General features: G+C 48.0%; 2 long non-coding RNA genes across 2 annotated transcripts; both read left to right on the top strand.

The window, feature by feature from the left end:
- The first annotated feature begins 33,191 nt into the window (after nucleotides 1–33,191).
- LOC141026814 (uncharacterized) lies at nucleotides 33,192–49,738 on the top strand. Its single transcript, XR_012189049.1, has 3 exons — nucleotides 33,192–33,553; nucleotides 34,805–34,876; nucleotides 49,465–49,738. It is a non-coding gene; the product is annotated as an uncharacterized lncRNA (long non-coding RNA).
- A 3,262-nt stretch (nucleotides 49,739–53,000) lies between these two features.
- LOC141028082 (uncharacterized) lies at nucleotides 53,001–55,586 on the top strand. The gene is made up of 4 exons (XR_012190337.1): nucleotides 53,001–53,240; nucleotides 53,322–53,389; nucleotides 53,467–54,654; nucleotides 54,730–55,586. It is a non-coding gene; the product is annotated as an uncharacterized lncRNA (long non-coding RNA).
- The last annotated feature ends 16,503 nt before the right edge of the window (nucleotides 55,587–72,089 follow it).

Here is a 72,089-nt window from a genome sequence, read left to right as displayed (position 1 = left end):
CAGCATCCAGAGGCTGAGTTGAGCTGCGGTACACAGTTGGATTGAGGCGCATGAAATCCTGCAGAGTTACTGGGGTTGGTTGCTGGTCCATATTGGGGTGAGGAAACTGAGCCATCATATTTTCCATGAATTGGCGGTTCAGTTCGAACTGTTGGATCATACCAGCCATGTACTCAGGTGGTGGTGGGGCATTGCCACCACTACCACGACCACCTGGTCTAACCATCCTGCTAATATATAACAGGGGTAGTTCAGCATTGAGAAATTTGCAAAGACAAGAATCATTCATGATGAAACATGCATAATGAAAGGAGTCCGATAGCTACTACATAGTAGTCGGCATAACTTACAAAAGGGGGTCATGCATAGAGTTCAGTACACAGAGTTCAGTACATAGACTAAAACAACATAGGCGGCACACAGGCCCGCGGCGAATGCATCTAACACTACAAGCAAGCCTACATCAGTCCCAAGAGGTACTGTGGAGGTAGGTGTAGCCTGAAAGCTGGTAGTGTCGCATCGGGAACTCCACGTCAGCAACCTGGGGTCCGCGAATACTCTGGTGCAGAACCTGACGCTCAGGTGGCAGAAGAGGTCCAAGTGCGGGAGAGTGGCCTCCCACATCTGGCCAGCCGACACCCTGGGGCATCACAGTCCTGGCTGGGTAGATCGCAGCACGGGGCAGCTCCCTAGATCGGACAAAGGGGTGCAACAGCGTCAGAGCACGGTAAAGGTGCTGACGGGTGGTGTACAACTCGTGGCGAAGAGCTCGGTTAGCTCGATCCAGCCCATCAGCATGCAGAACCAGGTTCTGATGGTAGAAGGGCTCTCGGGTGACAGTGGAGTAGGCAGCAGTATAGTATCCCTCCGCACCAACATCAGAGGCGATAGCAATGTGCCTGAAAGGGGAGGTGTCCAACTCCCGATACTCTCCACGAAGACGTGTCAGAGCAGCATAAGCAGCATCGTGGACAGCCATATCGATGGTCACTCCAACACCATGAGCGGTGTGCAGCACAGTAGTGGAGTCATACTCCCGCGAGTAGAGGTGGACGATGGCACGGTACTGCTCCTGGTTAAAGTCCTGGTACTCCTCGTAGACGGTGTACTCAGGGTGCCAGCGATAACCCAGATAGGTCATCATCTCAGCTAGCACAGCAGGTGATCCCGAGGCACCAATGGCCGTCGTGTGGCGCACAACCTGCCTCGTGGGTTCCATCTGAAAGCAAAGATGTTTCAAAGGAGTCAAATGATAGTGTGTGAATTGTTTAAAATACTATTCTAAGAAATAACTATGGCTTATCCAACTTTGGGGTGAACGCGGTCACGGGATCCTAGTGTTAGAGTTAGTGAATTCGTTTAACTCGAGTAGAAGAGAGTTCAGAGTCCCAGAGTAAAGGTCGAGGAGTAAAAGATCCCAGTACCACCCAATGGCGACGTGGGCCCGTAAGACACACATCCATGTTAGTAAAAGTTTTGTAATGTCTAGACTCGACTTCGGCCAAGGAGTGTGGAAAGGGGGATTCCTACAGGCAGTCGGTTCTGATACCAACTTGTGACGCCCCCGATTTGACCGTACACTAATCATGCACGCAAATTTGTACGATCAAGATCAGGGACTCACGGGAAGATATCACAACACAACTCTAAAACATAAATAAGTCATACAAGCATCATAATACAAGCCAGGGGCCTCGAGGGCTCGAATACAAGTGCTCGATCATAGACGAGTCAGCGGAAGCAACAATATCTGAGTACAGACATAAGTTAAACAAGTCTACCTTAAGAAGGCTAGCACAAACTGGGATACAGATCGAACGAGGCGCAGGCCTCCTGCCTGGGATCCTCCTAACTACTCCTGGTCGTCGTCAGCGGCCTGCACGTAGTAGTAGGCACCTCCAGTGTCGTAGGAGTCGTCGTCGACGGTGGCGTCTGGCTCCTGGGCTCCAGCATCTGGTTGCGACAACCAGGTAGAAAGAAAAGGGGGAAAAGTGGGAGGGAAGCAACCGTGAGTACTCATCCAAAGTACTCGCAAGCAAGGAGCTACACTACATATGCATGGGTTTATGTGTAAAGGGCCATATCAGTGGACTGAACTGCAGAATGCCAGAATAAGAGGGGGGTAGCTAATCCTATCGAAGACTACGCTTCTGGCCATCTCCATCTTGCAGCATGTAGAAGAGAGTAGATTGAAGTCCTCCAAGTAGCATCGCATAGCATAATCCTACCCGGCGATCCCCTCCTCGTCGCCCTGTTAGAGAGCGATCACCGGGTTGTATCTGGCACTTGGAAGGGTGTATTTTATTAAGTATCCGGTTCTAGTTGTCATAAGGTCAAGGTACAACTCTGGGTCATCCTTTTACCGAGGGACACGGCTATTCGAATAGATAAACTTCCCTGCAGGGGTGCACCACATAACCCAACACGCTCGATCCCATTTGGCCGGACACACTTTCCTGGGTCATGCCCGGCCTCGGAAGATCAACACGTCGCAGCCCCACCTAGGCACAACAGAGGTCAGCACGCCGGTCTAAATCCTATGGCGCAGGGGTCTGGGCCCATCGCCCATTGCACACCTGCACGTTGCGTACGCGGCCGGAAGCAGACCTAGCCTAGTGGCGTTCCAGTCCAATCCGGCGCGCGCCGCGCGGTCGCTGACGTCACGAAGGCTTCGGCGGCTGATACCACGACGTCGAGTGCCCATAACTGTTCCCGCGTAGCTGGTTAGTGCGTATAGACCAAATGGCCAGACTCGGATCAAATACCAAGAACTCGTTAATCGTGTTATGTTGAAGTAACCGTGGACGCCGTCCAGGGCCAGGCCCACCTCTTGCCTAGGTGGTCTCAACCTCCCGTGTCGCTCCGCCACAAAGATCCACTTGCGGGTACTCCTACGAGCCGACCCGACTTTAGCCACCACAGGTGTCATGTATAGAGTATATAAGTATATACCCGTGGTCACCGCCCAAGTGATCACGGCCCGATAGTATAGCACAGCAGACGGACAAGAATGTAGGGCCACTGATGGAAAACTAGCATCCTATACTAAGCATGTAGGATTGCAGGTAAAGGTAACAACAGTAGTAGCAAGTACAGGCTATGCATCAGGATAGGATAAACGGAAAGCAGTAACATGCTACACTACTCTAATGCAAGCAGTATAGAGAAGAATAGGCGATATCTGGTGATCAAGGGGGGGCTTGCCTGGTTGCTCTGGCAAGTAGGAGGGGTCGTCAACTCCATAGTCGAACTGGGCAGCAGCAGCGTCGGTCTCGTAGTCTACCGGAGAGAAGAGGGGGGGAAGAAACAGTAAATACAATGCAAACATAAGCATGACGATGCGTGACATGACAATGAGCGGTGCTAGGTGTGTCCTAACGCGGCAGTAGGTGGCACCGGCGAAGGGGGGAACATCCGGGAAAGTATTCCCGATGTTTCGCATTTTCGGACAGATGAAACGGAGGGGGAAAGTTGCGAGTTCGATAGGTTAGGGATGTGTGGCGGACGAACGGGCTGCGTATCCGGATTCGTCTCGTCGTTCTGAGCAACTTTCATGTACAAAGTTTTTCCATCCGAGCTACGGTTTATCTTATATTGAATTTTAAAGATTTAAATCATTTTTAGAATTTAATAAATTAATTTAATTCGAAATTTAATTAATGCATCAGCATGACGTCAGCATGACATCAGCAGTCAACATTGACCGTTGACCTGGTCAACCTGACAGGTGGGTCCCACCTGTCAGGGGCTGTTAGCTAATTAACAGTAGTTAATTAGGTTAATTAGTTATTAGGTTAATTAATCTTAATTAGTTAATATTAACAGGATTAATTAAGTTAATTAATTATCTTAATTATCTATTTATTTATTTTTATTTATTTATTTTTTTAAATCATTTTTTTATTAAAACGTTCTCTGGGCGGGGCCCACCTGTCTGTGGCCCATAGGGAGTTCGGGCCCAAGGGCAGTGGCTCAGGGGCGCGGGGCCCCACCTGGCAGTGGCCCAGGGGGCACTGGCCACAGCGGGTTGGGTCCAGCGGGTGCGGGCGCACCCGAGCGAGCGCTCGCCCGTAGGGCGGGACGAGGGCGCCGGGGCACCGATGGCGGGGCTCGCCGGCGCGGCCAGGGGCCACGGCGGGCGGAGGCGAGGGGTGGCGCCGGTGCGGCCATTGGCGCGCGGGCGGGCGCGGTGGCGTGGCCACGGGAGAGAGGGAGAGACGGGGGAGGGCGAGGCCATGGCCGAGGTGGCCGGAGCAGGGGAAACGTCGGGAACTGGAGGGCGGGGCGGTGGTCGCGGGGCGCGGTGAGCGCGGTCGCGGGCGCGGCCAGGGGCGAGCCCGAGCGCAGCCAACGGGTGCGAGGGCCACGGTGAGCGCGGGGGCGAGGGAGAGGGTAGGAGAGGGGGAAGGGCTCGCGCGAAGACGAGCGCGGCGGCGGGGCTCACATTGCCGGTAGGGGAGTGGCAGCGGGGCGCGAGGTGGAGGTTGGGGACGTCGCACGTAGAGGGAAGCAGGCCGGCGAGGGGGTCCGGCGAGGTCCAGGCGACTCCGGTCGGCGGACGAGGACGAGGCGTCGGCTGTGGTCGTGGGGCGCTGTGGTCTCCTCCTCTTGATCCCGATCTAATCAGTGGATAGGGGGGAGGAGATATTTTCGTGGGGGGGGGGGAAGTGGGGGTGTCGGTGGAGTGGGTGGGGGGTGGTGAGTGGATAAGGGGGGAAGTGGGTGGCCGGCTGGGCCTGATGGGTTGGCCCAGTTGGGCCACAGTCCAGAGGGGGTTTTTTTTTTCTCTTTTGTATTTTCTTTCTTTTATTTATTTCCTTTTCTGTTTTATTTCAATTTAAATTATTTAGTCATTTTATAAAAAAAAATTACTACACCATATTTACTTATGCAAAATATGGCACCTCCGGAACATTTTTGTTGTAAATTTTGAAAAACTTTTATTGTTGATATTAATTTGAATTTGAATTTTGAAACGGTTTGACCTAACGGTAGATTAGCAACAGTAACTGTGGTGACGTGGAACCATTAGCGTGGGATTATTGTAGCTTGATTATCCGGGCGTTACAGCACTAGAGCAAAAACTATATAGCTCAAAAGATATAAGTGAAGCACATAGAGTATTCTAACAATTTCCGAATCATGTGTGTCTCTCTCAAAAGGTGTGTACAGCAAGGGTGATTGTGCAAACTAATAAAAAAAGACTCAAATCATACAAGACGCTCCAAGCAAAATACATATCATGTGGTGAATAAAAATATAGCTCCAAGTAAAGTTACCGATGGAAGTAGACGAAAGAGGGGATGCCTTCCGGGGCATCCCAAGCTTTGGCTTTTTGGTGTCCTTAGATTATCTTGGGGTGCCATGAGAATCCCCAAGCTTAGGCTCTTGACACTCCTTGTTCCATAATCCATCAAATCTTTTACCCAAAATTTGAAAACTTCACAACACAAAACTTAACAGAAAATCTCATGAGCTCCATTGGCGAAAGAAAACAAAACACCACTTCAAGGTACTGTAATGAACTCATTCTTTATTTATATTGGTGTTAAACCTACTGTATTCCAACTTCTCTATGGTTTATAAACTATTTTACTAGCCATAGATTCATCAAAATAGGCAAACAACACACGAAAAACAGAATCTGTCAAAAACAGAACAGTCTGTAGTAATCTGTAACTAACGCAAACTTCTGGAACTCCAAAAATTCAGCCAAAATAGTAAGACCTAGACGATTTTTTTATTGATCAGCAGCAATTGGAATCAATATTTTATCACGTTCTGGTGATTTTTAACAATTATTTTCGTGAACAAAAAGTTTCTGCAATTTTCAGCAAGATCAAATAACTATCATCCAAGAAGATCCTATAGGTTAAACTTGGCACAAACACTAATTAAAACATAAAAAATCTAACCAGAGGCTAGATCAAACATTTATTCCTAAGCAGAAGAAAAAAAAAGAAAACTGATTTCACATTCTCTACATTCAGCAGCAAGTTTCCTTTGGGACAAGCAAAATTAATCAAAAGGGCTAAATTTAATGGGACAAAAGTCCCCAAGATCAACTTTAGAAGGTATAGGTTCCTCCTTCGGCCCTTCGTATTGCACAACCAATTCATCATTATAAGCATTCTTTTGACAGAACTTTGTGAGCCTATACTCGAGAGAATATCCTAGCTCATTATTTCGAATAGCCAAATCATTATTAAGTTCAGAAATTCTATCAACTAGAACATTGGTAGGAACCCTTTTTCTAAGATTTTCATTAAAAGCAACATAGTCTAGAGATTGAGAACGCATTATTTCCTCTTGATCAATTAAAATTTCTATGGGAGGATGTCCAACATCCACCCTATAATGCGCAAAGATTGCTTTGGCCTCTTTTATTATAAATCTGAACTCATGAGCCTAAAAGATAGTAGCGGCACGCTTAACAGAAGAATGCTCAATATTAGAAAATTCTAGGAAAATCCTTTGTATGCAAGGATGCATGTGCATAAATTGTCTTTGAAGTTCAACTACAAGCATGGCGATAGCATCCGCAAGACTACTAGTTCTATGAAGAATAGAACTACCCATAGAAGGCAAAGCACCGGCACAAGTAAAGAAATCTTGGATAACTCCTTTTCCAATAATATTACCACTACCAATTCAGAATTTTTTTGTATGTAAGATAGGGGGTTCCTCAGCAGGAGCATCAGAATTCTCCATGATATTATTATTGTCCATATCAACAATAATTTCCCCAATTTCAGACATAACGGCAGAAAGTGCGAGGGGCAAAAAGAGGGAGGAAGGCGGACAGAAAAGAGAGGGCGAATAAAACGACAAGGGTGAAGTGGGGGAGAGGAAAACTAGAGGCAAATGGCAAATAATGTAATGCGGGAGATAAGGGTTTTTGATGGGTACTTGTTATGTTGACTTTTCTGTAGACTCCACGGCAACGGCACCAGAAATCGCACGTTGGAGGGTGTCAAATCATTACTTGACTTGGTGTGAGCCTCCCCGGCAACGGCGCCAGAAATCCTTCTTGCTGCCTCTTGAGCACTATGTTGGTTTCCCTTGAAGAGGAAAGGGTGATCCAGCAAAGTAGTGTAAGTATTTCCCTCAGTTTTTGAGAACCAAGGTATCAATCCAGTAGGAGGCCACACACGAGTTCCTCACACCTACACAAACAAATAAATCCTCGCAACCAACGCAATAAAGGGGTTGTCAATCCCTTCACGGTCACTTACGAGAGTGAGATCTGATAGATATGATAAGATAATATTTTTGGTATTTTTAAGATAAAGATGCAAAGTAAAGAAAGCAAAATAAATACGACGCTAGAAATAACTTGTTGACGGGAGATTAATATGATGGAAAATAGACCCGGGGGCCATAGGTTTCACTAGTGGCTTCTCTCAAGAGCATAAGTATTACGGTGGGTGAACAAATTACTGTTGAGCAATTGACAGAATTGAGCATAGTTATGAGAATATCTAGGTATGATCATGTATATAGGCATCACGTCCGCGACAAGTAGACCGACTCCTGCCTGCATCTACTACTATTACTCCACACATCGACCGCTATCCAGTATGCATCTAGAGTATTAAGTTCATAAGAACAGAGTAACGCTATAAGTAAGATGACATGATGTAGAGGGATAAACTCATGCAATATGATATAAACCCCATCTTGTTATCCTCGATGGCAACAATACAATACGTGCCTTGCTGCCCCTACTCACTGGGAAAGGACACCGCAAGATTGAACCCAAAGCTAAGCACTTCTCCCATTGCAAGAAAGATCAATCTAGTAGGCGAAACCAAACTGATAATTCAAAGAGACTTGCAAAGATAACCAATCATACATAAAAGAATTCAAAGAAGATTCAAATATTGTTCATAGATAAACTTGATCATAAACCCACAATTTAGCGGTCTCAACAAACACACCGCAAAAGAAGATTACATTGAATAGATCTCCACAAGAGAGGGGGGAACATTGTATTGAGATCCAAAAAGAGAGAAGAAGCCATCTAGCTAATAACTATGGACCCGAAGGTCTGAGGTAAACTACTCACACATCATCGGAGAGGCTATGGTGTTGATGTAGAAGCCCTCCGTGATCGATGCCCCCTCCAGCGGAGCTCCGGAAAAGGCCCCAAGATGGGATCTCACGGGTACAGAAGGTTGCGGCGGTGGAATTAGGTTTTTGGCTCCGTATCTGGTAGTTTGGGGATACGTAGGTATATATAGGAGGAAGAAGTATGTCGGTGGAGCAATGTGGGGCCCACGAGGGTGGAGGGCGCGCCCAGGGGGGTAGGCGCCCCCCTACCTCGTGCCCTCCTGGTTGATGTCTTGACGTAGAGTCCAAGTCCTCTGGATCACGTTCGTTCTGAAAATCACGTTCCCGAAGGTTTCATTCCGTTTGGACTCCGTTTGATATTCTTTTCCTGCGAAACTCTGAAATAGGCAAAAAACATCAATTCTGGGCTGGGCCTCCGGTAAATAGGTTAGTCCCAAAAATAATATAAAAGTGTATAATAATGCCCATTAATGTCCAAAACAGAATATAATATAGCATGGAACAATAAAAAATTATAGATACGTTGGAGACGTATCAAGGGCTAATAAATTTTTGCAATAAGAATATGAGTTCTTTATGACTAATGTGAGTCCATGGATTATACACACACTTACCTTTACGCAATTTTCTAGCCTCTTCGGTACCGTGTATTGCCCTTTCTCACCTTGAGAGTTGGTGCAAACTTCGCCGGTGCATCCAAACCCCATGACATGATACGCTCTATCACACATAAACCTCCTTATACCTTCCTCAAAACAGCCACCATACCTACCTATTATGGCATTTCCATAGCCATTCCGAGATATATTGCCATGCAACTTTCCGCCGTTTCGTTTATCATGACACGCTCCATCATTGTCATATTGCTTTGCATGATCATGTAGTTGACATCGTATTTGTGGCAAAGCCACCGTTCATAATTCTTTCATACATGTCGCTCTTGATTCATTGCATATCCCGGTACACCGCCGGAGGCATTCACATAGAGTCATATCTTGTTCTAAGTATTGAGTTGTAATTCATGAGTTGTAAGTAAATAAAAGTGTGATGATCATCATTATTAGAGCATTGTCCCAAGTGAGGAAAGGATGATGGAGACTATGATTCCCCCACAAATCGGGATGAGACTCCGGACAAAATAAAAAGAAGAAAAGAGGCAAAAAAAATAAAAAGGCCCAAATAAAAAAAATGAGAGAAAAAGAGAGAAGGGACAGTGTTACTATCCTTTTACCACACTTGTGCTTCAAAGTAGCACCGTGATCTTCATGATAGAGAGTCTCTCATTTTGTCACTTTCATATACTAGTGGGAAATTTCATTATAGAACTTGGCTTGTATATTCCAATGATGGGCTTCCTCAAAGGCACGAGGTCTTCGTGAGCAAGCAAGTTGGATGCACACCCACTTAGTTTCTTTTGTTTGAGCTTTCATACATTTATAGCTCTAGTGCATCCGTTGCATGGCAATCCCTACTCCTTGCATTGACATCAATTGATGGGCATCTCCATAGCCCGTTGATTAGCCTCGTCGATGTGAGACTTTCTCCTTTTTTGTCTTCCCACATAACCCCTAACATTATACCTTATTCCACCATAGTGCTATATCCATGGCTTGCGCTCATGTATTGCGTAAAAGTTGAAAAGGCTGAAGCGTGTTAAAAAGTATGAACCAATTGCTTGGCTAAAACCGGGGTTGTACATGATATGAATATTTTGTGTGGGGAAGATGGAGCATAGCCAGACTATATGATTTTGTAGGGATAACTTGCTTTGGCTATGTTATTTTGATAAGACATAATTGCTTGGTTAGCATGCTCGAAGTATTATTGTTTTTATGTCAATATTAAACTTTTATCTTGAATCATATCGAATCTGAACATTCGTGCCACAATAAGAAGAACTACATTGAAATTATGCTAAGTAGCATTCCACATAAAAAATTCTGTTTTATCATTTACCTACTCGAGGACGAGCAGGAATTAAGCTTGGGGATGCTTGATACGTCTCCAACGTATCTATAATTTTTGATTGTTCCATGCTATATTATATTCTGTTTTGGATGTTTAATAGGCTTTATTAGACACTTTTATATTATTTTTGGGACTAACCTATTAACCGGAGGCCTAGCCCAAATTGCTGTTTTTTGCCTATTTCAGTGTTTCGCAGAAAAAGAATATCAAACAAAGTCCAAACGGAATGAAACCTTCGGGAACATGATTTTCAGAACAAACGTGATCCAGAGGACTTGGAGTCCACGTAAAGAAAGCAACGAGGAGAGCACGAGGCAGGGGGCGGGCCCTCCACCCTCGTGGGGCCCACGTTGCTCCAACGACGTACTTCTTCCTCCTATATATACCTACGTACCCCCAAACCAACAGAGGCATCCACGAAAACCTAATTCCACCGCCGCAACCTTCTGTACCCGTGAGATCCCATCTTGGGGCCTTTTCCGGCGTCCTGCCGGAGGGGGCATTGATCACGGAGGGCTTCTACATCAACACCATAGCCCCTCCGATGTCGTGTGAGTAGTTTACCTCAGACCTTCGGGTCCATAGTTATTAGCTAGATGGCTTCTTCTCTCTTTTTGGATCTCAATACAAATTTCTCGATGATTCTTGTGGAGATCTATTCGATGTAATCTTCTTTTGCGGTGTGTTTGTCGACACCGATGAATTGTGGGTTTATGATCAAGTTTATCTATGATCAATATTTGAATCTTCTCTGAATTCTTTTATGTATGATTGGTTATCTTTGCAAGTCTCTTCGAATTATCAGTTTGGTTTGGCCTACTAGATTAATCTTTCTTGCAATGGGAGAAGTTCTCAGCTTTGGGTTCAATCTTGCGGTGTCCTTTCCCAATGACAACAGGGGCAACAAGGCACGTATTGTATTGTTGCCATCAAGGATAAAAAGATGGGGTTTATATCTTATTGCATGAGTTTATCCCTCTACATCATGTCATCTTACTTAAAGCATTAATCCGTTCTTATGAACTTAATACTCTAGATGCATGCTGGATAGCGGTCGATGTGTGGAGTAATAGTAGTAGACGCAGAATCGTTTCGGTCTACTTGTCGCGGACGTGATGCCTATATACATGATCATACCTAGATATTCTCATAACTATGCTCAATTCTATCAATTGCTCGACAGTAATTTGTTTACCCACCGTAATACTTATGCTCTTGAGAGAAGCCACTAGTGAAACCTATGGCCCCCGGGTCTATTTTCCATCATATTAATCTTCCAACACTTAGTTATTTCTATTGCCGTTTATTTTACTTTGCATCTCTATTTACTCTTTATCATAAAAATACCAAAAATATTATCCTATCATATCTATCAGATCTCACTCTCGTAAGTGACCGTGAAGGGATTGACAACCCCTTTATCGCGTTGGTCATGAGGTTCTTGTTTGTTTGTGTAGGTGAGTGGGACTCGCGCGTGGTCTCCTACTTGATTGATACCTTGGTTCTCAAAAACTGAGGGAAATACTTACGCTACTTTACTGCATCACTCTTCCCTCTTCAAGGGAAAAACCAACGCAGTGCTCAAGAGGTAGCACCGTACGGTGTGGTGGCATGTCCGAAGAGGCGGCACACGTCTCCGGGGTGTGGCCCCCCTCACGGAGGGCGATGACACAGTAGTAGACGTTCTGCGGTAACAATGCAGCGTGAATATTATTAAATACTCGGAGCGCGATAAAATCATGAGTTATTTACACGATGTGGGCACATGTGCTATAGGACTGATGGTAAATTTTCATAATTTTTGGCTATGGAGAAGTATCTGAACACTTCCCTCTACGCGAATTGCTCTTCGCGTGTCTACGACTATGGCCGGCGGCCTCCGGGGGCTAGCATGCCGCCAAATCTTGTGTAGGCAGCCTCTCACAAGTCAGGAAGTGTTGTGGCGGTTGCAAACGCCCGACACGCCTCTCTGGGGTGTGGCCCCCTCACGGACGGCACCGCCGTCGGCACCTGGAGGGGGGAAACGGACGCGTCGGGTCTACACGAAGGGGATCTTGCTGTGGGTCTGGCCCGGATGTTGTTGTAAAGTGTTCCTATGGGTTGACCTAACACAACCGGGTGGAGAGGTCCACTGGTCAATGCCCGTCCGTGCAAAGTCAAAGGGCTAGATCTCGTGGTCAAATGCTACAGGTTAGGCGGGACGGGGCCCTGGAGGTGGTAGCAATGCCACTGGAGCGTCGCACCGGGCCCTCATACATGCCGTACGGTGTGGTGGCATGTTCGAAGAGGCGGCACGCGTCTTCGGGGTGTGGCCCCCCTCACGGACGGCGATGACACAGTAGTAGACGTTCTGCGATAACGATGCGGCGTGAATATTATTAAATACTCGGAGCATGATAAAATCATGAGTTTTTTACACGACGTGGGCACATGTGCTATAGGACTGATGGTAATTTTTCATAATTTTTGGTGATGGAGAAGTATCTGAACACTTCCCTCTACGCGGATTGCTCTTCGCGTGTCTATGACTGTGGCCGGCGGCCTCCCGGGGCTAGCATGCCGCCAAATCTTGCGTAGGCGGCCTCTCATAAGTCTGGAAGTGTTGTGGCGGTTGCAATCGCCCGACACGCGTCTCCGTGGTGTGGCCCTCCTCACGGACGGCGCCGCTGCCGGCACCTGCAGGGGGGAAACGGACGCATCGGGTCTACACCAAGGGGATCTTGCTGTGGGTCTGTCCCGGATGTTGCTCCAAAGTGTTCCTATGGGCTGACCTAACACAACCGGGTGGAGAGGTCCACTAGTCAAAGCCCGTGCGTGCAAAGTCAAAGGGCTAGATCTCGTGGTCAAATGCTACAGGTTAGGCGGGACGGGGCCCTGGAGGTGGTAGCAATGCCACCGGAGCGTCGCACCGGGCCCTCATACATGCCGTACGGTGTGGTGGCATGTTCGAAGAGGCGACACGCGTCTTCGGGGTGTGGCCCCCCTCACGGACGGCGATGACACAGTAGTAGACGTTCTGCGATAACGATGCGGCGTGAATAATATTAAATACTCGGAGCATGATAAAATCATGAGTTTTTTACACGACGTGGGCACATGTGCTATAGGACTGATGGTAATTTTTCATAATTTTTGGTGATGGAGAAGTATCTGAACACTTCCCTCTACGCGGATTGCTCTTCGCGTGTCTATGACTGTGGCCGGCGGCCTCCCGGGGCTAGCATGCCGCCAAATCTTGCGTAGGCGGCCTCTCACAAGTCTGGAAGTGTTGTGGCGGTTGCAAACGCCCGACACGCGTCTCCGTGGTTTGGCCCCCCTCACGGACGGCGCCGCCGCCGGCACCTGCAGGGGGGAAACGGACGCGTCGAGTCTACACGAAGGGGATCGTGCTGTGGGTCTAGCCCGAATGTTGCTCCAAAGTGTTCCTATGGGCTGACCTAACACAACCGGGTGGAGAGCTCCACTGGTCAAAGCCCGTCCGTGCAAAGTCAAAGGGCTAGATCTCGTGGTCAAACGTTACAGGGTTAGGCAGGACGGGGGCCCTGGGGGGTAGCAATGCCACCGGAGCATCGCACCGGGCCCACATACATGCGGGGTGGTGTGGAGGCATGTTCGAAGAGGCGGCACACGTCTCCGGGGTGTGGCCCCCCTCACGGACGGCGCCGACGTCGGCACCTGCAGGGGGGAAACGGACGCGTCGGGTCTACACGGAGGGGATCTTGCTGTGGGTCTGGCCCGGATGTTGCTCCAAAGTGTTCCTATGGGCTGACCTAACACAACCGGGTGGAGAGGTCCACTGGTCAAAGCCCGTCTGTGCAAAGTCAAAGGGCTAGATCTCATGGTCAAATGCTACAGGGTTAGGCGGGACGGGGCCCTGGAGGTGGTAGCAATGCCACCGGAGCGTCGCACCGGGCCCTCATACATGCCGTACGGTGTGGTGGGATGTTCGAAGAGGCGGCACGCTGATACATCTCCAATGTATCTATAATTTTTGATTGTTCCATGCTATTATATTATCCGTTTTGGATGTTTATGGGCTTTATTATACACTTTTATATTATTTTTGGGACTAGCCTATTAACTGGAGGCCCAGCCCAAATTGCTGTTTTCTTGCCTATTTTAGTGTTTCGAAGAAAAGGAATATCAAACGGAGTCCAAACGGAATGAAACCTTCGGGAGAGTTATTTTTGGAACGGAAGCAATCCAGGAGACTTGGAGTAGACGGCAGGGAAGCTTCGAGGTGGCCACGAGGCAGGGAGGCGTGCCTGCCCCCCTGGGCGCGCCCCCTACCCTCGTGGGTGTTGGAAATATGCCCTAGAGGCAATAATAAAATGGTTATTATTGTATTTCCTTGTTCATGATAATTGTCTATTGTTCATGCTATAATTGTATTAACTGGAAACCGTAATACATTTGTGAATACATAGACCACAACATGTCCCTAGTAAGCATCTAGTTGACTAGCTCGTTGATCAATAGATGGTTATGGTTTCCTGACCATGGACATTGGATGTAATTGATAACGGGATCACATCATTAGGAGAATGATGTGATGGACCAGACCCAATCCTAAGCATAGCACAAGATCATGTAGTTCATTTGCTAAGAGCTTTTCTAATGTCAAGTATCATTTCCTTAGACCATGAGATTGTGCAACTCCCGGATACCGTAGGAATGCTTTGAGTGTACCAAACGTCACAACGTAGCTGGGTGGCTATAAAGGTACACTACAGGTATCTCCGAAAGTGTCTGTTGGTTGGTACGAATCGAGACTGGGATTTGTCACTCCGTATGACGGAGAGGTATCTCTGGGCCCACTCGGTAATGCATCATCATAATGAGCTCAATGTGACTAAGTAGTTAGTCACGGGATCATGCATTACGGTATGAGTAAAGTGACTTGTCGGTAACGAGATTGAACGAGGTATTGGGATACCAACGATCAAATCTCGGGCAAGTAACATACCGATAGACAAAGGGAATTGTATACGGGATTGATTGGATCCTCGACATTGTGGTTCATCCGATGAGATCATCGAGGAGCATGTGGGAGCCAACATGGGTATCCAGATCCCGCTGTTGGTTATTGACCGGAGAGTCGTCTCGGTCATGTCTGCGTGTCTCCCAAACCCGTAGGGTCTACACACATAAGGTTCGGTGACGCTAGGGTTGTAGAGATATTAGTATGCGGTAACCCGAAAGTTGTTCGGAGTCCCGGATGAGATCCCAGACATCACGAGGAGTTCCGGAATGGTCCGGAGGTAAAGATTTGTATATAGGAAGTCCAGTTTCGGCCACCGGGAAAGTTTCGGGGGTCACTGGTATTGTACCGGGACCACTGGAAGGGTCCCGGGGGGTCCACCGGGTGGGGCCACCTATCCCGGAGGGCCCCATGGGCTGAAGTGGGAAGGGAACCAGCCCCTGGTGGGCTGGTGCACCCCCCATGGGCCTCCCCCTGCGCCTAGGGTTGGAAACCCTGGGGGTGGGGGGCGCCCCACCTGACTTGGGGGGCAAGTCCCCCCCTTGGCCGCCGCCCCCCCTTGAGATTAGTTCTCTAGGGGCCGGCGCCCCCAGGGCCCCTATATAAAGGGGGGAGGGAGGGCTGCGCACCCAAGCTCCTGGCGCCTCCCTCTTCCCCGTAACACCTCTCCCTCTCGCTGAGCTTGGCGAAGCCCTGCCGAGATCCCCGCTGCTTCCACCACCACGCCGTCGTGCTGCTGGATCTCCATCAACCTCTCCTCCCCCCTTGCTGGATCAAGAAGGAGGAGACGTCTCTCCCAACCGTACGTGTGTTGAACGCGGAGGTGCCGTCCGTTCGGCGCTAGGATCATCGGTGATTTGGATCACGACGAGTACGACTCCATCAACCCCGTTCTCTTGAACGCTTCCGCTCGCGATCTACAAGGGTATGTAGATGCACTCCTTCCCTCTCGTTGCTAGTAAACTCCATAGATTGATCTTGGTGATGCGTAGAAAATTTTAAATTTCTGCTACGATCCCCAAAGTGGCATCATGAGCTAGGTCTATGCGTAGATTCTATGCACGAGTAGAACACAAAGTAGTTGTGGGCGATGATTTGTTCAACTTGCTTGCCGTTACTAGTCTTATCTTGATTCAGCGGCATTGTGGGATGAAGCGGCCCGGACCGACCTTACACGTACTCTTACGTGAGACAGGTTCCACCGACTGACATGCACTTGATGCATAAGGTGGCTAGCGGGTGTCTGTCTCTCCCACTTTAGTCGGATCGGATTCGATGAAGAGGGTCCTTATGAAGGGTAAATAGCAATTGACATATCACCGTTGTGGCTTTTGCGTAGGTAAGAAACGTTCTTGCTAGAAACCCATAGCAGCCACGTAAAACATGCAACAACAATTAGAGGACGTCTAACTTGTTTTTGTAGGGTATGCTATGTGATGTGATATGGCCAAAAGGATGTGATGAATTATATATATGTGATGTATGAGATTGATCATGTTCTTGTAATAGGAATCACGACTTGCATGTCGATGAGTATGACAACCGGCAGGAGCCATAGGAGTTGTCTTAATTTATTGTATGACCTGCGTGTCAATGAAAAACGCCATGTAATTACTTTACTTTATTGCTAACCGTTAGCCATAGTAGTAGAAGTAATAGTTGGCGAGACAACTTCATGAAGACACGATGATGGAGATCATGATGATGAAGATCATGGTGTCATGCCAGTGACGAAGGTGATCATGCCGCGCCTCGAAGATGGAGATCAAAGGCGCAAGATGATATTGGCCATATCATGTCACTTTATGATTTGCATGTGATGTTTGTCATGTTTACATCTTATTTGCTTAGAACGACAGTAGCATAAATAAGATGATCCCTCACTAAAATTTCAAGAGACATGTTCCCCCTAACTGTGCACCGTTGCGAAGGTTCGTTGTTTCGAAGCACCACGTGATGATCGGGTGTGATAGATTCTGACATTCGCATACAACGGGTGTAAGCCAGATTTACACATGCGAAACACTTAGGTTGACTTGACGAGCCTAGCATGTACAGACATGGCCTCGGAACACAAGAGACCGAAAGGTCGAACATGAGTCGTATAGTAGATACGATCAACATGGAGATGTTCACCGATGATGACTAGTCCGTCTCACGTGATGATCGGACACGGCCTAGTTGACTCAGATCATGTATCACTTAGATGACTAGAGGGATGTCTATCTGAGTGGGAGTTCATTAAATAATTAGATGAACTTAATTATCATGAACATAGTCAAAAGGTCTTTGCAAATTATGTCGTAGCTTACGCTTTAGTTCTACTGTTTAAGATATGTTCCTAGAGAAAATTTAGTTGAAAGTTGATAGTAGCAATTATGCGGACTGGGTCCGTAAACTGAGGATTTTCCTCATTGCTGCACAGAAGGCTTATGTCCTTAATGCACCGCTCGGTGTGCTGAACCTCGAGCGTCGTTTGTGGATGTTGTGAACATCTGACATACACGTTTTGATGACTACGTGATAGTTCAGTGCGTAATGTTGAACGGTTTAGAATTGAGGCACCGAAGACATTTTGAAACGTCGCGGAACATATCAGATGTTCCAAGAGCTGAAATTGGGATTTTAGGCTCGTGCCCACGTCAAGAGGTATGAGACCTCTGACAAGTTTCTTAAGCCTGCAAACTAAGGGAGAAAAGCTCAATCGTTGAGCATGTGCTCAGATTGTCTGAGTACTACAATCGCTTGAATCGAGTGGGAGTTAATCTTCCAGATGAGATAGTGATGGTTCTCCATAGTCACTGCCACCAAGCTACTGGAGCTTCGTGATGAACTATAACATATCAGGGATAGACATGATGATCCTTGAGCCACTCGCGATGTTTGACACCACGAAAGTAGAAATCAAGTAGGAGCATCAATTGTTGATGGTTAGTAAAACCACTAGTTTCAAGAAGGGCAAGGGAAAGAAGGGATACTTCATGAAACGGCAAATCAGTTGCTGCTCTAGTGAAGAAACCCAAGGTTGAACCCAAACCCGAGACTAAGTGCTTATGTAATGAGGGGAACGGTCACTGAAGCAGAACTACCCTAGATATTTGGTAGATGAGAAGGTAGGCAAGGTCGACAGAAGTATATTGGATATACATTATATTAATGTGTACTTTACTAGTACTCCTAGTAGCACCAGGGTATTAGATACCGGTTCGGTTGCTAAGTGTTAGTAACTCGAAATAAAAGCTGCGGAATAAACGGAGACTAGCTAAAAGTGAGATGACGATATGTGTTGGAAGTGTTTCCAGGGTTGATGTGATCAAGCATCGCATGCTCCCTCTACCATCGAGATTGGTGTTAAACCTAAATAATTGTTATTTGGTTTTTGCGTTGAGCATAGACATGATTGGATTATGTTTATCGCAATATGGTTATTCATTTAAGGAGAATAATGGTTACTCCTTTTATTTGAATAATACCTTCAATGGTCTTGCACCTAAAATAAATGGTTTATTGAATCTCGATCGTAGTGATACACATGTTCATGCCAAAAGATATAAGATACTACCACATACTTGTGGCACTGCTATTTGAGTCATATTGGGATAAAACGCATGAAGAAGCTCCATGTTGATGGATCTTTGGACTCACTTGTTTTTGAAAAGATTGAGACATGCGAACCATGTCTATTAGTATATATGCATGAAGAAAGTCCATACAGATGGATCGTTTGGACTCACTTGATTTTGAATCACTTGAGACATGCAAATAATACCACATGGGCAAGATGACTGAAAGGCCTCGTTTTCAGTAAGATGCAACAAGAAAGCAACTTGTTGGAAGTAATACATTTTGATGTGTGCAGTCCAATGAGTGCTGAGGCATGCAGTGGATATCGTTATGTTCTTGCTTCACAGATGATTTGAGTAGATGTTGAGTATATTTACTTGATGAAACACAAGTCTGAATTATTGAAAGGTTCAAGTAATTTCAGAGTGAAGTTGAAGATCGTCGTGACAAGAAGATAAAATGTTTGTGATATGATCATAGAGATGAATATCTGAGTTACGAGTTTGGCACACAATTAAGAAATTGTGGAAATTGTTTCACGACTAATACCGCCTGGAACACCATAGTGTGATGGTGTGTCCGAACATCATAACTGCACCCTATTGGATATGGTGCATACCATGATGTCTCTTATCGAATTACACTATCGTTTATGGGTTAGGCATTAGAGACAACCGCATTCACTTTAAATAGGGCACCACGCAATTCCGTTGAGACGACATCGTATGAACTATGGTTTAGAGAAACCTAAGCTGTCGTTTCTTAAAAGTTTGGGGCTGCGACGCTTATGTGAAAAAGTTTCAGGCTGATAAGCTCGAACCCAAAGCGGATAAATGCATCTTCATTGAATACCCAAAACAGTTGGGTATACCTCCTATTTCAGATCCGGAAGCAAAAGTGATTGTTTCTAGAAATGGGTCCTTTCTCGAGGAAAGGTTTCTCTCGAAAGAATTGAGTGGGAGGATGGTGGAGACTTGATGAGGTTATTGAACTATGACTTAAACTAGTGTGTAGCAGGGCACAGGAAGTTGTTCCTGTGGCACCTACATCAATTGAAGTGGAAGCTTATGATAGTGATCATGAAACTTCGGATCAAGCCACTACCAAACCTCGTAGGACGACAAGGATGCATGCTACTTCAGAGTGGTACGTAATCCTGTCTTGGAAGTCATGTTGCAAGACAACAATGAACCTACGAGCTATGGAGAAGCGATGATGGGCCCGGATTCCGATGAATGGCTCGAGGCCATAAAATCCGAGAGAGGATCCATGTATAAAAACAAAGTATAGACTTTGGAAGAACTACTTGATGGTCGTAAGGCTGTTGGGTGCAGATGGATTATAAAAGGAAGACGGACAATGATGGTTGTAGCGACCAGACCTCAAATGGCCTGTGCTGCTGTGCACCAGTGTCATCCCTGGATCAGTAATGCTGACACGCACAGTACAAATGGAGGTTTTATAACAGAGTAGCAATCACACACTTATTACATCGAATATCTCCGAAGAGAATAAGTATAATAAACATGGCTTAAGGCCATCTAAAAACGATAACAGCGGAAGACTTGGAAGATAAGTGAGTCCATCAACTCCAGCGGCATCACTGAGTATAAGACCACGACCTAAGGCACCTTACTCGTCGTCTGAAAAGTCTGCAACATGAAACGTTGCAGCCCGAAAACGGGTCAGCACATAGAATATGCTGGCAAAGCAACACATAGAGAGCAATGAACAATGATAATGCTATACTATATGCATGTATGGCTAGTAGAAAGCTCTATGGTTACAGTTTTGCGAAAAGCCAATTTATCCTACTGCAAAGGAATAAATTTTATTTAACTATCATGGTGGTTGAAACATTGAGAAGGTACCTCCAACTCAATCCCAATTAAGTAACATCATTAACCCAACAAAGTTAATTATAAGTATCAAGGTGATGAGATTCAAATGATAATCCAGGTACTAGATACTCAAGTTGTCCATAACCGGGGACACGGCTAATCATGATCAGTTTGTACACTCTGCAGAGGTTTGTGCACTTTTTCCACAAGACTCGATCGCCTCCGCTTGATTCTCGCACTGCATGATGTTTGAGAAACGGATGACCGAGACACAGTCTTTCAGAAACAGTCACTTTCTACTCTGGATGGACCGGTACACCTACTTTCCCCTACATCTGCTAGTCCACCTCTTCAAGAGATCCTGTAACCTACTCAGCTATGCTAGAGCCCATAATAGCTTGCGGCTGCACACGGAAGTTTCTAGCATGAATAATCTTATGATCCCTTTGAGCCTGGGTGGCGGACCTTATACATACAGACAACACTGGGTTCTCCAGGTGTCTCAATCCACCCAGATGTGAGTTTTAGTTGCCACCTTAAGTTGAACCATTATTAAACACTCACATCTGTCATGAATATCTCTCAAACCCAATCCACGTCTACGCATAGCATGGCAATAATAAAAGCAACGTAGAAGTAACTCCCAAGGGTTTGATAGTAAACAGGTAATAGGTACTACCTCAACTACATCCCAATACCCACAGTTTAATTAGATCCTAATCATGCAATGTGTTTGAGGAAATAGATCTAATGCAATAAAACTGGGTATGAACGGGGTATGATCAAAGTGTTACTTGCCTTGCTGATGATCCACAAAACCTAGCGAGTCGAAGTAACAAGCGGCACACTCCGGGTACTCTATCGCAAACAAACAAGCATACAATCAGTACTCATCTAATGCACAGGTAAAACTCGAATGAAAGATCCAACCAGAAAGTTCAACTTAAGAACTCCGGTTTGCAAAAAGAATCAACTCGAAAGAAGCAACGAAAGTCAAACGGTGAAAGAAAGAAACTTCGTTTGCTAATCTGGATCTAGGTCAAATTTTACTGTAGCAAAAACTTGTTTGAGTAGGTTAAACGGAAAGAGAATTTCGAGACGAAACTCTAGGCGCTTGAATCACCTGATTCCGATAAACGAGCGAGAAGTTAAACAGATTCGAAGTTTCGATCAGAAATCGAATCTGAGAAAATAACGAGAAAATCCGACGAAAAAGAAAAACGGACGAACGGTTAAATAACGGGCGTTCGTTAACAGAGAAAAACCGACGAACGCGTTCGTTAAAACGAACGGTTCGGTGAACGCTCGTGAAATAAGAAAACCGAAAAAAAACCGATCTAGGTTTTTTTTAAAAAAACCCGGCAAACGAGGCGAGGTCTACCTCGTCGGGGATAGAGCTCCGGTGGGGCTCCCGTGCTCCGGTGAGGGGCGGCGAGGGCGGCGGGGCTTGGGGGCTCGGGGGGGCGCGAGGGGCGGCGGGGCGGGGCTCCGGCGGGCGGGCGGCGAGGCAAAGGCGGCGGCGGCGGCTAGATGCGGGGCGGCGGCGGTGATGGCGAAAACGGAGGGGGGGCGGGGTATATATGGAGGGGGGGCTAGAGGCTTGGGGAAGGGGCATCCGAGGCGGCGGCGGGCTCCGTGGCGTGGCCGGACTCCGGCGGCATCGTGGAGAAGAAGGAGAGCGCGGGCGGGCCGGCCTGGCTTCGGCTGGGCCTCGGCCCAGTCGGGCAAGCGCGTATTTTTTTTAAAAAAAATATGTTCCGCGGAAAATATTGTGTAGAAAAATAAATAAAAATCAAAAAAATACGAAATAAATTTTCCTCGTCTAGTTAGAAAATCTAGAATAGGGTGAACATTTTTAAAATCAAAAATAAATATTTAGAAAACATGCATATTTTTAAATGCAATAAAAATTGCAAATAAAATCCAATAAATTCCAAATAATGTTTTTAACATTTTTCCTCCTGTATTTCAATGGTTTTGGAGAAGTCATATTTTCTCCTCTCGTTTATTTTAAAATGAAATATTCTTCCGGAGAGAAAAATAATTAAAAACCAAAATCCTCGTTGGAAAATCAAATAAGAAAATTCAAGAAAATCCCCAACTCTCTCCGATGGGCCTTGAGTTGCTTAGGATTTATCGAGGATTTGTCAAAAATGCACAATACATGATATGCAAATGATGATCTATGTATAACATTCCAAATTGAAAATTTGGGATGTTACAATGGTAAGTGTCACCATTAAGAAAGCTCGACTTGTCGTTAAGATGTTTTCTGACAAGTTCAAGGAGTTGACTACGATGAGACATTCTCACTCGTAGTGATGCTAAGAGTCCGTTGGAATTATATTAGCAGTTACTGCATTATTTATGAAATCTTGCAGATAGGATGTCAAAACATTGATTCCTCGACGATTTTCTTGAGGAAAGGTTGTATGTGATACAACCAGAAGGTTTTGTCAATCCTGAAAGATGCTAACAAGTATGCAAAGATCCAGCAATCCTTCTAGGACTGGAGTAAGCATCTCGGAGTTGGAATGTACGCTTTGATGAGATGATCAAAGATTTTGGGTTTTTACAAAGTTTATGAGAAACTTGTATTTCCAAAGAAGTGAGTGGGAGCACTATAGAATTTCTGATGAGTATATGTTGTTGGCATATTATTGATCAGAAATGATGTAGAATTTCTGGAAATCATACAAGGTTATTTGAAAAGTGTTTTTCAATGGAAAACCTGGATTAAGCTACTTGAACATTGAGCATCAAGATCTATAAGGATAGATCAAAAACGCTTAATAGTACTTTCAAATGAATACATACCGTGACAAGTTTTTGAAGGAGTTCAAAATAGATCAGCAAAGAAGGAGTTCTTGGCTGTGTTACAAGGTGTGAGTATTGAGTAAGACTCAAGACCTGACCACGGCAGAAGAGAGAGAAAGGACGAAGGTCGTCCCCTATGCTTAAGACGTAGGCTCTACAGTATGCTATGCTGTGTACCGCACCTGAAGTGTGCCTTGCCATGAATTAGTCAAGGGGTACAAGAGTGATCCAGGAATGGATCACATGACAGCGGTCGAACTTATCCTTAGTAATTAGTGGACTAAGGAATTTTCTCGATTATGGAGGTGGTGAAAGAGTTCGTCGTAAAGGGTTACGTCGATGCAAACTTTGACACCAATCCGGATGACTCTGAGTAGTAAACCGGATTCGTATAGTAGAGCAGTTATTTGGAATACCTCCAAATAGCGTGTGGTAGCTGCGTCTAGGAGAAGACTTAGACATTTGTAAAGCACACACGGATCTGAAAGGTTCAGATCCGTTGACTAATAACCTCTCTCACAAGCGTGATATGATAAAACACCATGGGTGTTGGATTCATTACAATCACATAGTGATGTGAACTAGATTATTGACTCTAGTGCAAGTGGGAGACTGTTGGAAATATGCCCTAGAGGCAATAATAAAATGGTTATTATTGTATTTCCTTGTTCATGATAATTGTCTATTGTTCATGCTATAATTGTATTAACTGGAAACCGTAATACATGTGTGAATACATAGACCACAACATGTCCCTAGTAAGCCTCTAGTTGACTAGCTCGTTGATCAATAGATGATTATGGTTTCCTGACCATGGACATTGGATGTCATTGATAACGGGATCACATCATTAGGAGAATGATGTGATGGACAAGACCCAATCCTAAGCATAGCACAAGATCATGTAGTTCGTTTGCTAAGAGCTTTTCTAATGTCAAGTATCATTTTCTTAGACCATGAGATTGTGCAACTCCCGGATACCGTAGGAATGCTTTGGGTGTACCAAACGTCACAACGTAACTGGGTGGCTATAAAGGTACACTACAGGTATCTCCGAAAGTGTCTATTGGGTTGGTACGAATCGAGATCGGGATTTGTCACTCCGTATGACGGAGAGGTATCTCCGGGCTCACTCGGTAATGCATCATCATAATGAGCTCAATGTGACTAAGTAGTTAGTCACGGGATCATGCATTACGGTACGAGTAAAGTGACTTGTCGGTAACGAGATTGAACGAGGTATTGGGATACCAACGATCAAATCTCCGGCAAGTAACATACCGATAGACAAAGGGAATTGTATACGGGATTGATTGAATCCTCGACATCGTGGTTCATCCCATGAGATCATCGAGGAGCATGTGGGAGCCAACATGGGTATCCAGATCCCGTTGTTGGTTATTGACCGGAGATTCGTCTCGGTCATGTCTACGTGTCTCCCGAACCCGTAGGGTCTACACACTTAAGGTTCGGTGACGCTAGGGTTGTAGAGATATTAGTATGCGGTAACCCGAAAGTTATTCGGAGTCCCGAATGAGATCCCGGACATCACGAGGAGTTCCGGAATGGTCCGGAGGTAAAGATTTGTATATAGGAAGTCCAGTTTCGGCCATCGGGAAAGTTTCGGGGGTCACCGGTATTGTACCGGGACCACCGGAAGGGTCCCGGGGGGTCCACCGGGTGGGGCCACCTATCCCGGAGGGCCCCATGGGCTGAAGTGGGAAGGGAACCAGCCCCTGGTGGGCTGGTGCGCCCCCCATGGGCCTCCCCCTGTGCCTAGGGTTGGAAACCCTGGGGCTGGGGGGCGCCCCACCTGACTTGGGGGGCAAGTCCCCCCCTTGGCCGCCCCCCCTTGAGATTAGATCTCTAGGGGCCGGCGCCCCCAGGGCCCCTATATAAAGGGGGGAGGGAGGGCTGCGCACCCAAGCTCCTGGCGCCTCCCTCTTCCCCGTAACACCTCTCCCTCTCGCTGAGCTTGGCGAAGCCCTGCCGAGATCCCCGCTGCTTCCACCACCACGCCGTCGGGCTGCTGGATCTCCATCAACCTCTCCTCCCCCCCTTGCTGGATCAAGAAGGAGGAGACGTCTCTCCCAACCGTACGTGTGTTGAACGCGGAGGTGCCGTCCGTTCGTCGCTAGGATCATCGGTGATTTGGATCACGACGAGTACGACTCCATCCACCCCGTTCTCTTGAACGCTTCCGCTCGCGATCTACAAGGGTATGTAGATGCACCCCTTCCCTCTCGTTGCTAGTAAACTCCATAGATTGATCTTGGTGATGCGTAGAAAATTTTAAATTTCTGCTATGATCCCCAACAGTGGGCCCCTCGTGGCTCCCCTGACCGACTTCTTTCACCTATATACGTCCATATACCCTAAAAACATCAGGGAACAGAATAGATCGGGAGTTCCGCCGCCGCAAGCCTCTGTAGCCACCAAAAACCAATCGGGGCCCTGTTCCGGCACCCTGCCGGAGAGGGGATCCCTCACCGGTGGCCATCTTCATCATCTCGGCACTCTCCATGACGAGGAGGGAGTAGTTCACCCTCGGGGCTGAGGATATGTACCAGCAGCTATGTGTTTGATCTCTCTCTCTCGTGTTCTTGAGGTGTTACGATCTTGATGTATCGCGAGATTTGCTTTTATAGTTGGATCTTATGATGTTTCTCCCCCTCTACTTTCTTGTAATGGATTGAGTTTTCCCTTTGAAGTTATCTTATCAGATTGAGTCTTTAAGGATTTGAGAACACTTGAGGTATGTCTTGCATGTGCTTATCTATGGTGACAATGGGATATCACGAGATCTACTTGATGTATGTTTTGGTGATCAACTTGCGGGTTCAGTGACCTTGTGAACTTATGCATAGGGATTGGCACACGTTTTCGTCTTGACTCTCCGGTAGAAACTTTGGGGCACTCTTTGAAGTACTTTGTGTTGGTTTGAATAGATGAATCTGAGATTGTGTGATGCATATCGTATAATCATACCCACGGATACTTGAGGTGACATTGGAGTATCTAGGTCACATTAGGGTTTTGGTTGATTTGTGTCTTAAGGTGTTATTCTAGTACAAACTCTATGATAGATCGAACGGAAAGAATAGCTTCATGTTATTTTACTACGGACTCTTGAATAGATCGATCAGAAAGAATAATTTTGAAGTGGTTTCGTACCCTACAATAATCTCTTCGTTTGTTCTCCGCTATTAGTGACTTTGGAGTGACTCTTTGTTGTATGTTGAGGGATAGTTATATGATCCAATTATGTTATTATTGTTGAGAGAACATGCACTAGTGAAAGTATGAACCCTAGGCCTTGTTTCCTAGCATTGCAATACCGTTTTCGCTCACTTTTACCACTTGTTACCTTGCTGTTTTTATATTTCCAGATTACAAAAACCTATATCTACCACCCATATTGCACTTGTATCACCATCTCTTTGCCGAACTAGTGCACCTGTACAATTTGCCATTGTATTGGGTGTGTTGGGGACACAAGAGACTCTTTGTTATTTGGTTGCAGGGTTGTTTGAGAGAGACCATCTTCATCCTACGCCTCCCATGGATTGATAAACCTTAGGTCATCCACTTAAGGGAAATTTGCTACTGTCCTACAAACCTCTGCACTTGGAGGCCCAACAACATCTACAAGAAGAAGGTTGTGTAGTAGACATCAAGCTCTTTTTTGGCGCCGTTGCCGGGGAGGTGAGTGCTTGAAGGTATATCTTTAGATCTTGCAATTGAATCTTTTAGTTTCTTGTTTTATCACTAGTTTAGTTTATAAAAGAAAACTACAAAAAAATTGGAATTGAGTTTGCCTCATACGGTTCATCTTTTTAATATCTTTCGTGAGTATGATGGAAAGGAAAATTGTGCCAAAGTGTTTGAAGAAGAATGCATTAAAATGTTTGACAGTAAATCTTTGAATGATGAGCATGATTGCAATGTTGTTAGTATGAACTCTTTGAATATCCATGGTACCAATGATGATTGCACTAGTCATGATGAAAATGTTTCCTATAAGCATGTCGATTTATGTGGAGTGCATAGAGTTTGCAAATACATACCAAAAAGGGAAGATAGATTTTGTAAGAGGCACAAGTACTTAGAAACTAAATGGTTGCAAGAAAGGCTGGATGATTGTGCTGAAAGATTCAATATTTATCCCCATCCTTGTGAACTTTGCAACGAACATGGTCATTTAAAACTCCAATGCTATTTGTTTCATGATCAAATCGTGTCCAAAAATTGTGATAACTTGATTACCCTTGAGCATCATAAAGAGCTTAGTCTTCTTTTGGGATATGAAGAAATGAAATGTATAACTGAGGGTATTCCAAAATTTAATCTTGATAAATTTCTTGATTTTGATCTAGAGGAAATTTATATGTATTGTGCGGTGAATTGCATTGAAAATCCTTATATTGCCAATTATATAAAGACAAGAGAACAAAGAGGAGATGAAGATAATACTAATGAAAGGGAAGAGACTTCCCAATGTCCTCCTATTATTTCTTATGATGAATCAGGTAACGAGGAGGAGCCTTCTATTCAACCAATCTCATTAATAAGGAGCTCCAAAAAGAGGATTAAACCCACACATAATGTGAAGAAGAAAAAGAGAAGACGGAGAAGCAAAGGTGAAAAGGTATCCCTCCCAAATGATGTTTCTCCTATTACTCATTGTGATGATGATAATTGCTATACTATTGGTGCTATCCATACTATTAATGATGAGAGTGATTATGCTTATGATATGAAGAGGCCCAAGCTTGGGGATGCTATGTTTGATGAGAATGACATGTTTGAGAATATATTTGCTGCAATTAATGTTTTTCCCAAGCTTGGGGATGCTATGTTTAATGAAGATGATATTTTTAGCCTCCCAAGTTTTGATGAACAAATTTATCATGATGATAGCATGCCTCCTACTTATGATGATTATTGTGATGAAACTTATGCTATAAAAAGTAGTGATGATTATATTTATAAAACTTGTCATGATTATGATTACCCTTTTTCTGAACATTACTCTTTTAATGTGGAAACAATTTATAGTATTCGAGTCTCTTATGATACTCCCACTATTCCGAATGAGAAGAATTTTGCTTATGTGAAGAGTAATAAAATTTCTATGCTTGTGGATCATGAAAAGAATGCTTTAGGTGTTGGGGAACATAGTAATTTCAAAATTTTCTACGCACACGCAAGATCATGGTGATGCATAGCAACGAGGGGAGAGTGTTGTCCACGTACCCTCGTAGACCGAAAGCGGAAGCGTTAGCACAACACGGTTGATGTAGTCGTACGTCTTCACGATCCGACCGATCCAAGTACCGAACGTACGGCACCTCAAAGTTCAGCACACGTTTAGCTCGATGACGTCCCTCGAACTCCGATCCAGCCGAGCTTTGAGGGAGAGTTCCGTCAGCACGATGGCGTGGTGACGATGATGATGTTCTACCGACGCAGGGCTTCGCCTAAGCACCGCTACGATATTATCGAGGTGGATTATGGTGGAGGGGGGACACTGCACACGGCTAAGAGATCTAGAGATCAATTGTTGTGTCTTTGGGGTACCCCCTGCCCCCATATATAAAGGAGCAAGGGGGGAGGCGGCCGGCCTAGGAGGAGGGCGCGCCAAGGGGGGAGTCCTACTCCCACTGGGAGTAGGACTCCTCCTTTCCTTGTTGGTGTAGGAGAAGGGAAGGGAGAAGGAGAAGTAAGGAAGGGGGCGCCGCCCTCCCTAGTCCAATTCGGACTAGTCCATGGGGAGGGGTGCGGCCACCCTTTGGGGCCTTTCTCTCCTTTCCCGTATGGCCCATTAAGGCCCAATACGAATTCCCGTAACTCTCCGGTACTCCGAAAAATACCCGAATCACTCGGAACCTTTCCGATGTCCGAATATAGTCGTCCAATATATCGATCTTTACGTCTCGACCATTTCGAGACTCCTCGTCATGTCCCTGATCTCATCCGGGACTCCGAACTCATTCGGTACATCAAAACACATAAACTCATAATATAACCGTCATCTAACTTTAAGCGTGCGGACCCTATGGGTTCGAGAACTATGTAGACATGACCGAGACACGTCTCCGGTCAATAACCAATAGTGGAACCTGGATGCTCATATTGGCTCCCACATATTCTACAAAGATCTTTATCGGTCAGACCGCATAACAACATACGTTGTTCCCTTTGTCATCGGCATGTTACTTGTCCGAGATTCGATCGTCGGTATCTCAATACCTAGTTCAATCTCGTTACCGGCAAGTCTCTTTACTCGTTTCGTAATACATCATCCCGCAACTAACTCATTAGTTGCAATGCTTGCAAGGCTTTAGTGATGTGCATTACCGAGTGGGCCCAGAGATACCTCTCCGACAATCGGAGTGACAAATCCTAATCTCGAAATACGCCAACCCAACAAGTACCTTCGGAGACACCTGTAGAGCACCTTTATAATCACCCAGTTACGTTGTGATGTTTGGTAGCACACAAAGTGTTCCTCCGGTAAACGGGAGTTGCATAATCTCATAGTCATAGAAACATGTATAAGTCATGAAGAAAGCAATAGCAGAATACTAAACGATCGTGTGCTAAGCTAACGGAATGGGTCAAGTCAATCACATCATTCTCCTAATGATATGATCCCGTTAATCAAATGACAACTCATGTCTATGGCTAGGAAACATAACCATCTTTGATCAACGAGCTAGTCAAGTAGAGGCATACTAGTGACACTCTGTTTGTCTATGTATTCACACATGTATCATGTTTCCGGTTAATACAATTCTAGCATGAATAATAAACATTTATCATGATATAAGGAAATAAATAATAACTTTATTATTGCCTCTAGGGCATATTTCCTTCATTAGGTGCTGGTTATATTGTTGAATTCATTCATGATGCTACTGAAAATTATTATAAGGGAGGAACATATGCTTGTAGGTATTGCAATAATATCAAGTTTTCTCTCTATGTGCTTAAAGTTTTGAAGTTATGCTTGTTTTGCCTTCCTATGCTAGTTGATTATTGTTTCCATAAGTTATTTGCTCACAAAATCCCTATGCATAGGAAGTGGGTTAGACTTAAATGTGCTAGTCATATTCTTCATGATGCTCTCTTTATGTTTCAACTCTTATCTTTTATGCGAGTATCATTGAAATCATCATGCCTAGCTAGGGGTGTTAAACGTTAGCGCTTGTTGGGAGGCAACCCAATTTTTATTTTTATTCTTTCTTTTTGGTTCTGTTTAGTAATAAATATTTCATCTAGCCTCTGGTTAGATGTGGTTTTATGTTTTAATTAGTGTTTGTGCCAAGTAAGACCTATAGGATCTTCTTGGATGATAATTATTTGATCTTGCTGAAAAAAGACAGAAACTTTCTGCTCACGAAAACAATTGTTAAAAACACCAGAAAGTGATAAAATACTGATTCCAATTGCAGTAGATCAACAATCAAATTATCTAGGTCGTCCTATTTTCTCAGATTTTTCTGAGTTCTAGAAGTTTGCGTTTGATGCAGATTACTACAGACTATTCTGTTTTCGACAGATTCTGTTTTCTATGTGTTGTTTGCTTATTTTGATGAATCTATGAGTAGTATCGGAGGGTATGAACCATAGAGAAGTTGGAGTACAGTAGATATTACACCAATATAAATAAAGAATGGGTTCACAACAGTACGTAAGTGGTGATTTATTTTTTTATACTAACGGAGCTTACGAGTTTTCTGTTAAGTTTTGTGTTGTGAAGTTTTCAAGTTTTGGGTAAAGATTCGATGGACTATGGAATAAGGAGTGGCAAGAGCCTAAGCTTGGGGATTCCCAAGGCACCCCAAGGTAATATTCAAGGATAACCAAGAGCCTAAGCTTGGGGATGCCCCGGATGGCATCCCCTCTTTCGTCTTCGTTCATCGGTAACTTTACTTGGAGCTTTATTTTTATTCACCACATGATATGTGTTTTGCTTGGAGCGTCATTTTATTTTCTTTTGTTTTGCTTGCTGTTTGAATAAAATACCAAGATCTGAAATTCTTAAATGTTAAAGAGTCTTCACATAGTTACATAATTATTCAACTACTCTTTGATCTTCACTTATATCTTTCGGAGTAGTTTGTCATTTGCTCTAGTGCTTCACTTACATCTTTTTAGAGCACGGCGGTGGCTTTATTTTTAAGAAATATATGAACTCTCATGCTTCACTTATATTATTTTCAGAGTCTTTAGAACAGCATGGTAATTTGCTTTGGTTATGAATTTAGTCCTAATATGATGAGCATCCAAGAGGGATATAATAAAAACTTTCATATAAAGTGCATTGAATACTATGAGAAGTTTGATTCTTTATGATTGTTTTGAGATATGAAGATGGTGATATTAGAGTCATGCTAGTTGAGTAGTTGTGAATTTGAAAGATACTTGTGTTAAAATTTGTGATTCCCGTAGCATGCACGTATGGTGAACCGTTATGTGATGAAGTCAGAGCATGATTTATTTATTGATTGTCTTCCTTATGAGTGGCGGTCGGGGACAAGCGATAGTCTTTTCCTACCAATCTATCCCCCTAGGAGCACGCGCGTAGTACTTCGTTTCGATAACTAATAGATTTTTGCAATAAGTAAGTGAGTTCTTTATGACTAATGTTGAGTCCATGGATTATACGCACTCTCATCCTTCCACCATTGCTAGCCTCTCTAATACCGCACACCTTTCGCCGGTATCATACATCCACCATTACCTTCCTCAAAACAGCCACCATACCTACCTATTATGGCATTTCCATAGCCATTCCGAGATATATTGCCATGCAACTTTCCACCGTTCTGTTTATTATGACACGCTTCATCATTGTCATATTGCTTTGCATGATCATGTAGTTGACATCGTATTTGTGGCAAAGCCACCATTCATGATTTTCATACATGTCACTCTTGATTCATTGCACATCCTGGTACACCACCGGAGGCATTCAAATAGAGTCATATTTTGTTCTAAGTATTGAGTTGTAAGTAAATAAAAGTGTGATGATCATCATTATTAGAGCATTGTCCCAGTGAGGAAAGGATGATGGAGACTATGATTCCCCCACAAGTCGGGATGAGACTCCAGACGAAAAAAATAAATAAAAGAGGCCAAAGAAGCCCAAATAAAAAAACAAAAAAAAGAGGCCATAAAAAAGGAGAAGGCCCAAAACAAAAAAACAAAAAACAAAAAAAAAATTAGAGAGAAAAAGAGAGAAGGGGCAATGCTACTATCCTTTTACCACACTTGTGCTTCAAAGTAGCACTATGATCTTCATAATAGAGAGTTTCCTATGTTGTCACTTTCATATACTAGTGGGCTTGCATAATTAAGCTACAGTAATCCCTTGTTAATGAGGCCACGTCATCACATTACTGTTGCTAATCCTTGCTTGATCCAAATCTTAGTTTAAACTCAAATTCAAATTAAAGCTCAGAATTCAAATTTCTCAAACATGCAAAATAAAATGTTCAAAGTGTGGCAAATATTCCATAACTAATTATGGCGGTGACCCAACACTTTTGTAAAATACTTAAGTGCCCTTTTGTGAATATAACAATGGCTAAAAAGAATTATTAAATGTTTTTTAGATTATAAAATACTAAACTATTTTATTTGAACCTCAAACTAAATGTGGCCGTGGTATAATTAGTAATACCAATTTAGATGTTGTTACTATATTTTATAAAGTTAATTTATATTCAAAAATAAAAGAAAACTAAAACTATACAAAGAAAAATAAGAAAAAGAAAATGCAAAAGAGTTAAGGAAAAAGGAAACCCCCTGGCTCCCCTGGGCCTTGGCCCACACCCACACAGCCGGCCCACTACCCCCTCCCTCGGTCGACCTCCTGTTCCCCCAACTGGGGTCGCTACAGGGGGCGCCCCGCCGGACCAGCTCGACGGCGCCGACGAGTGGATAAGGACGCCGACGCCGCGCCCCCTCGATTCCCTCTCCCCCTCTCGTCCACTCCCCCTTCCCCCCACTCATTCCTCTCCACCTTCCCCTCCTCAGATCCATACCTTCCCGAGCTCCGCCATGGACGCGTCGCCGGCGTAGCCGTCGCCGCTGCCCACCCCGCTGCTGGAGACCGCGCCAGGGGCACCGCCTTCGTCGCCTACTTCGAATACTTGGGCGAGATCGAGCCGGAAGCCACCAGGACGCCCGTTGCTTCCCCGACCTCAACCTCCATCCGTCTCGGTCGCCGCCGCCGTCGCCAACGCCGGCCACCTCTGCTGCTCCTAAGCCACTCGACGGGCCTCCTTGTGCCTGCTCGGTGAGCACATCCTCTCCCGTCCCGTTCTTGCGCCGTAGGCCGCCGTCCCCGAGCTCGTTCGAGCTGCCGCGTACGCGTACATGCTGCTACTTCGCCTGCTACTGCTCCAACGCCGCCCCGTACGACGCTCGCCGACCCGCCACACGCGCGTCACCACGCCCGCACGCACCGGCCCCTGCCCTTGCTCGTGCCCGTAGTCGCCGCGACCGCGCCGCCCGCGCCCAACGCCCCTGGCCTCTGCTGCTGCTCACGCCGCGGCTTGCTGCTCGCCTGAGCTCCTGCGCCCGCCCGCCGCACGCACCGCACGCGCCAGGCGCCCGTGCTGCTCGCTGCAGCTCTGCCTGCTGTACTACTTGCCGCTGCCGCTGGGCGATGCTCTACTGCCCACCGCTGCATCTGGCTCCGACCGGCCTTGCCGTGCAGTCCCGCTCCCCGCGCCCTGCCTCGCCTACCCGCGCTCGCGCATATGCGCCCGTCCGCCTCGCGCACGGCCTTGCCTTCCCTGCTGCAGCGCGCCCCGCCCGCTTGCTACTGCTCTACTGTACTGATGCTTGCTACTGTAGATGTAGCTAGCTTTTCTAATTCTACATTAAATAGCCCTCTAAACAGCCTCTAAACTGCGGTTAAATAACTGTTTATAAGGCTAAGAAAAATATGAGTAGATGGTATACTTGACAAACTCCATTTTATCCCACTAGACCAAATCCTTTCGATGTGTGGATTAATTCCTACGAAAATCACAAAGTTCAATGTTCTGTTAACATAAAAAAACGAAAAACAACTTTATTTAAAATGCTCAAAATTGATATAAGGCACAAAATCATAAGATGTACGGAACAATAGTTGTAGCGTTTTGAAAACAGCCAAGTAATGTTTAAAACTGGCAAATTCTCAGACTTACAAAATTTCAGGGATTTTTCCGAGTATTGTTAAATCTTTAATAAATTCATATAAAATAATCCGTAACTCGGATGAAAATGTTTTCTACATGAAAGTTGCTCAGAACGACGAGACGAATCGGAATACGCTCTCCGTTCATCAGTCGCACGCCCCTAGCCTAGCGAACATGCAACTTTCGCCCTCCGTTTCTTCTGTCCGAAAATGCCAAACTTCGGGAAAATATTCCCGGATGTTTCCCCCCTTCGCCAGTTGCGTGTAGTGCCGCGTTAGAACACCTCTAGTGCTGCTTATTGCTTGTCTTGTATCTGTTTGCTTGTATTTACTGTTTCTTCCCCCTTTTCTCTCCGGTAGACCCCGGGACCGCTGCTGATGCCCCTGTGATCGACTACGTCGACGATGACCCCTCCTTGCCTGAGCAACCAGGCAAGCCCCCCCTTTGATCATCCCGATATCGCCCCTTTCCATTCTCTCATGCTTGCATTAGATTTTGCTACTGTTATTGATTGCTCCTATTCTGATGCATAGCCTGCTTTTGTAACCTACTGTTGTACCTTACCTGCTTATCCTAAACTGCTTAGTATAGGTTGGTTAGTGATCCATCAGTGACCCCCACCTTGTCCTTGTTGCCCCTGCTTCATCTTCGACGACTCGATCAACGTGATCGACGACAAGAGCCCGACACCTCACATCACATCACGCCCCTTTTGTTGCTCGACTCTGCAGAGCTACTATCGAGTGCCGAGGGTGATCCCTCATAAAGCACTCTTGATGATAATTCTATAGTGTAGCTATTCGGTCGTGGTCATCGAGGGTGATTTCCTCTTTCACCATTCCCGATACGGCTCTGTCGTGCAACACCTCAAGTGTGAACCTCTAGGTGTTGGGGAACGCAGTAATTTCAAAAATTTCCTACGCACACGCAAGATCATGGTGATAAATAGCAACGAGAGGGTAGAGTGTTGTCTACGTACCCTCGTAGACCATAAGCGGAAGCGTTATATCAACGCAGTTGATGTAGTCGTACGTCTTCACGATCCGACCGATCCAAGTACCGAAAGCACGGCACCTCCAAGTTCTGCACACGTTCGGCTCGGTAACGTCCTCGCCTTCTCGATCCAGCAAGAGGGGCGAAGTAGTAGATGAGTTCCGGCAGCACGACGGCGTGGTGACGGTGTTGGTGAAGAACAATCTTCCCAGGGCTTCGCCTAAGCACTATGAAAACTATGACCGAGGATAAACTAGAGGAGACGGGGTTGCCGGGACACGGCTTGGTGTTTCTTGATCTGTCTTGGGTGCTAGCCCTACCCCTCTATTTATATGTTGAGCCTTGGGGTCGAAACTTGGAGTAAAAGCCTCCACAAAGTCGGTTTCACCCGAAAGGCAAGAGTCCTTCTCGGACTCCAGGGCCAGACACCAGGGTTCCCGGCGTCTGGACCCAGACGCCAGGGACCCTGGCGTCTGGCCCCTGGACTCCGCAAAACTTCCTTTTGCGCTTTCCAAAACCTCGTGGGCTTTCCCCTTTGGCCCAGATAAAGTGTTCTCGTGCCCAAACATTTCGGGAAACATCCGGAACCCCTTCCGATGGATTCTGGAACCTTTCCGGAGATCAAACACTACTATCCACATATCAATCTTTACTTCCGGACCATTCCGGAGTTCCTCGTCATATCAGTGATCTCATCCAAAACTCCGAACAACATTCGGTCACCAACATACATAACTCATAGTATTATATCGTCAACGAACGTTAAGCGTGCGGACCCTACGGGTTCGAGAACTATGTAGACATGACCGAGACACCTCTCTTGTCAATCACCAATAGCGGGACCTGGATACCCATATTGGCTCCTACATATTCTATGAAGATCTTTATCGGTCAGACCGCATAACAACATACATTGTTCCCTTTGTCATCGGTATGTTACTTGCCCGAGATTTGATCGTAGGTATCTCAATACCTAGTTCAATCTCGTTACCGGCAAGTCTCTTTACTCATTCCGTAATACATCATCCCGCAACTAACTCATTAGTTGCAATGCTTGCAAGGCTTATAGTGATGTGCATTACCGAGTGGGCCCAGAGATACCTCTCGGACAATCGGAGTGACAAATCCTAATCTCGAAATACGCCAACCCAACAAGTACCTTTGGAGACACCTGTAGAGCACCTTTATAATCACCCAGTTACGTTGTGACATTTGGTAGCACACAAAGTGTTCCTCCGGTAAACGGGAGTTGCATAATCTCATAGTCATAGGAACATGTATAAGTCATGAAGAAAGCAATAGCAACATACTAAACGATCGAGTGCTAAGCTAACAGAATGGGTCAAGTCAATCACATCATTCTCCTAATGATGTGATCCCGTTAATCAAATGACAACTCATGTCAATGGCTAGGAAACTTAACCATCTTTGATTAACGAGCTAGTCAAGTAGAGGCATACTAGTGACACTTTGTTTGTCTATGTATTCACACATGTATTATGTTTCCGGTTAATACAATTCTAGCATGAATAATAAATCTTTATCATGAAATAAGGAAATAAATAATAACTTTATTATTGCCTCTAGGGCATATTTCCTTCAGTCTCCCACTTGCAGTAGAGTCAATAATCTAGATCACATCGCCATGTGATTTAACATCAATAGTTCACATTACCATGTGATTAACACCCATAGTTCACATCGTCATGTGACCAACACCCAAAGGGTTTACTAGAGTCAATAATCTAGTTCACGTCGCTATGTGATTAACTCCCAAAGAGTACTAAGGTGTGATCATGTTTTGCTTGTGAGAGAAGCTTAGTCAACGGGTTTGCCATATTCAGATCCGTATATATTTTGCAAATTTCTATGTCTACAATGCTCTGCATGGAGCTACTTTAGCTAAGTGCTCCCACTTTCAATATGTATCCTGATGAAGACTTAGAGTCATTTGGATCAGTGCCAAAACTTGTATTGACGTAACCTTTTACGACGAACCTTTTGTCACCTCCATAATCGAGAAACATATCCTTATTCCATTAAGGATAATTTTGACTGCTGTCCAGTGATCTACTCCTAGATCACTATTGCACTCCCTTGACAAAATCAGTGTAGGGTATACAATAGATCTAGCACATAGCATGGCATACTTTATAGAACCTATGGCTGAGGCATAGGGAATGATTTTCATTCTCTTTCTATCTTCTGCCGTGGTCGGGCTTTGAGTCTTACTCAATTTCACACCTTGTAACACAGGTAAGAACTCTTTCTTTGACTGTTCCATTTTGAACTACTTCAAAATCTTGTCAAGGTATGTACTAATTGAAAAACCTTATCAAGCGTCTTGATCTATCTCTATAGTTCTTGATGCTCAATATGTAAGCAGCTTCACCGAGGTCTTTCTTTGAAAAACTCCTTTCAAACACTCCTTTATGCTTTGCAGAATAATTCTACATTATTTCCGATCAACAATATGTCATTTACATATACTTATCAGAAATGTTGTAGTGCTCCCACTCACTTTCTTGTAAATACAGGCTTCTCCAAAAGTCTGTACAAAACCAAATGCTTTGATCACACAATCAAAGCGTTTATTCCAACTCCGAGAGGCTTGCACCAGTCCATAAATGGATCGCTGGAGCTTGCACACTTTGTTAGCTCCCTTTGGATCGACAAAACCTTCCGGTTGGATCATATACAACTCTTCTTCCAGAAATCCATTCAGGAATGCAGTTTTTACATCCATTTGCCAAATTTCATAATCATAAAATGCGGCAATTGCTAACATGATTCGGACAGACTTAAACATCGCTATGGGTGAGAAGGTCTCATCGTAGTCAATCCCTTGAACTTGTCGAAAACCTTTCGCAACAAGTCGAGCTTTATAGACAGTAACATTACCGTCAGCGTCAGTCTTCTTCTTGAAGATCCATTTATTCTCAATGGCTTGCCGATCATCGGGCAAGTCAACCAAAGTCCACACTTCGTTCTCATACATGGATCCCATCTCAGATTTCATGGCCTCAAGCCATTTTGCGGAATCTGGGCTCACCATCGCTTCTTCATAGTTCGTAGGTTCGTCATAGTCTAGTAACATAACCTCCAGAACAGGATTACCGTACCACTCTGGTGCGGATCTTACTCTGGTTGACCTACGAGGTTCAGTAACAACTTGATCTGAAGTTTCATGATCATCATCATTAACTTCCTCACTAATTGGTATAGACGTCACAGGAACCGGTTTCTGTGATGAACTACTTTGCAATAAGGGAGCAGGTACGGTTACCTCATCAAGTTCTACTTTCCTCCCACTCACTTATTTCGAGAGAAACTCCTCTAGAAAGGATCCATTCTTAGCAACGAATGTCTTGCCTTCGAAACTGTGATAGAAGGTGTACCCAACACTCTCCTTTGGGTATCCTATGAAGACACATTTTTCCGATTTGGGTTTGAGCTTATCAGGATGAAACTTTTTCACATAAGCATCGCAACCCCAAACTTTAAGAAACGACAACTTTGGTTTCTTGCCAAACCACAGTTCATAAGGCATCGTCTCAACAGATTTAGATGGTGCTCTATTTAACATGAATGCAGTTGTCTCTAATGTATAACCCCAAAACGATAGTGGTAAATCGGTAAGATACATCATAGATCGCACTATATCCAATAAAGTGCGGTTACGACATTCGGACACACCATTACGCTGTGGTGTTCCAGGTGGCGTGAGTTGCGAAACTATTCGGCATTGTTTTAATTGAAGACCAAACTCGTAACTCAAATATTTGTCTCCGATCAGATCGTAGAAACCTTATTTTCTTGTCACGATGATTTTCCACTTCACTCTGAAATTCTTTAAACTTTTCAAATGTTTCAGACTTATGTTTCATCAAGTAGATATACCCATATCTGTTCAAATCATCTGTGAAGGTCAGAAAATAACGATACCCGCCGCGAGCCTCAACACTCATCGGATCGCATACATCATTATGTATTATTTCCGATAAGACAGTTGCTTGCTCCATTGTTCCGGAGAACGGAGTTTTAGTCATCTTGCCCATAAGGCATGGTTCGCAAGCATCAAGTGATTCATAATCAAGTGATTCCAAAATCCCATCAGCATGGAGTTTCTTCATGCGCTTTACACCAATATGACCTAAACGGCAGTGCCACAAATAAGTTGCACTATCATTATTAACTTTGCATCTTTTGGCTTCAATATTATGAATATGTGTATCACTACGATCGAGATCCAACAAACCATTTTCGTTGGTGTGTATGACTATAGAAGGTTTTATTCATGTAAACAGAACAACAATTGTTCTCTAACTTAAATGAATAATCGTATTGTAATAAACATGATCAAGTCATATTCATGCTCAACGCAAACACCAAATAACACTTATTTAGGTTTAACACTAATCCCGAAAGTATAGGGAGTCTGCGATGATGATCATATCAATCTTGGAACCACTTCCAACACACATCGTCACTTCACCCTTAACTAGTCTCTGTTTATTCTGCAACTCCCGTTTCGAGTTACTAATCATAGCAACTGAACTAGTATCAAATACTTAGGGGTTGTTATAAACACTAGTAAAGTACACATCAATAACATGTATATCATATATACCTTTGTTCACTTTGCCATCCTTCTTATCCACCAAATACTTGGGGCAGTTCCGCTTCCAGTGACCAGTTCCTTTGCAGTAGAAGCACTCGGTCTCAGGCTTAGGTCCAGACTTGGGCTTCTTCACTTGAGCAGCTGTCGTGGTATTCTCACGGGGGGGTGCGAGGCGACATATGCCACAAGGGCTTAGTGTGAGGGTAAGACTGCTGCTGATAGGACCGGGAGCGGGTATGCGAGTAGCACGCGCTAGTTTACCCAGGTTCGGGGCTCTCCGGAGAGATAATACCCCTACTCCTGCATGTCTGAGCATATATATCTGGGGTGTACATCGGGCAGTACAAAGTGCTCCTAGAGCTGTATCTGGGGGCAGTACCATGGGCGTCTGGCCCCATATATGCATGCACAAAGCATGCTCTAGTGGCCGGCCATGAGCATGGCCGTATGTGTGCTTGGGCAAGCTTGCCCGTGGGAATGGATGGATGGCTAGCTAGCTAGCTCTCTTGCTAGCTAGCTTGTTTGTGTGTCTCCTTTTATAGGAGAGGGTAGCTTTGTATCTAAGCTATGAGTAGGGGTATGGGAGCAAGGCATGGAGCATGTCATGCTTGTCCCCTAGGTCACTTCATGAATAGTGCCAGGGGATAAGTGACACTATACATGATGGTGTTGCGGTACGGTTGTCTTGTCCGCGGTATGGCCGTCTCGTCGGGGTCTTGTCGATGCCGGGTCGGACTGCAGTCGGCGGCCGGCTAGTCGGTGCAGTCGGTCAGCTGGCAGCCGGCCGGGTTGAGCAGTCGGACGGGGAGCCGACAGGAGCGGCCGGGCAGTCGGACTGAGGGGCTTTGCTAGCCCCGATGTCTTGAAATATTGTCTCGCCGTCTTCGGGATACCCGTGTCCAATTACTCCGACAGTAGCCCCCAAGCCTCCGGGCAACTTGGCAAAGTCGGGCGGAGGTTTTTTCGCGAGTGTTCATGGAAATGATCATGCAAAAGACAAAGTTAGTCCATGCAGATATGTCAAATGATTGCTTTTTAGCACTGCAAGTTTTATGCGGAGGGTGCCGACTCGGTTTCGTCCGAGCCCCCTTCAATCTTTTTCATGTTCCCTCCGCTCTTTGGCTTGAGCTCTCGCTTGCCGGACAGCCGCTCTGCGGTCTGTGGCTGAGAGTGGGCCGCGGAGTGGAGTGTACAATACTCAGACTCTGGGAGCGAATTTAACCGAGTAGATACTCATAAAGAAAACGGTCGGGTCGCCCGAAGCGTTTTTCTTCCCGGACGTTTTTCGCGTGGGTGGCCTTCAGCGTTCACTCTTGCCAGTCGGACAGCCGCTCTGCGGTCTGTGACTAAGAGTGGGCTTTTCATACCGCGCACGCTACTAAGCCCTCTGCGGGAACTAACGTCTCAGGCCAAGCGGCCAGCCCCCGGGCCAACTCTGGCTGGCGCCGGGGCGAACAGTGATGCAACTGTAATAAAATGCGGAGATAGCCCCCGAGCATCGCTCGAGGTTATCCGTGCTCTCGCGGTGAAAAAATATGCGGGTGAGGAGCTCACATTAATTTTCGTGTAGCCGAGGCGGGGTTTGCCGAAGAGAGCCGGCGCACCCGCTGGGTGTAGCCTTCGAGCCCCCCGGGCGCTCGAAGGAGGGTCCCGACCGGTCAGGCTCGACCGGCCAGGCGGCGAGGCGTCTTGCAGCACCCTTTTTCTTCTTCTGCCGGCTGCTGGCAACCGGACGAAATTCTTCTCTTGTCTGCAATCTTCCGTGGGGGCGCGCCAGCGCTCCCACTGGGTGTAGCCCCGAGATTCGGGCCGACTGCTGAGCAGTCGGGCCGGATCTTCCGGCAGCTACTTTGTCTTCTTTCCTCGCGGGGGCGCGTCAGCGCACCCGCTGGCTGTAGCCCCCGAGATTCGGGCCGACTGCTGAGCAGTCGGGCCGGATCTCCCGGCGACTACTTTGTCTTCTCTCCTCGCGGGGGCGCGTCAGCGCACCCTCTGGGTGTAGCCCCCGAGATTCGGGTCGACTGCTGAGCAGTCGGGCCGGATCTCCCGGCGACTACTTTGTCTTCTCTCCTCGCGGGGGCGCGTCAGCGCACCCACTGGGTGTAGCCCCCGAGATTCAGGCCGACTGCTGAGCAGTAGGGCCGGATCTTCCGGCAGCTACTTTGTCTTCTTTCCTCGCGGGGGCGCGTCAGCGCACCCGCTGGGTGTAGCCCCCGAGATTCGGGCCGAGGTTCGACCGGCCAGGCGTCGAGGCGGACAGGCAGGCCGGGTCGCATCCGGCCGTCCGAGTGATGAAGCAGGCGGACGGATAGACGGAGTTTTTCCTTTTCTTTGTCCCAGCCGACCTCTTTCTTTCCTTCTCTTTTTTTTGCTTCTCGTGTGGGGCAGTCGGCCCTTTCTTTTTCTCCAGCCGGCCCCGGACAGCTGGATGTGGGAACCGGCAGCAGGCGAGCGGGGAGCCGGCGGCCAGCCAGGACAACCGGGTGGTGGGCAAAGCCGGCCGGCGGTGGAGCCGGCAAGCGGCGGAGCCGGCCGTCCGAGTCGGGGCGGAGTCGGCAAGCGGCGGAGCCGGCGGGCACAACCCAGCCGCGAGCGGAGGCGGAGCCGGCAGTCGGGGGAGCAGGGGGCGCCACGCGCGGCGCTCGCCGGACCTGGCTGGGCGCGGGGCGGCATCGGGGGAGCCGGATGCGGCCGGCCTCGAGGTGGAGCAAGCGCGCGTGCGGCCGAGCCGGTGCGAGGAGGCGGAGTCGGCCGCGGAGGCGCAAAGCCGGCGCGGGCGTGGGGCACTCGGCCCGTTCAGCACAGAGGAGCGACGAGGCGGACGCCGACTAGCGGGGCCAGGCGGCCGAGGCAAGGCGACGCCGGCCCGCGGGAGCCGGCGGGTGGGCAAGGCGGCGAGTCGGCGCGGGGGGAGCCGAACCCGGGATGCACGGAGCCGGCCGGGCCGGGTTGCGCGGAGGGCGGGAGGCCGGCGTGCGCGAAGCTGGACGGGGGGCCAAGCGGCGCCTGCGACGGGAGGCTGAGCTCGTGGCGCGGGCGCGCAGGTGGCTGGAGGCGGTGGCTGGCGGAGGCGCTCCGGCCAGACGGAGGCGAGGGGGAGCCGGCGCGGGCGTAGCTGTGGCCGGCCGAGGCGGGGCAGACCCGGGTGCGCCGCCGGGGTGCGGGGCGGCCGGGCGAGGCCGAGCACACTGGCACCCGGCGGAGGACGCCGGTACGAGCCCGGGGCCGCGCGGGGGCGCGGTGCAGGAGCCGGCGGGAGGCCGGAGCCGACCGGGGCAAGCGCGAACGGGGAGCGGGGAGCTCGGGGTGGTGGCCTGCACCAGCACGGGCGGGGGCTCGCGCACGGGAGGCAAGTCACGGAGGAGCTGGCGGCCCGCTCGAACAGAAGCTGCAGCCAGCGCCTGTACGGAGGGGAGCCAGCTGGCCGGAGCGAGGCGCCGCGATGAAGCGTGCGCGCAGCCACAGACGTAACGGCGCGGGGCCGGGGTCAAGCTAGGCCCCGCGCGCGGCGCGCGCACGGACGGACATCCGCCGTCGCAACGGTGATGATGATGAAGGCGGCGAGGCCGACGACGAGGACGCGCCGTCCCGCGCGGCCGCTTCGGGGGCGGGTCGAAGTCGAGCCCCCGAGCGCTACCGGAGAGACGGCGCGACGCCGCGGCGGTGATGGCGAAGATGGTCCCGACGGCGAGGACGCGTCGCCCCTCGCGGTCATTCCGAGGGCGTGTCGATATCGAGCCCTCGACCGCTATCGGAGGGACGGCGCGACGCCGCGGTGATGATGACAAAGATGGTCCCGCCCGGACTGCGAAACCAGCAGCAGCGCGGTAGCATAGTACCGCCCCACGGTGGGCGCGAACTGTCGTGGTATTCTCACGGGGGGGGGGGGGTGCGAGGCGACAGATGCCACAAGGGCTTAGTGTGAGGGTAAGACTGCTGCTGATAGGACCGGGAGCGGGTATGCGAGTAGCACGCGCTAGTTTACCCAGGTTCGGGGCTCTCCGGAGAGATAATACCCCTACTCCTGCATGTCTGAGCATATATATATCTAGGGTGTACATCGGGCAGTACAAAGTGCTCCTAGAGCTGTATCGGGGGCAGTACCATGGGCGTCTGGCCCCATATATGCATGCACAAAGCATGCTCTAGTGGCCGGCCATGAGCATGGCCGTATGTGTGCTTGGGCAAGCTTGCCCGTGGGAATGGATGGATGGCTAGCTAGCTCTCTTGCTAGCTAGCTTGTTTGTGTGTCTCCTTTTATAGGAGAGGGTAGCTTTGTATCTAAGCTATGAGTAGGGGTATGGGAGCAAGGCATGGAGCATGTCATGCTTGTCCCCTAGGTCACTTCATGAATAGTGCCAGGGGACAAGTGACACTATACATGATGGTGTTGCGGTACGGTTGTCTTGTCCGCGGTATGGCCGTCTCGTCGGGGTCTTGTCGATGCCGGGTCGGACTGCAGTCGGCAGCCGGCTAGTCGGTGCAGTAGGTCAGCTGGCAGCCGGCCGGGTGGAGCAGTCGGACGGGGAGCCGGCAGGAGCGGCCGGGCAGTCGGACTGAGGGGCTTTGCTAGCCCCGATGTCTTGAAATATTGTCTCGCCGTCTTCGGGATACCCGTGTCCAATTACTCCGACAGCAGCAACTCGCGTGCCGTTCTTCTTGAAGTTCCCTTTCTTCCCTTTGTCCTTTTCTTGAAACTAGTGGTCTTGTCAACCATCAACACTTGATGTTTTTCTTGATTTCTACCTTCGTCGATTTCAGCATCACGAAGAGCTTGGGAATCGTTTCCGTTATCCCTTGCATATTATAGTTCATCACGAAGTTCTAGTAACTTGGTGATAGTGACTAGAGAACTCTGTCAATCACTATCTTATCTGGAAGATTAACTCCCACTTGATTCAAGTGATTGTAGTACTCAGACATTCTGAGCACATGCTCACTAGCTGAGCAATTCTCCTCCATCTTGTAGGCAAAATATTGTCAGAGGTCAAATACCTCTCGACACGGGCATGAGTATGAAATACCAATTTCAACTCTAGGAACATCTTATATGCTCCGTGGCATTTCAAAACATTTTTGAAGTCCCGGTGCAAAGCCGTAAAGCATGGTGCACTAAACTATCAGGTAGTTATCATACCGAGCTTTTGTCAAATGTTCATAACGTCTGCATCTGCTCCTGCAACAGGTCTGTCACCTAGCGGTGCATCAAGGACATAATTCTTCTGTGCAGCAATGAGGATAATCCTCAGATCACGGATCCAATCCGCATCATTGCTACTAACATCTTTCAACATAGTTTTTCTCTAGGAACATATCAAAAATAAAATAGGGGACCTAAACGCGAGCTATTGATCTACAACATATATATGCTAATACTACCAGGACTAAGTTCATGATAAATTAAGTTCAATTAATCATATTACTTAAGAACTCCCACTTAGATAGACATCCCTCTAATCATCTAAGTGATCACGTGATCCAAATCAACTAAACCATAACCGATCATCACGTGAAATGGAGTAGTTTTCAATGGTGAACATCTCTATGTTGATTATATCTACTATATGATTCACGCTCGACCTTTCGGTCTCAGTGTTCCGAGGCCGTATCGCATATGCTAGGCTCGTCAAGTTTAACCTGAGTATTCTGCGTATGCAAAACTGGCTTGCACCCGTTGTAGATGGACGTAGAGCTTATCACACCCGATCATCACGTGGTGTCTGGGCACGACGAACTTTGGCAATGGTGCATACTCAGGGAGAACACTTTTATCTTGAAATTTAGTGAGAGATCATCTTATAATGCTACCGTCAATCAAAGCAAGATAAGATGCATAAAAGATAAACATCACATGCAATCAATATAAGTGATATGATATGGCCATCATCATCTTGTGCTTGTGATCTCCATCTCCGAAGCACCGTCATGATCACCATCGTCACCGGCGCGACACCTTGATCTCCATCGTAGCATCGTTGTCGTCTCACCAACTATTGCTTCTACGACTATCGCTACCGCTTAGTGATAAAGTAAAGCAATTACAGTGCGATTGCATTGCATACAATAAAGCGACAACCATATGGCTCCTGCCAGTTGCCGATAACTCGGTTACAAAACATGATCATCTCATACAATAAAATATAGCATCATGCCTTGACCATATCACATCACAACATGCCCTACAAAAACAAGTTAGACGTCCTCTACTTTGTTGTTGCGAGTTTTACGTGCCTGCTACGGGCTAAGCAAGAACCGTTCTTACCTACGCATCAAAAACCACAATGATAGTTCGTCAAGTTAGTGCTGTTTTAACCTTCTCAAGGACCGGGCGTAGCCACACTCGGTTCAACGAAAGTTGGAGAAACTGACACCCGCCAGCCACCTGTGTGCAAAGCATGTCGGTAGAACCAGTCTCGCGTAAGTGTACGCGTAATGTCGGTCCGGGCCGCTTCATCCAACAATACCGCCGAACCAAAGTGTGACATGTTGGTAAGCAGTATGACTTGTATCGCCCACAACTCACTTGTGTTCTACTCGTGCATATAACATCTACGCATAAAACCTGGCTCGGATGCCACTGTTGGGGAACGTAGTAATTTCAAAAATTTCCTACGCACACGCAAGATCATGGTGATGCATATCAACGAGAGGGGAGAGTGTTGTCTACGTACCCTCGTAGACCGTAAGCGGAAGTGTTATATCAACGCGGTTGATGTAGTCGTACGTCTTCACGATCCGACCGATCCAAGTACCGAAAGCACGGCACCTCCGAGTTCTGCACACGTTCGGCTCGGTGACGTCCTCACCTTCTCGATCCAGCAAGAGGGGCGAAGTAGTAGATGAGTTCCGGCAGCACGACGGCGTGGTGACGGTGTTGGTGAAGAAAAATCTTCGCAGGGCTTCGCCTAGGCACTACGAAAACTATGACGGAGGATAAACTAGAGGAGACGGGGTTGCCGGCACACGGCTTGGTGTTTCTTGATCTGTCTTGGGTGCTAGCCCTACCCCTCTATTTATATGTTGAGCCTTGGGGTCGAAACTTGGAGTAAAAGCATCCACAAAGTCGGTTTCACCCGAAAGGCAAGAGTCCTTCTCGGACTCCAGGGCCAGGCGCCAGGGTTCCTGGTATCTGGACCCAGACGCCAGGGACCCTGGCGTCTGGCACCTGGACTCCGCAAAACTTCCTTTTGCGCTTTCCAAAAACCTCGTGGGCTTTCCCCTTTGGCCCAGATAAAGTGTTCTCGTGCCCAAACATTTCGGGAAACATCCAGAACCCCTTCCGATGGATTCCGGAACCTTTCCGGAGATCAAACACTACTATCCACTTATCAATCTTTACTTCCGGACCATTCCGGAGTTCCTTGTCATATCCGTGATCTCATCCAAAACTCCGAACAACATTCGGTCACCAACATACATAACTCATAGTACTATATTGTCAACGAACGTTAAGCGTGCGGACCCTACGGGTTCGAGAACTATGTAGTCATGACCGAGACACCTCTCTTGTCAATAACCAATAGCGGGACCTGGATGCCCATATTGGCTCCTACATATTCTACGAAGATCTTTATCGGTCAGACCGCATAACAACATACGTTGTTCCCTTTGTCATCGGTATGTTACTTGCCCGAGATTCGATCGTAGGTATCTCAATACCTATTTCAATCTCGTTACCGGCAAGTCTCTTTACTCGTTCTGTAAAACATCATCCCACAAGTAACTCATTAGTCACAATGCTTGCAAGGCTTATAGTGATGTGCATTACCGAGTGGGCCCAGAGATACCTCACCGACAATCGGAGTGACAAATCCTAATCTCGAAATACGCCAACCCAACAAGTACCTTTGGAGACACCTGTAGAGCACCTTTATAATCACCCAGTTACGTTGTGACGTTTGGTAGCACACAAAGTGTTCCTCTGGTAAACGGGAGTTGCATAATCTCATAGTCATAGGAACATGTATAAGTCATGAAGAAAGCAATAGCAACATACTAAACGATCGAGTGCTAAGCTAACGGAATGGGTCAAGTCAATCGAATCATTCTCCTAATGATGTGATCCCGTTAATCAAATGACAACTCATGTCAGTGGCTAGGAAACTTAACCATCTTTGATTAACGAGCTAGTCAAGTAGAGGCATACTAGTGACACTTTGTTTGTCTATGTATTCACACATGTATTATGTTTCCGGTTAATACAATTCTAGCATGAATAATAAACATTTATCATGAAATAAGGAAATAAATAATAACTTTATTCTTGCCTCTAGGTCATATTTCCATCACGAGGGTGGTCCCTCTTATGTTCACCTTGATGATTACATTGAGTGGAATCTACCAGGGGTGATTCCTCGGGTTTTCCCCTTGATGTTTGGACACACGGTTACCGGGACTTTACTTGAGACCTTTGTTGAAGTCGGGTCGGCCCTGAGGGGTACCCGCGAGTTGATGTGAAAGTCGGGCGGGCCCATTGAGCACCCGCGAGTTTTCTACATGGCACGGCCGGGCAGTCTGGACCCTTGCCGTAAGTCCATGAGACGGGGCAACGGGGTCACATTATCGTGAGTCTCTGCTCGTCTCCGCGAGCCCCCAATGCACTAACAGGTTTGGGTATTTGTTCTGAGTTGGCCTTTGGCCTTTACGCACTAACCACCATGCTAGAATAGATATGGGCCTCGATGTCGTGGTATCAGCCGAAGCTTTGTCAGACGTCCAGTTCAGCATTGCGGCACGATCGGATCTTGCTGGCCATCCGAGGCGGTGCTGGTATCCACCCTGCTCGCAACGACCCGGAGTGCAACGGGCGATGGGCCCAAGACCTCGGGGTTCTTAGGATGTAGACCGACGGGGACCTCTCTGCTGAGCCTAGGTCGGGCTGTGACATGTTGATCTTCCGGGGCCAGGCATTGACCCCAGAAAGGTGTGTCCGGCCAGAGTGATCGAGCGTGTTGGGTAACGTGGTCCACCCCTGCAGGGAAGATATATATTCGAATACCGTGTCCATGGTAATGGACGTTCAGACTTGTATCCGGATCTTATATAACTAGAAATGGATACTTGAGATGTGTGATGGTGGCTCCGGGATTGCTTTCTCGTAGGGAGTCGAGGAAGGATCTCTGGGCATTAATGTTACAACATGCTTGTTAATTATAAACTGCTATTCTTTACTCTTCCACATGCTGCAAGATGCTTGGAGCTGCTTGAAGATGCTAGTCTTCGATAGGCTAGGCCTTCCCCTCTATTCTGGCATTCTGCAGTTCAGTCCACAGATACAACCCTTCCATTTGATACCAATGCATACTTAGTATAGATCTGATGCTTGCGAGTACTTTGGATGAGTACTCACGGTTGCTTTGCTCCCCCTTTTCCCCCTTCCTTCTTCTTTCCGGTTGGTTCAACCAGATGGTGGATCCTTGGAGCCAGATGCCACCACCGACGGATGCTACTACGTGGAGACCACCGACGACCAGGAGTAGTTAGGAGGTCCCAGGCAGGAGGCCGTGCCTCTTCGATCGTTGATGTTTGTGCTAGCGTTCTTAAGGCAGTCTTGGCTAACTTATGTTTGTACTCAGATATTGTTGCTTCCGCTAACTCGCTTATGTATCGAGCTATGTATTCGAGCCCTCGAGGCCCTTGGCTTGTAATATGGAGCTTGTATGACTTTCATTGGTGTCTAGAGTTGTGTTGTGATATCTTCCCGTGAGTCCCTGATCTTGATCGTACACGTTTGCGTGTTTGATTAGTGTACGATTGAATCGGGGGCGTCACAAGTTGGCATCAGAGGCGACTGCCTGTAGGAACCCCCTTTCCAACTCCTTGGCCAAAGTTGAGTCTAGTCTTTGAAAAACTGATTTACTAACATGGCTGTGTGGCTTACGGGCCCATGTCGCCATTGGGTGGTATTAGGATCTTTTACTCCTCGTCTATACTTTGGGGCTCTAATCTCTCTTCTACTCGGGTTAAATGATTTTGGTAACTCTAACATTAGGATCTCATGATCACATCCACCCGGAGGTTTGTGTTACCCCTTTCTCGAATTAAGGATTAGCATCTGCTTCACATTGTTCACTGACCGCAGGATTCTCATATCGAGGGCACCCTGCGTCGACACTTGCAATCCCTCACTCTAGAGGTTTTTCCCTAATGTTGATGTAGCCTTTGCTATGTCCCGTTGTGGTATCCCTTCTTCGCGTGTGTCGTGGTTTTGTCACGGTAGATGTCCTAAGGAAAGGACTTAGTCGTGGAGCCATCGCTACGGGTTAGCTTAAAGGGGTTTAAGCGGACAAGGGATGCAAAGAGTTTATACTGGTTCGGCCCCTTGCGGTGAAGGTAAAAGCCTAATCCAGTTGTTGTGGAATTGCTAGGGTTTCGATGACCAGGGAGCGAATACGCTTTGCCTGGGTCTCGAGTTGTTGTCTGTTGTCCTAAACCGCCGCCGGGTCGTCCCCTTATATACATGGGTTGACGCCCGTCGGTTTACAGAATCCCGAGGCCGGCTCATAAACGTGTCCGGCTCGGTCTCTGCCCTTTCTATCTTACAACACAAGTTTACATATCAATGCCGGTTTATGTCTACAGGCCTTAAACCGGCTTTGGGCCCTGGGCCTTCATAAATCGTCACCGTCTTTGTCTTCATGGGCTTTAGATACAGTGAACCATTATGGGGTTAACCCGGCCTCTCCTGGCCGGTTTACGCCCAGTAGTAATATCCCCAACATTAGGCCCCAGATTGATTTGAACTGGTTCATGTCAATCCTCAACGCATCATCATCTTCACAGAAATCTTGTAAACCGCCATGATGTCACTTTCCAGGACCATGATAAATCGCCATGACATCATCTGTTATTAAGAAACTGCGCATAACCCACCTTTATTAATGGGCCTCCGACAATCGAGGCAATAGAGCTGTCACATATCCCATTTTTTGGGCTCCTCGATTCTCGCGCCTGCCACTTATCCATTCACCTTATAAATAAGGCCGAGGGGTCCTTTTCACTTTTCCCCCATGCCTCTTCGCATCTTCTTCTTCCTCGTGCCAACCAACCTTCGAGCTCTGCCGCCGCCGTCGACCTTCGCCTCTGCCTCAACAACGGCCGCTGCATCAACCTGACCGCACCAGAGAAACGCGGCGATCTTCCGCTGCTTCCTCAGCACCAGTAAGTTCCTCTTCTCCTCACTCCAGATCCACCATTAGGGTTCAGTGTTCTTCGTAGTTCTTCGAAGCTCTTGGAGCTGTTCTTCCTTGTTCCTCTTCAGTAATACTAATGACTAGTTAGATCTGATATTTTCCCGTGCCCTTGTAGTTTAAACTCCTTTTTCCTTGTTAGGGCATCTGCCTTATATAAAACTCATCTGAACCTGCTAAACTCTTCGAGCACTTGAAATTAGGTCAGAATATATTTTGATTTTCCAACGCACGGTAGATCTGAAATTACCATGCCAAGCTGTAAAACTTGTTTTTCCTTCACTTACGCATCTTTAGACTTGTATCTTCAATACCAGATTAGGCGGTTTAATCCCGTAGAAAAATGATGACCCAGTAGATACCATTAGTCCCCTGTTGAACCACCAATGCATTCGTCATTGTACTGTCTCCATTGTTAGACTCCGGTTTACCAATAACAAACCCCGGTTTAACAATATGCATACATCCTCGAATCGCTCTATAGTTGTCAATTGTGAATCTTGAACCGGCAATAATTATGTTTCAGCTTGTCATTGAAATGGCCAAACAAGTCTATGAGTGCAACTGGGCTCCTTCCCGAGTCACTGAAGAACAGTTGAGCAGATGTGTCGCAACTGGTGCCTTAGCCAAGAAAGAGGTCATCCACTGGAGGGCCCCTGGTCCAGAAAATCCTCTTGAACCCAAGGGCGAAGAAGTAGTGGTTTTTGTTGACCATCTGGGTCGAGGTTTTAGCCCTCCCGGTTCAAAATTCTTCTGAGACGTACTTGCCAGTTTCTAGCTTCACCCTCAGGACATCGGTCCAAACTCTGTGTCCAACATCTGCCATTTCCAAGTGTTTTGTGAGGCTTACCTTCAAGAAGAGCCCACAGTTGAGTTGTTTAGAGATTCCTTCCACTTAAATCGTCGCACAGAGTTCACAGATGGACCCAATACTGAACTTGGCGGAATGGCGGTTCAAAAAAAGGAAGGAAGTCAGCTTCCCTCACGCCAAGCTTCACAGTCACCCCAAGGAGTGGAGCCAAACTTGGTTTTACTGCAAAGACACATCTCCAACTGACCAAAAAACCCTGCCGGGTTACCGGCCTCACCGTCTTAGCAATACACATCCCTTTCCTCAGAGGTTGACTTCAAAGGAAAGGTCCAACTATGCCCCACAACTGTCAAAGCTTAGAGCCTTCATGGAGAACGGTTTAACAGGTGTTGACTTTGCTCGTTGTTGGATAAGCTGTAGTATTCTGCCCTTAAGCCGGTGCCCCGGTTTGATGTGTGAATACACAGGGAGTTTGAAGGATCCTCAACGACACATTGATATTAAGCTTACAGACGCGGAAATTACTGAGGCTGTGAAGAAGATGCTGAATGAACCGGAGGCTGTCTGTAGCCAGACCGGATTAAGCCCTTTCTGTGTTTCCAATAAACCGCCAAAGGTAAGGATCATATACCCCTTTTTTACTTTAACTTGCTTCTTTCAAAATATCTTATGAAAAATCGTGTCCATCTTTGACAGGGCGATGATCCGCTTTGGAAGAAAAAACCACAAGATAAACTGGCAAAACCACAAGATAAACTGGCCAAGCCACTTTGCCCGAAGACCAAGGTTTTTAAAAAACCTGCCAAGAAAAGGACCACTGCATCTTCCGAGCCAACTGCTGATGACGATGTGGCTAATCCGGATTCAGAGGTAGAATTTGACTCTCTTGGTTCATTTTTCATACACCTCATTAATGATGACTATTATCAGGACGACGCTGAAGGCAGTCAAGCTGATGACGTAGAGGTAATCATTCTTCCTCCGATTCAGATCCTCTGCCAACATCGAAAATCCGTCGAGCAAACCGGAAAGTAAAATTTTCTCACCCTCTTGCTTACTTGGACCCCAACTTTCTTTTGAAGACGCAGCAACACGAAGCTCGCCGCATGACCCGGCACAGCGGCCAGGTAGTTACCTCCGTCGGTTTACCGAACACTCCGGTTCGGAAACGCTGATTAGAGGTCTCTTATACTCTTGACACTTCTTTCCCCAAGGCGGGTTGTTTCCGACAGCCTCTTAATCCGTCTGATTCAAATTATCAGGGCACTTCCCACTCATCTTCTGGCGAGTCATCGGCCACAAAGCTTCCACCCCTCAAAATAGTTCCTGGGTAAGCTATGCACTTGTTTTTATCCTTGATGTGTTATTTTTACATACTATACTGATCCTCATGTTTATTTTTCTCAGCGCCAAGCCTAGACCCAACAAGAAGGCTCGGTTAAATAAACCGGCTAATGACAACGTGGCTGTTGAACCGGAAAAGACTCCAGACCCAGAAGAAACCGATGCTGATGCCATGCTTAATGATTCGCCGCCTCAAGACCATGACTTGTTTACTGAACAAGTAGAAATTGACACCATAGGCCATGCTGACAAACCAACCAGCCCGGTCCAACCTGATGACAAATCAGCCAGTCCAGCTAAGGCTACCGATAAACCGCCAACTCCCGTGAAGGCTGATGATGATAAAGAGGATGATGTTATGATTACCGGTGTCAGCCACACTGCTCCTGGCAACCCGGTCGCTTTATCCAAACATAGCGCCAAGGATGAACTTTCTGCTAGGGGCAAAGGCAAATGGAGCACCGATTTGTCCAGCTATGCTCATCTCAACGCCCAAGACATTCACTCTGGCTTCTTGAACCGTCTGTACACCAGTCGTGACTATGAAGCCGGTTTAGTAAATCTGATGAAGGAGCGATATGAGATAACCACACAACTATGTCTCTTATGTCCATTTTCAAATATCAACTCCCGTAGCCCCCAAGTGACGGTTTATGATACCAATCTAAACCGGGACTTAGTAATAACTTTATATTTTCAACACTGCATCTTTTTCACTGGTGTAACCCCCAAGGGCCGGTTTAACTTTATAAAGATGAACCGGGACTTTTAAAAGACTTTCCAGATGAGTACTTTCAGCAAACATACATTAGCCCCCAAGTGCCAAGAGTAATACTTGTATTATGCTTGGGACTTGTAGAAATTTCCGAGAACAAGCAAATACGCATTAGCCCCCAAGTATCAGGTGCATAACTTGTTATGTGCTTGATACTTCAAACATGTATTACCAACTCATTATACTTCTGTCTATTACAGGATGAGCTGAGCAAAAAGGAAGCTCAAACCGCCGATCTGCAAGAGAACATCAAATCTCAGCAAGCCGAAACCTCCAAGGCCAAGGAAGAGTTGACCAGCGCTTTAGACGCTATGGAAAACTGAAAGAGAGTTTCAACAAGGAGCGGGCGGATTGGGAGACAGAAAAATCCGCTTTGCGAAAAAGAGCCGAGGAAGCAGAAGCAGCTCTTAACCCGGTGGTAGATGAGCTGACTGGCGTAAAGCGGCAGATACATGCCATGACTGCTGCTGTGTTCGGTAAACAACCTTGCTTTATACTTTCAACATATCTTCCCACGTGTTGCCGGTTTACTAATGTTTGTAATGATGCAGGAACTCGCATTAGTCATCTGGGCTCTGATGTACAGAAGAAACTGAAGGCTGCCTACACACTGATAGAGCAATTGTACACCGGCGCGCAACGAATTATCTGCACCGCTTCTCACAATAAGCCGCCCCCGACGTTAATCAAGGATACTTTAGACAGGCTATCTATGCTGCCTGCCCGGGTAGAAGAGCTAAAGAGATCTGCTGCAAGGGCTGGCGCTCTGACCGCACTAACCCGGGCAAAAGCATGGGTGCCTGATCTTGATCCGACGGACGTGGCTAAAGGCTACCCAAGCTTAAAAGAAGACGGATCAGAATTTGGCAATGAAGATCTCCGCGCCATAAACCGGGAAGTACGTCCACTGGCTTGTCAACTCGCCGAAGAGGCTGATCTTTCATTTTACCAGGCGAGTTATGACACCAATAACAAACAGGTTGCTGCACCGACTCCTGAGGCTCAAAACCTGATCCCTCCAATCCGTAAGCACACTTATGCCGCTGACATTGAACCGCCCACCCTTATAAGCGACGAAGCTATGTTCCAAGCGTTAACTGGGATCGATTCGACAACTATTGACTTCCAGCCGCTGGGTAGAGACGAAGAGGATGAACCGGTGCAAGATGATCCGCAGCCGTCGGGTCAAGCTGGTGACCAATCATAATCCGGAGGCCGGTTTAGTCTTCCATGTGCTGCAACATTTATTTGAGAAACAATTATACTTTTGGGCACTGAAACACCTTGTAATAGGCTAGTTAAAGCACTTGGTCTGTTATGCCTTCGTGCATATTTATTTGTGCCTGACACTTGTTAATCCGCCATGCTTAAGACATATGATGCTCATAAACCGTAGTGATTTACTCAAGCCATTCCTGCACACAAGAAGTATATAGTGTCCTGGCGGTTTACCGCCGGACGTGTCATGATGCCCAGATATATAGCCAGGGTTTATAACCGAGGCTGCAAAAAGATAATCAAATATAAAAATAATTGATACCTGTGACCTTGAGTCATAATGTTGGCTGACCAACTTGTTGTAGTGAGGGTAACAACCCTAATCCGGAGTATCAATAACTCCTGTTATATTATGCCGGTTTACGATAAAACCGTTCCGGGTTGCGATAAACACCGATTTATTCAATGCTGGCGACTTTGAATCGAAACCAGACCGGGTTAAGAAAACTCCGGGTTATAAATGATGACGTACTGACAACTTGTAGTTGACAGCCTAGCCGGGTTGATGAACACCGGTTTAAAAAACATTATAAGTCTTGTCTAAAGAGAGAAAAACTTGGCAAAAAGCAAATGAAAACTTGTCGTCAAGGCTTTTCACGGGCTGCCAGGCCCCAAATTCGAGGCTTTTCATGGGCTGCCAGGCCACTGAGTTAAACCATTTTACAAAGCCTTTTAAGATGGTCCTCAATCCTTAACCAATCGTCATTTTAACTTGACAAGTTCAGGGTCTTATCAGAGTAACTTGTCAAAGTTCGACGGGTCATACCAGGTTTACCTGGGCGGAGTAACTTACTTAAGAAGGCAGGCTAACCCGGGGTTTTAGGTGTATACACCAGGCTTCCAAGCCGTGGCTTGATAGCCTATTACAAGTGTAGATTCTTTGTTCATTGCGACAACAAAGAATCCCCAAGTAACATTGTGAGCTGTGCTCAGTGGGTGCCTATGTTTGAGTTGTTGCTTTGCAACACTCACTTTGGCCCCGGAGTAACTTGGCTTTTAGCCGATCAAGAGGTGTGACTATGGTTCGAATACCACCAAGCCCCCAAGTGATATTGTGGCATTGCGCTGATCAAGAGGTGTAGCTATGGTTCAAATGCAACCAAGCCCCCAAGTGATTTTTATATAAAGCTTTAATAAGCTGAATCAAGGGGTAAACCGGATGCCGCTTTATGAACAGAAGCCCCCATGTAACCACACATGATATAAGAAAAACAACAGATACCCTGCTTTAGCTGAGGCTCCGGTTTATTATATTGATCATAATATATACATTGTCATAACAATGTACATAAGCAGAGCCTATGGCTCAAGTATAGTAGGGCCGAAGATGAGCGATATTCCACGGCCGGTGGGTCTCCTCCTCCGATTTACGTGAGTCTTTGCGCTCTCGAACATCAATTAGGTAGTATGACCCGTTGTGCAGATTCTTGCTGACCACAAAGGGTCCTTCCCAAGGGGGGGATAACTTGTGTATATCCGTCTGATCCTGGATGAGTCGGAGGACCAAATCGCCTTCTTGAAAGGTTCTGGTTCTAACCCGGCGGCTGTGATTACGACGCAGATCTTGCTGATAAATCGCCGAACGGGCTGCTACCATGTCACGCTCCTCATCTAACAGGTCGAGAGCTTCCTGCCGCGCCTTCTCATTGTCAGCTTCGACATGTGCCACTACACGGGGCAAGTCATGACGGATGTCACTAGGAAGAACCGCCTCCGCTCCATAAACCATGAAAAAAGGCGTGTACCCCGTCGATCTGTTGGGTGTGGTATTGATACTCCATAACACAGAAGGCAACTCCTCAACCCAACAACCCGGCGTCCATTGCAAAGGAACCATAAGCCGGGGTTTGATGCCTCTCAAGATCTCTTGGTTGGCCCTCTCCGCTTGACCATTGGACTGGGGGTGAGCCACTGATGATATGTCAAGCCGGATGTGCTCACGTTGACAGAACTCCTTCATGGCACCCTTTGACAGATTGGTACCATTATCTGTTATAATGCTGTGTGGAAAGCCAAACAGGAAAATCACCTTTTTGATGAATTGAACCGCCATAGCTGCATCACACTTACTGAGTGGCTCTGCCTCTACCCACTTAGTGAACTTATCAACCGCCACCAAAAGGTGGGCCTTCTTATCCTTGGATCTCTTAAAGGGTCCAACCATATCGAGCCCCCAAGTCGCAAATGGCCAAGTAATTGGAATCATCCTCAACTCTTGAGCCGGTACATGAGCCCGTCGTGAGAACTTTTGACATCCATCACACCTTTTGACTAAGTCCTCGGCATCAGCATGAGCCGTCAACCAATAGAAACCGTGACGAAACGCCTTGGCTACTAGCGATTTTGAACCGGCGTGGTGACCACAATCTCCTTCGTGGATCTCACGCAAAATTTCATGGGCCTTCTTCAGGGGATACACAACGTTGAAACACCCCTGTCACACTGCAATGATGTAACTCTCCATTGATAATAGTCATGGACTTGGACCGCCGAATTATCTGCCTGGCCGAAGTTTCGTCTTCTGGTAACTCGCCCCGGTTCATATACACCAAATATGGAACCGTCCAATCCAAAATAACATGAAGAGCCGCCACCAACTGAGCCTCCATATCAGGAACAGCCAAATCCTCTTCACCAGGGAGCTTGACGGACGGATTATGCAGCACATCCAGGAAGACATTAGGTGGAACCGGTTTACGTTGGGAACCCAAGCGGCTTAAAGCGTCCGCCGCTTCATTCTTCCGCCGGTCCACATGATCCACCTGATAACCTTTGAAGTGACCTGCAACAATATCCACCTCACGACGATATGCCACCATGAGTGGGTCCTTGGAGTCCCAAGTGCCGGTCACTTGTTGAGCCACCAGGTCCGAATCACCAAAGCACTTAAGTCGGCCGAGATTCATCTCTTCAGCCATCCGAAGACCATGGAGTAAAGCCTCATATTCAGCTGCATTGTTAGTGCAAGGGAACATTAAATGGAGAACATAACAAAACTTATCACCTCGTGGGGAAGTTAAAACGACTCCAGCCCCCGAGCCCTCCAATTGCCTGGACCCATCAAAATGAATAGTCCAATAAGTATGAGCCGCCTTCTCTTTCGGCGCCTGTAGTTCTGTCCAATCATTGATAAAATCCACAAGTGCCTGAGATTTGATCGCCGTCCGGGGTATGTATTTTAACCCATGAGGCCCGAGCTCAATAGCCCACTTAGCAATCCGGCCAGTTGCTTCCCTGTTCTGGATTATATCCCCCAAAGGAGCAGAGCTAACCACCGTGATGGGATGACCTTGGAAATATTGCTTAAGCTTCCGGCTTGCCATGAAAACTCCATACACCAGCTTCTGCCAATGCGGGTACCTTTGCTTGGATTCAATAAGTACCTCACTGATATAATAAACTGGCCGTTGAACCGGGTATTCCTTTCCGGCCTCCTTGCGCTCCACCACAATAGCCACGCTAACAGCCTGGGCGTTAGCTGCCACATATAGCAATAATGGGTCTTTATCAACAGGAGCAGCAAGAACCGGTGGATTAGCCAACTACCGCTTTAAGTCCTCAAATGCTTCATTGGCGGCGTCACTCCAGACAAAGTTATCCGTTTTCTTCAGCATCTGATATAAAGGGATGGCCTTCTCCCCAAGGCGACTGATAAACCGGCTCAACACGGCAATCCGGCCTGCCAGGCGTTGAACATCATTAATACACTTCGATTTAGCCAAAGAACTTATAGCCTTGATTTTCTCTGGATTAGCTTCGATGCCTCTGTTAGATACCAGAAAACCCAAGAGCTTACCTGCCGGTACACCAAAAACACACTTGGCCGGATTAAGCATCATTTTATAAACCCGCAGGTTATCAAAGGTCTCCTTCAAGTCATCTATCAACGTCTCCTTCTGTCTAGATTTTACCACACTATCATCCACATAAGCATGAACATTGCGGCCGATCTGATCATGAAGACAATTCTGTACACAGCGCTGATAAGTCGCCTGGGCACTCTTGAGCCCAAAGGGCATAGACACATAGCAGAAGGCTCCAAAAGGAGTTATGAAGCCTGTCTTCTCCTGGTCCTTAACTGCCATTTTGATCTGATGATAACCAGAATATGCATCCAGAAAGCTCAAACGCTCGCAACCCGCCGTAGCATCAATGATTTGATCAATACGCGGGAGGGCAAAAGGATCTACTGGGCAAGCCTTGTTGAGATCTGTATAGTCCACACACATACGCCAAGTTCCATTCTTCTTAAGTACTAGCACCGGATTAGCCAACCACTCCGGATGAAACACTTCGATGATAAGCCCAGCCGCCAAGAGCCTGGCTACCTCCTCACCAATAGATTTGCGTCTTTCTTCATTGAACCGGCGAAGAAATTGCTTGACCGGTTTAAACTTGGGATCAACATTAAGTGCGTGCTCAGCGAGTTCCCTCGGTACACCTGGCATGTCAGAAGGCTTCCACGCAAAGATGTCTCGGTTCTCACAGATGAACTCGATGAGCGTGCTTTCCTATTTCGGATCCAAGCTAGCGCTGATGCTAAACTGCTTTGATGAATCGCCAGGAACAAAATCAACAAGCTTAGTCTCATCAGCCGATTTAAACTTCAAGGCCGGTTCATGCTCTGTAGTTGGCTTTTTCAAAGAGGTCATATCGGCCGGATCAACATTGTCCTTGTAGAACTTCAACTCTTCTGTTGCACAAACCGACTCAGCATATGCCGCATCACCTTCTTCACATTCCAAAGCAATCTTGCGGCTCCCGTGCACTGTGATAGTCCCCTTATGACCCGGCATCTTGAGCTGCAGACAGACATAACAGGGTCTTTCCATAAACTTAGCATAAGCCGGCCGTCCAAACAGGGCATGATATGGGCTCTTGATTTTCACCACCTCGAAGGTCAACATCTCTGATCTTGAATCATGTTCATCACCAAAAGCAACCTCCAGAGCTATCTTACCAACTGGATATGCCGATTTACCAGGCACCACTCCATGGAAGACTGTGTTGGACGGTTTAAGATTTTTATCTGTTAACCCCATGCGACGGAAAGTTTCATAGTAGAGGATGTTGATACTACTCCCCCCATCCATGAGTACTTTGGTGAACTTATAACCTCCCACCTGAGGTGCCACCACCAACGCCAGACGACCCAGATTATCAACCCGGGGTGGATGATCCTCTCAACTCCACACAATAGGCTGTTCAGACCAGCGTAGATAACGGGGTACCGCCGGTTCAACGGAATTCACTGCCCTTTTATGAAGCTTCTGATCGCGCTTGTCTAGGCTAGTAGTGAAGACATGATACTGACCGCTATTCAACTGCTTCGGGTTGCTCTGGTAACCCGACTGCTGTTGCTGCTGCTGATTTCCCTGATGATTATAACCACCTTGGTTGCCCTGATTGCCTTGATTGCCATGCCCACTCTGATTACCGTGAAAACCTGAACCGGAACTGCCTCCACCGTAACCCGAGCCATGAGATCCGGGGCCTGAACCGCCACCCGGTCCATGATCATACCGAAAAAATCAGAATTTTTGAACTCCTACATGATATAACAATCCTTCCAGAGGTGCGTGGCTGGTTTCTCCTGCGACCCGTGCTTTGGGCAAGGCTGGTTTAACAGATAAGACAGGCGCTCCAGATTAGGGCTTGGTCCTCCACTATGCCGGGGCAGTTTACCTTTACGCCGCTGGCCCTTGTCCTGCGTGTTTGTATTAGCCACAAAGTCTAAACTGTTATCTGCTTTACGCTTACCGATGTTTCCATGACCCGCCGGGTTAGACTGCTGCCCCTTGGTGTTGCTGCTCTTCTTTCCCTTCCCTGTCTTATCATCGTCAGACTCAGGATCCTTGGTACTATCAAAGTCGGCATACTTCACCAGAGCGGCCATGAGAGTCCCCATGTCATTGCAGTGACGTTTGAGCCGTCCCAACTTCAACTTCAGAGTTGCAAACCGGCAATTGCCTTCCAATGTCAAAACTGTTGTATCAGCGTTGATGCGGTCCGATGAATGCAAAATCTCCGAAACCCGGCGCACCCAATGGGTTGTCGATTCTCCTTCCTCCTGGACACAGGCAGCTAAGTCCACAATTGACATGGGCTGCTTGCATGTATCCTTGAAATTCTGGATGAACCGGGCCCTCAGCTCGGCCCATGACCCAATGGAGTTAGCTGGCAAGTTTTTCAACCAAGTGCGAGCCGTTCCTTCCAACATCATGGTAAAGTACTTAGCGCACACCGCATCGTCCACATCCAGCATCTCCATTGCCATCTCATAGCTTTCAACCCATGACTCGGGGGATAAATCGGCGGTGTAATTCGTCACTTTACGTGGGCCTTTGAAATCCTTGGGCAGGCGCACATTGCGCAGCGCTGGGACCAGACACGGCACTTCCAAAGAGCTGTAAGTAACCCCTGGTTCCACCGACGTGGTTGGACGAACCGGAGTAAGTTGGCGGGCCTCATGCTGTGCTGCTAACTCAGCCTCTCGACGAGCTCTAGCGCGATCCACCACATCCTAAGCATCACCGCCACCACCCGTCGGGTTATGGCCACAGGGCGGATCACGGTTTCACGCACTGCTTGACACGGCCGGTTCATCAATACGCCTGTTGTAGCTCCGGCTTGGGCGGGGAGGAATGGATCCTTTCGTGACTATATGAATAAGCCTGCTGCTGAGTTAAAGCTGTCTGAAGGAGCTCCCTAGCCCGTCGCGTCTCGACCGCTACTGGGGACTCGCCTTTGATCGGGAGGGCCGCCAGTCGTGAAGCGGCAGCGACAATGTTATCCATCGGGTTAGAATAGTGACCCGGCGGTGTTGGGACATGCTGCGACAGAACGTTGTTCTGACGGGGCGGATCATGGTTATCTGTTGGTCGCGGCTGAACCGGCGCTCCCGTTTCAGGTGCCTCTACCCGGTTCACCGCCGGCGGATTACTGGTCCCTGCTCCTGGGGTTTTGAAGAGGTTCCTTGCCTCATAAACCGGCGGCAGGTGAAATCGGTACCTTCTTCTCATAACGTCATTTGACGCACTCTGATCCAACATAAGCCGATAGGCCTGTGCATCTAATGCGGCCCGTTCTGCAGTCATTCTGGCATCCTCCGCTGCCAAATCGGCCTTGGCCTGCGTTATCTGATCTTTCACTTTTGCAATCTCCGCAGTATGCTCATCCGGATTTGCCGGATTAACCTCCGCCATCAGTGTTGCCAAAGCGTCGAACAAATCAGATAAAACCTGAGCCGGCGGTCGCACAGGGCCTCCTGCCTCGGCCGCTGTCGCTGCTGCTGATTCGGAAATCACCGCCGCTGCGGTCGAAGAGTGGAGCGCTGGCTGTGTACCGGCCATGAAAATCGCAACCCGATTCGGCGGATCAAAGGGGTCTGGAATACTGTCGCCATCGGAACAACCCCCAATCCGGCCATCATGCAACTGGTACAATGACTCAGTCTCCCCGGTCGATGACTCGTCGCCGGATTAAACGACGGTTTCACCACCAGATTCTGATCTATCCTCAGATTCCACTCCGTGGATGACTCCCACGAAGGCACGCTTCATGACAGGCTTAACCCGGGCAGATCTTGCACGCTGAGCCATTTCGACGAGGTCGGTGCAGATGTCCGGCTCAGGGCCTGGTTCACCGATCTTGCCAATGAAAACGTGTATGCCGCCGAAGGGGACCCGGTACCCGTACTCGATTGAGCCGGCCTCAGGGCCCCAGCCTGCACCGTCGATGTAGAGCTTGCCACGACGACTCTTGGTCATCCGGCCCACAGCGTAGCCCTTGAGTCCTTCGAAGCTGCCCTCTAAGAACTCGAAACCATCACGCGATAGCCCCACGGTGGGCGCCAACTGTCGTGGTTTTGTCACGGCAGATGTCCTAAGGAAAGGACTTAGTCATGGAGCCATCGCTACGGGTTAGCTTAAAGGGGTTAAAGCGGACAAGGGACGCACAGAATTTATACTGGTTCGGCCCCTTGCGGTGAAGGTAAAAGCCTAATCCAGTTGTTGTGGAATTGCTAGGGTTTCGATGACCAGGGAGCGAATACGCTTTGCCTGGGTCTCGAGTTGTTGTCTGTTGTCCTAAACCGCCGCCGGGTCGTCCCCTTATATACATGGGTTGACGCCCGTCGGTTTACAGAATCCCGAGGCCGGCTCATAAACGTGTCCGGCTCGGTCTCTGCTCTTTCTATCTTACAACACAGGCCTTAAACCGGCTTTGGGCCCTGGGCCTTCATAAATCGTCACCGTCTTTGTCTTCATGGGCTTTAGATACAGTGAACCATTATGGGGTTAACCTGGCCTCTCCTGGCCAGTTTACGCCCAGTAGTAATATCCCCAACAGCGTGCATGCGTGCCGCCTAGTATGTCTAGGGTGTTCTCTTGTCCGAACTCATATGAACAACATGTAATTGGCTCTATATATGTATCAGTATGTCTTTAATGACTACTGCCTTGTACATACTGCGCCTTTGCTCGTTGCTCAAGTTACCTCATGAATGACTCCATACACTTGCTCCACCCCTTGCTAGACTGCCCCCTGTTGCATTTAAGCAGGATGGTTAGACCAGCTGGTCGTGGGCGTGGTGGCGAAAATTCACCACCACTCGAATACATGACCGGAATGATACAACAGTTGAGCTGAATTGCGAGTTCATGTAGGAGTCATGGCTCAGTGTCCGTGCCCCAACATTGAATCAGCAACCAACCCCAGTGATGCTGCAAAACTTTGCGCGTCTCAACCCTGTCATCTAGCGCGGCTTAGCTCAGCCCCTTGATGTTGATGACTGGCTTCGTGACATCACTTTCGAGTTGGAGTCTGCTGATGTATCCCGTGCCAACTATGTCACCTTCACGGCTTACTGTCGGGACCCCGATTCTAAGTCACACCGATCTAGCATGTAACACCTCATATCACTTTGCAGCCTCACGCACGGTACTCCCACGGGTGTCGCCTTACCATGGCCCGGGACCGTTTGCGCCTTTTGGCTCACGTATATGACAATGTCGCTAGCATCCATATGACAGAGAACCCGGGCCGACATGGCTAGTCGTGAACCCAAAGCGGCACTAACGTATGGGGACAGGCATACATGAATCAACATTGAACGTGTCGGTCAGCAGCGTGTGAATCCGGGCTGTAGCACTGGGCTAACAGGACTCGGGGAACCCGGGCTGTAGCAGGCTAGGCAGGACTCCGGATGTCACCGCGTGACATTTCCCCGAAGGGACAGACACAGGAACGATGTGAAACACATGCCGGCCAGTCAAGTGTCCAGAGCAGTAGTGCTGGGCTAGCAGGACTCCGGTGAACCGGGCTGTAGCGGACTACTATGGCTCAAGGAGGCACTAGACTAGATTTCCCCATAAGAGAGGCTGCCAAGGATAAACCACTAGATTGTCGGATCCCACACATAGCAATACACGTTACACGTACGCATAACATGCAAGTATGTGCTGTACAACATGGCATCACAACATAACGCGAACTCATATAGGTAAAAGGCCCAGAAGAGCCACATAGAATTAAGTACAAACAGGGGTCACATGACCCATCATTCAGAGCATACAAGCAACGGAAGCATTACATGTCTGAGTACAGACAACCACAAAAGAAAAAGGCCGAGAAGCCTGACTATCTACAAAACCCTCCCAAGGGTGCAAGATCGTAGCTGAGGTACAAGCTACTCGTCGAAGTCCAAGCGGAACTACTAGTAAGACCGAAGTCTCCGCTGCAAAAACATAAATAAAGCAACATGAGTACAAAGGTACTCAGCAAGACTTACATCAGATCCTATCATACATGCATTTGTATCAAGAAGGTAGTGTGGGGTTTAGTTGCAGCAAGCCAGCTTTGACTCAGTGGCTATCCTGTTCTACGACTACGAGAAACTTCTTTGAGGTAAGAAGGCGCACACGAGTCCACTCATCACCACCTCAATACACCACTATGGATCCATTCCCGTCTCACTACGAGAAGCCATCCATAGCACTCACACTTATCTTGAGCATTTTAGAGTATCCACTTCAAGTTGTCTATGTACCACGTAAGCATCCAAGAAGTCCATAACCGAGGACACGACTATTCGAATAGATCATGATAAGCCTGCAGGGGTGTACTGCGTCACACACGCTCTCGCCACTTACCGCCATGTACACGTCATGTACCTCGACAACCTTCAAGCGGAAGCCTGGCGAGGGTGTCGGCCACGACCTGACTAACCACGCAAGACTCTAGTCCAGGTTTATCGCCTATTCGGGTTCCATCCGCAAGGAGATCCGGCCGGGGTGTCGCTCACGGCCCCAAACGATGTGTGCAGGGTTCCCGAGCCCACCATCCGGGTGCCACTCGGTACACCGGGCCACGTGTGCCTAGTCTGTCCCAAGCCCACCCTGCCGGGTGCCACTCGGTAGAAAAATAGCACCACCTACAAACACCAGAAACTAGTTGCAACTCCTGGACAGAGACCAAGTTGGTTAATAAGTCGAGAGGGGCACTTAAGCATTCCAATGTGTGGTAGTAGCTAGTCATTGGACAACATACACAGAACTCAGTGCTTAAGGACGGTTCCAGTGAGACAACCCACCATGTACTCCTACATGGCCTCCCACCGCTACCTTTACCAAATCGTGTTCACGCACTTGACTCTCAGCACCAGAACATATCGTAACACTCCAATTCATTCCCAATGAACCAGACCTGACACAACTCTAAGCAATAGCAGGCAAGGCATGGTAGGATCACAACATGGCTCAATCAACTCCTACACATGCTAGTGGGTTTCAACTATTTACTGTGGCAATGACAGGTCATGCAGAGGAATGGGTTCAACTACCGCAGCATAAAGTAGCAGTTGAATCGTTGTTGTCCTAATGCAGTAAAAGAGAGCAGGAGCGAGAGAGTAGGTTTGTATCGGAATGAACAAAGGGGGTTTGCTTGCCTGGTAGATCAACAGGGTGGCACTGCTCCTCAGACAGGTACTCTGGAACACTCTCCGGAGCAGGACCTATCGAGAGGGAACGGTGTCGACAGTCAAAACACAATCATATGCAACAATATGATGCATGAATATGGCATGAATATGTGATGTATTTTGAGCCAATGCATTTAGCATTCAACTTGGAAGAGATCCATTTGAACCAAAGGTTCAAATGCAACTCTAATTTAAGTCCTTATATATGCCATTTATATGTTTTCACTTATACAGTAGGTATAAGTTGGTTTGTCATGCATGAAACTAGTATAGATGGATAGATTGCATTTTTCTGATAATTTTTCATATATAAATTATTTAAATCTGAGCTACGGTTGAATTTCTATGAATTTTAGAAGTTTTGTACATTTTCTGGAATTTCCTTGTTTAATTTTAAATCCAGAAAAGGGGTATATTGCGTCAGCACTGCGTCATCATGACGTCAGCGGGTCAACGGTGCTGACCAAGTCAAACCTGACGTGTGGGGTCCACACGTCAGTGACACAGGGTTAAACAGAGGGTTGGTTTATCCTAATTACAGTGTTAGTGGCGCTGGGGCCCACTGGTCAGTGTCAGGGGTTAGGTTAGGTGGTGATTAGCACTAAGCTAATCACCTGACAGGCCGGACCCATGTGGCAGGCTCAGGCGACAGGGCTCGTCGCCGGCGACCACTGGCCACGGCGGAGTCCCCACTAGAAGCCACGGGAGCGGCGCCTGGGGGCACCAGGGGGTTGCCCGCGCTCCCGCGCATCCAGGGGAGCCCGTGAGAGGCTGCGGGGGCGGCGGATCTCGCCGGAGCGGAGCTCACGGCGGCGGCCGGTGCTCGGGCTCGAGCGGCTGCGGGGCTACGGAGCACGAGGAAGCGAGCGGGGAGGCACTACAGCCTCCTGGCGTCACCATGAACACGGTGACGCGTGTGGTTGCGGGCTGCAGTGGCTTGAGCGACGGCGGCGACATGGACGGCGGCGAGGAGCTACGGCCGTGGAGGAAACGGCGGCTACGACGCGGGAACGACGGGGAGAAGAGGGGGAAACGGGGAGGTGCTCACGGCGATCACGCGGAGCAGCACAGCGGGCTCAGGGGAGACCTGGTGACGGCGAATCGACGGCGGCAGACGGCGGAGCCCGAGGAGGAAAACGATGGCGATGGCGGCGCTCCAGGGCCTCCCGAGGCGTGTGGCTCGACGGAGAGGTAGCCCGCGACGTGGCGGAGCTTCTGGGCGTGCCGGGGAGGCGAGGGGGTGGCGGTGGCTACGGCAACGGTGGCCGGTGGCGACGGCAGCGCTCGGCCGTGAGAGAGAGAGAGCGAGGGGGAAGAGAGAATGGGCACGGGAGAGAGCGAGAGAGGTGCGGGGCGGCGCGTGGCGTCGTTCGGGCGATCCAGGCGACGAGGGGAGAAGCAGAAGGTGGCGCGCATGCGCGCGGGCGGCGAGCGCGTGCCCCTGTCCTCCTGGCGCGAGGAAGGGGATGACTGGCACTGGCCAGTCAGCTGGGCCGGCCTGCTGGGCCAGGCCAGGCCGCACAGTGCCAGGCCGCAGGTAAGCTCCCTTTTCCTATTTCTTTTTCTTTCCTAATTTTCTGACATTTGTTTGGTTTAATAAAAATACTAAACCATTTTATTTACTTATGCCAATTTTTATAGGGGCTAGTGGTATTATTTCAGAACTCCTCAACAAATGGCATAATTTTTGGACAATATTTTATATATATAACAATATATATCCAAAGCAAATAATTACTGCATTAATTCCAAATGCCCAACATAAATATTTATGGTCTCCTAAAAATATTGGTTTGGTTTTTATCTCTGTCCAATATTTTCAGAGAGCAACATGAACATTTTCTTGGACCCTTTTGGAGCAATTTTTATCTGGGTCATTTCCAGAAATGATTCTGAGAGTTTCACAGATCCCCATTTCAAATTTAAATGAAATTTAGACATGATGCACACATGACTAGCTAGTCTAGGTCATACCAGAACTAGGGACGTGACACTTACTCCCTAAAAAGTTCCGCTACTCGATGGTGGAACAGCCAAATGCGTTCCTTACCTGTTGGAACCACCATCACTTGGCCGGAATTCCAAGCTGCATTTCACGGGCCAATGTCGAACCACCATGGTTAGTCACAACTTCCTAGTTGAAATTGAGGATTGGAATTCCATGTTCCCCCCATTGTTTTGAAGTCTTCCATATTGACCTCATTCTGGGAATGGAATGGCTGAAAACACATACCTCTTCTATCATTTGCGCCACTAAGACCGTCCATCTACTACATCATTCATTGAGATGGTAAGCTACCATGCTCATCTTGTTCGTAATGCCGAAGCACGGATTTATTCCTTGAAGGCATTAAATGCTTCTCCTCTTGTGAGAATTGAAAATGCTCCAGTCGCTTGTAAATTCCAAGATGTCTTTCGAGAAGAACTACCCAGTCCATGGCCATGAACTTGCTGCAAGTTAAATTTGCACTAAGGTTGTGGCGGCATTTCCTTTTGGTACTAGTTGCGAGATCTTCACCGATCATCAAAGTCTGGAGTATTTGTATACTCAGCTAGGTCCGGATCTCCATCAACAAAGATGTATGGAAACACTTGCATGCTATGACTATGGTATTCCTTATACCCATGGCAAGGCTAATGTCATGGCCGATGTCGTGAGTCGCAAGTTTTATTACAATAACCCCATGGCTTATCAAGCTCAACCCCGGCACGATGATCTCTCTTACCGAGAGCATCCGATCCGCTTTCTCATTCAAGCTAAACGTCGTACCCGTCTGAGGGCTATCAAATTCTGAAAGTTCAGTGGTCAAATCATTCTAAAGATGAAGCCACATGGGAACGCGAGGATCATCTTCGAGATGAATACCCGTTTTGTTTCCTTCTACCTCCTAAAATCTTGGGACGAGATTTCTTGTAGTGGAGGAGAATTGTGACGCCCGGATAATTAAGCTACAGTAATCCCTTGTTAATGAGGCCACGACATCACATTACTGTTGCTAATCCTTGCTTGATCCAAATCTTAGTTCAAACTCAAATTCAAATTAAAGCTCAGAATTCAAATTTCTCAAACATGCAAAATAAAATGTTCAAAGTGTGGCAAATATTCCTTAACTAATTATGGCGGTGACCCAACACTTTTGTAAAATAATTAAATGCCCTTTTGTGAATATAACAGTGGCTAAAAAGAATTATTAAATGTTTTTTAGATTATAAAAATACTAAACTATTTTATTTGAACCTCAAACTAAATGTGGCAGTGGTATAATTAGTAATACCAATTTAGATGTTGTTACTATATTTTATAAAGCTAATTTCTATTGAAAAGCAAAAGAAAACTAAAACTATACAAAGAAAAATAAGAAAAAGAAAATACAAAAGAGTTAAGGAAAAAGGAAACCCCCTGGCTCCCCTGGGCCTTGGCCCACCCCACACAGGCGGCCCACTACCCCCTCCCTCGGTCGACCTCATGTTCCCCCGACTGGGGTCGCTACAGGGGGCGCCCCACCAGACCAGCTCGACGGCGCCGACGAGTGGATAAGGACGCCGACGCCACGCCCCCTCAATTCCCTCTCCCCCTCTCATCCACTCCCCCTTCCCCCCACTCAATCCTCTCCACCTTCCCCTCCTTAGATCCACACCTTCCCGAGCTCCGCCATGGACGCGTCGCCGGCGTAGCCGTCGCCGCTGCCCACCCCGCTGCTAGAGACCACGCCAGGGGCACTGTCTTCGTCGCCTACTTCGACTACATGGGCGAGATCGAGCCGGAAGCCACCAGGACGCCCGTTGCGTCCCCGTCCTCAATGTTAGAGATATATTTGGGTTACACGTGTTTGGTAGTTTAGGATTTGTAATCCGTCTCCTACCTTATCTCTAGGAGAGGCGTCTTGCCCTCCAAGCCTTGTACTCAATATATACTCGCCCTCGAGGCTCAATAATACATCCATCATATTCCGCAACAATCCCTCTCTCTCCCTTATAACATGGTATCTATCGCAAGTCGATCCTAAACCCTAGCCGCCGCCACTTCCGCACCCGCGCGCCGCCCCCGGGGCGGTCGGCCTCCATGACCGCCCCCGGGGGCCGCGGTCCCCGTACCTAGGGTTCGTCCGCCGGTCGTGTTGACCGGCTGCCCTAGAGAGTCTTTTCCTCGAGTCTTGCTTCAGGGTTTTCTCTCTCCCGCCGGTCATCTTGATCGCGCGGTTTATTTTTGGTTTTCCGATCTATTCTTGATCGGTTTGCGTCGCCCACCGCCGTCGTCGACCCCGAGCGCCTCTACTCCGACCCCGGCGCGACCAGCCGACCTCTCCTCCGACCTGGCGGCCACGCGCGTTGAGGCGGCCCGTGAGGGCCAGCCACCGTCCACGCGTCGGTCTGCCCGTCGCCCGTCGCCGCCATCGACCCCCGCGCGTCTCTACTCCGACTTCGGCATCGACTACACCGGCGTCTTCATCGACCCGGCGGCCTCGCGCGTCTGCCCGCCGGTCGCCCCGACCCGGCGGCCTCGTGTCATGCGGCGGCCCTCACCGCCGCCGTTCACGTGCCGGCCCGCCCGTCGATCTACGCCGGCCGTCACCGCCCTGCTCCGACCGGGACTCCTGCATCACCCCGACCCGGCGGCCTCGCGTCATGCGGCGGCCAATCATAGCCGCCCTGCCGCCCGCCGTCGCCGGCTTCATCTCGGACTCCGCCGCCACACCGTCTCCATCGAGCGGCGTTCCCGACCTCGCGCGCGATCGGCTTGATCACCCGCTCGCCGCCACGATCCGACTCATCTACGGCGCGCGACCGACCTGGCCCGTTGGTTACGCGCGCCTCCGCAGGTCCCGTGAAGATCGTCCCCGAGTTCAGCGCGCCCCTCCATCGATCGAGCAACGGGCTGCCGCTGCGTCGCCCCGTCGGGCCGTAGCGGCGCCGCCACATGGTTCTCCTCACGGCTGCATCGACTTGTGCGTCGCCGCTGCGTCGCCCCTACGGGCCGTAGTGCTGCGATACGTGGTCCCAGCCGCCGCCCCAAGGCCGTCCCCGCTGCTGCACCGACTCACCCGCCGCCGTTGCGTCGCCCCTTCGGGCCGCAGCTCCACGGCCCGCGGTCCCCGCCGTCGCCCCGAGGTCTTCCCGCCATCGCCCCGACCTGCCCGCCGCCACTACGTCGTCCCTTCGGGCCGTAGCGTCGCGGCATGCGGTCCACTTCGCCGTCACCGCGCGTCGACCTCCTGTGATATGCGCCGCGCCGTCTCCCTTGGCGCGGGAACATCACCGTCCGTGCCGGTCTTCGTCACGCTGTCAGGGTTCTTCGCCTACTTCGAGCACCGCCGCCGCACTCCTAACCTAGCCGCCGCTGCCGCCGTCAGGCCGCCGTCGCCGCTCTTCTTTGGCTGCCACCGCCGCTACCCCTGTAGCCGCCGCCGCCGCCCGTCCACCCCCTTCGTCTTCGTCCAAGCACCAGCCCGTTGCCAGCGTCGCCGTCATCTACCCCGACCAGTTCGTCTACTCCGACCACCGTTGGTGACATCGGCCCCGCGCCGATGGACGCCGCAATCGTCGTCGAGTTCTTATCTGCTGGCACCTCCAACCTCTTCGACATGGCGTACAGCTCGTGCAGGTCCCTCGTCTACGCATGCCCGGTGCTGGCAAAACCGATGCGTGCCTTCATCC

Source organism: Aegilops tauschii, chromosome 7, assembly GCF_002575655.3.
Source record: "Aegilops tauschii subsp. strangulata cultivar AL8/78 chromosome 7, Aet v6.0, whole genome shotgun sequence".
Taxonomy (NCBI): Eukaryota; Viridiplantae; Streptophyta; class Magnoliopsida; order Poales; family Poaceae; genus Aegilops; species Aegilops tauschii.
Note: the sequence above shows the minus strand (reverse complement) of the source record. Positions and strands in the feature narration are given on the sequence as shown.